Source organism: Chrysemys picta, chromosome 22 (assembly GCF_011386835.1).
Source record: "Chrysemys picta bellii isolate R12L10 chromosome 22, ASM1138683v2, whole genome shotgun sequence".
Classification (NCBI taxonomy): domain Eukaryota; kingdom Metazoa; phylum Chordata; order Testudines; family Emydidae; genus Chrysemys; species Chrysemys picta.
In genome coordinates, this window is record NC_088812.1 from 21,898,887 (window position 1) to 21,969,649 (window position 70,763).

The window sequence follows — 70,763 nt, forward strand, 5'->3', positions numbered from 1 at the left end:
CTTAAAAAAAAAGAAGAAAGCCAAGATTCTCCTGTAATCCCATGACTCCCAGAGCTGGGGCTTTAACGTCAAAGAGCATGAGACTCGTGACAAAATCGTATCACTGGGAGTTGTTTGGATCTGGAATTGTGGCTTGGGCCCAACTCCAGCAGAAACGAGTCCTGAGTGTGTTCCCTGGCTATTTCCTAGAGACTTCTCTGCTGCTGGAAACCCTCCTGGATCCCCACCCTAATGTCACCTCCCTGACCCTCCGCACCATACCCTTCTGAACAGTCAGCCTTCAGGACCTGGGCCAATCCAGTCCCATTCACATTAGTATTATTTCTTAGGGCTTGTCTACACTACTGTGCAGGGTCGATCTAAGATACGCAACTTCAGCTACGTGAATAGCGAAGCTGACGTCGATGTACTTAGATCTACTTACTGCGGTGTCTTCACTGCAGTAAGTCGACAGCTGATGCTCTTCCATCTGCTTCGCTTGCACTCCTCATTTTGGTGGAGTACCGGTGTCAACAGGAGAGCGCTCAGCGCTCAGCTAGATGCGATAAATCGAGCCCCGCTGGATCGATCGCGGGTAGTGTAGACAAGCCCTTAGGTGTATTACTGTTAGGGTTCCCCCCACTCTGAACTCTGGGGTACAGATATGGGAACCCGCATGAAAGACCCCCTAGCTTATATTCTACCAGCTTAGGTTAAAACTTCCCCAAGGCACAAATTCCTTTCCTTGTCCTTGGACGGTATTGCTGCCACCACCAAGTGATTTAAAAATTCAGGGAAGGGTCACTTGGAATCCCTATCCCCCCAAAATATCCCCCCAACCTCCTTCACCCCCTTTCCTGGGAAGGCTTGAGAATAATATACCAACCAATTGCCTTAGCAATGTGGGCACAGACCAGACCCTTTCTCTTTAGGACACTGAAATCGATCAGGTTCTTAAAAGAAGAACTTTATTTATAAAGAAAAAAGTAAAAGAATCACACCTGCAAAATCAGGATGGAAGGAAACTTTACAGGGTAATAAAAAGACTTAAAATACAGAGGATTCCCCTCTGGGCTCAGCTACACAGTTACAATAACAAGAATAAAATGACCTCTGTAGCATAGGAAAATGTAAAGTCCTCTACATCTCCGTGGATCCAGTAGTTCAGGGCTTGTCTACTCTTATGGCACAGCTGAGCCACTGCAGTGCTTAGTGAAGAGTTTCTCCTCCGGCTTTTCCACACTTCTGAGCAACGTAGTTACACTGACATTAGCGTAAACCAGGGCTTAGAGTCAACCCCCTCGCGTCCAATGGGGAGTGTTCGCCCTGGAAGGCTGCCTGGTTTCTATTACCTTTCATTGGATGCTCAGAGAAAAAAACCCTCAGAAAGAAGCAATGTTTTCAAGCGTGTCAATGACATGCAAAAGGGCCCAGCTCTTTCATAAATGAAGTTCTAGTGAGGCTCCCACTGTGTGTCGTTCCACTCACCTCTGGCACGCCCTGTGAGATGGACACAGTGTTTCAGTGTTATTAACACTGGGGAACTCCGCGGACCAAGATCTGAAAGAGAAGAAGGAAACATTTCCAGTGGATAGCGCAGCACCTGGGAAATCCAATCCAGTGAGAAACCTCTCCTCGGGGATTCAGCTGATCCAAGAGCGTCATTTACAACAATAACAAAAAGAAGTCTACAATATGCATAACGTACCCACCTGTCTGTCTCTGGACACTCCCATCTATCCCCATACAGTCCTACCTATCTCTTCCCATATACTCCCATCAGTCTCCATACACACCCATCTATCTAACCATCCCCATGCATACCTATCCCTATAATCTTCCATCTACCTATACACTCCCATCTATCTATCCATCCACAGGTGCTTGAACTAAGGGTGAAGGGGGTGCAGCACCCCCTGGCTTGAAGAAGTCGTTCCCATCACATACAGGGTTTACAGTTTGGTTCAATGGCTCTCAGCGCCCCACTACACAAATTGTTCTAGCATCTCTGTATCCATCCCCATTGACTCCTCCCTATTTATCCCTACACACTCCCATAGACTCATAGAATGTAGGGCTGGAAGGAACTTCGAGAGTCATCTAGTTCAGTCCCCCATGTTGAGACTGGACCATGTAGACATAGATCATCTATGACAGGTGTTTGTCCAACATGTTCTTAAACCTCCCATGATGGGGATTCCACAGCTCCGTTGATACCTGTTCCAGTGCTGAACTAGCCTTAACATTAGAATCTTTTTCCTAATATCGAACCTAAACCTCCCTTGCTGCAGATGAAGCCCATTACTTCTTGTCCTTCCTCCCCAATCGAACACTGTCCTCCATGGGTGGCACGTGAACTACCGGCTGGGGGAGACTAGCCCCCAGCCCTGCCCCTTCTGACCGAGACCATGCCCCTTCCATTCCCACCAGAGCCCAGCATCCCCGCTCCACAGCCACCGGCCCAGTCACATCACAGACTAGCCCCCCAGTCCTGGAGTGCCAGGAAGGCGGGTGGTGCATGGCCCCAGCCTCCCCAGCCCCAGCTGGAGCACTCGGGGGCTGGAGCAGGACTGGAGCCGCCACACACGGGAGAGGGGGAGGACATGCCTGGCTGTTTGAGGACTCACAGGCTCCCCCAGCCTATGTGACCAGCCGCCCATGCAGTCGTCTTTATAACAGTCATTAATGTAGGCTCCTCTTCAGAGTTCTTTTCTCAAGACTAAACTTGCCCAGTTTTTTTAAGTTTTCCTCACAGGTCAGGTTTTCTAAACCTTTTATCAGTTTTGTTGCTCTCCTTTGGACTCTCTCCAATTTGTCCCCATGTTTCCTAAAGGACGGCACGCAGAATTGGACACTGTACTCCAGCTGAGGCCTCACCAGTTCCTCACAATGGAGCGAGGCAGTCTGGCTCCCCACTGCCCCGGAGGGGGACAAGTCCCGGCCGAACTGCGCTACAGAGCTATGCATTTGATTTTTTTCTTCTTAAGTGTAGCACTTTGCCCTTGTCTTTACTGAAGTTCACCCTCTTGATTTCAGACCAATTCTCCAATTTGTCATGGTTGTTTTGAATTCTAATTCTCTCCTCCAAAATTCTTGCAACCCCTCCCAGCTTGGTTTCATCCACAAACTTTATAAGCACACTCTCCACTCCATTACCCAAGTCTTTAATGAAAATATTAGATAGTACCAGACGAGGACAGACCCGCTAGATACATCCTCCCAGTCTGAAAGTGAACCTTGATAACTACTCTTTGAGTACAGTCTTTCAACCACTTGTGCACCCACCTTGTCATAATTTAGTCTAGACCATATTTCTCTAGTTTGCTTATGAGAATGTCATGCGGGACTGTGCCAAAAGATCTACCACGTCTACTGCTTCCCTCCCTACCCACTTGGCCAGTAACACTGTCAAAGAAAGAAATTGGGTAGGTTTGGTATGATTTATTCTTGACAAAAGTGCCTATTTCTTATAACCCTATTATCCTCTAGGTGCTTACAAACTGATTGTTTAATAATTAAGGCTAAGATTTAGTCATGGGTATTTTTAGTAAAAGTCATGGACAGGTCACGTGCAGTAAACAAAAATTCACAGCCCATAACCTGTCCAGGACTTGTACTATATACCCCTGACAAATCTTGGATGCTCTGGGGGGCTCCGGGACCATTGCTGCTGCATGGGGATGGGGGTGGCCTGGGGCCACCCAAGCTGTTCGGGTGGCCCCAGGAGCAGTCGCATCAGCTGCTGCAGAAGTCACAGAGGTTCTGGAAAGTCACGGAATCCGTGACTTCTGTGACCTTTGTTACAGACTCGCAACCTTATTAATAATTTATTCCAGTATCTTTCCAGGTATTGAAGTTAAACTGACTGGTCTATAACTCCCCAGGTCCTTTTTGTTCTCTCTTTTAAAGATAGGTACTATGTTTGCCCTTCTCCAGTCCTCTAGGACATCACCCGTCCTCCTTGAGTTCTTGAAGATAATCGCTTACGGTTCTGAAATTGTTCCAGCTAGTTCCTTAAGTACCCTACGATGAATTTCATCAGGCCCTGCCGACTTGAATACATCTAACCTATCTAAATATTCTTTAACCCGTTCTTTCCCTATTTTGGCTTGTGGTCCATCCCCCAGGTTGTTAATATTAATTGTGTTGAGTACCTAGTCACCATCAACCTTCTTAGTAAAGACTGAAGCAAAGGCATTAATCACCTCAATCTTCTTGATGTCACCAGTTATTCACTCTCCTGCTGCACAAAGTAGAGAACGTCCACTTTCTATCACCTTTCTCTTGCTCCTAATGTGTTTCTAGAACCCCTTCTTATTGCCTCGTATGTCCCTTGCTAGGTGTAACTCCTTTTATGCCTTTGCAGGAGGGCAGGGGGTTGGTGGGGATTGCTGGAGGGGCAGGAGGGTGGGGACCTTCCTGCTCCAACTTATTGTTGAGGACAACCAGGTCTGCATGGTGACCAATATATGAGCTCCTGGCCTTCTTCCAGGTGACCTTTAGGGGGAAGAAAAAGTAGCACCTCTTCTGCAACTTCTCCCAGTTGTGTGGGCAGCTTGGCGAGCTCTGTGGGCAACACGGGAACCTGCAACACAGGGAGAGGGCTCACCCCAGGGCACAGAGACCTGTGCTGGTAACACCTCGCTAACTCTGCACCCCAGCCTTGGCTGGGATCAGTGACTATAATGAACAGTGGCTTGAGCCCAGCCCTGAGGTTCTGCAGCTCCCAGCTCGTGCAGACCAATCACCAGCTGGGGCTTACCTCACTCCTGGCCTGGACACAGCCGATTGAGGTACCTCCACGCCAAGACAGGCCAAGAAACAAGGGCTTCATTTAATGGAAGGTTTTAACATTTGTTTTTATTCCAATTCAAAATGAAGCCAAGACTGGTGCAGAATAACTAATGGCCCAGTGGAGAGGGCACCAACCAGGGATAGGGGACAGCCAGGGCCAAGCCTCTGGCCTGACTCAGGTAAAGCAGGACTTGAACCTGGGTCCGACTCCCACAGCACCCCGGCACACGCCCTCAGCACCCAGCTATAGAGTCGCTCACTGGCTCAGATTTTCACTGGCTCTTGCTGGAGCTGTTCTGCTGTGTATTGATGATCAACTATTCATCAGCCCAGCGTGCACCCATGCACCCAGGAGTGACTGACCCTAGAACCCCCTGGCTTGGGCACTCACCAGGGTGGTAAAAGACCCAGGTCTGCTATGCCTGGTTTGGTCTCCCACATCCCAGCTGTGTGCCCCAGGCCATGCCCAGAATGGGGTGGGACTTCCTATCGCTGCTTCTGACCAGACCTTCCACCATGGCCCTGACAGACCTTCCCATGGAACATTTAGTCAAAACTGACCCGTTTCTGTGAAAAGTTTTGGTTTTGACCAATCGCCGTTTTCCTGGGACAAATGTTTTTTCTAAAAGTTCCTGACCAGCTGGGCTCCCCTCCTGGTGAGAGCCGAGCTCTGAGTCTTCTCCACCAGCCCCCAAACCCCAACCTCCCACAGCAACTCCCCCCCCCCAGCCCCTAAGGAGCCTGTCGTCCTGCTTGGGGGAGGAGCGTGTGTGCTGTGGGCTGTGATTGCAGAGTCCTGGTCTGAGACACACAGCCCCCACCCCCACCCTCGATCACTACCTGGACACGTTTGTTCCTGTTTTGCATTTTTGGCTCTTCAGAAATTGGGATCCCAAATAAAGAGAGAAACAAGAAATTGGCACCGTGAGAAACCGGCTCAGTAAGAGCAAAACCACTGCTGTGTAGGACAGGAAGCCACAATGGGACAGGAAACCACAACAGAGCTTCAGCCATCCTGACTAATACCCAGGCTATGGCAGCAACGGTCATGAGCAGAGCTGAACATCGCAGTGTGACTCCCACAGCAGAGTTTGAACCTGGGGCAATTAGCACCCAGCTCCAGCCAGGTGAGCTGAAGGAGCAGCTCTATTAGCTGGTGGCAGTAGTAGACTGTTATCCTCTAGACAGAGCAGGTACTGGAGAGGTGATACAGGCAAAGCCAAAGGGGTTTGGCCAGAATCTAAATAGCCCATGAATCTGAATGTGCCTGGACTACATGAGAGTCCTGATCCAGATCCGGGTTCAGCTTTGGGCCTGTCTCAGGGCAGCGAGTCCTCCATGGACACAGCACTGGCATGCAGGAGGCTCTGCTCTGCACACCCCCACCCCTCCTTGGTGCAGGACTGGATGCCTGGGGCCTCCACCCAGACACACCAGGCAGCAGGCCCCAGGATGGCATTTATATTTCAGGAATATCGGCACAAGGGCAGCTTTCAGCACTAATAGAGATACCCCCTCCCCCCCATGGTCACTTCTCCCACAACCTCTCTGCTCCACTCTTCCACCTTCAGGGTGGAGACAGCTGCAAAGAACAGCGACATCAGCGGCTAGAGCAGGAGTCAACAGAAACACGGCTGGTGCAATCTCTACTCGCACTGGCCGGCCCAGGGCAGGAGGGCGACCTACTTGTGCAACACATGGTGGGAGAGGGGACTAGTGGGTTAGTACATGGGGGGAGGGGCTGGGAGCCAGGACTCTTGGGTTCGATACCCAGCTCTGGAAGGGGGTAGAGTAGGCAGATGTAGCTGTGTTGGTTACGCTCACAGCAGCTCCTCCCTCTCAGAGCAATCGGCGCAGATTCAGAGCTCCCTGATGGCATGTCCCAGCCCTCCATGGACTCTCCAACTGGGCTCACCCATGCAGGTCTCCTGCAGAGTGCAGCACAGAGAATACAGCCTAGGGATCTCTCTGCAGGGGGCTGTTCTTCCCTGCTGGGGCTGTGACAGGAGAGCATAGGGAGCCTGCGTTAGCCCCACTGCGCCGCTGACTGGGAGGCCCCCGAGGTAAGCCTGCACCCCAACCCCGAGCCCCAAACCCTTGTCCCAGCCCTGAGCCCCCCCGCAAACCTGGAGCCCCCTCCTGTACCCCAAACCCCTCATCCCCGGCCCCACCCCAGAGCCTGCAACCCCAGCCAGAGCCCTCAACCCCTTCTGCACCCCAACTCCCTGCCCCATCCCAGAGCCCCCTCCTGCACCCTGAACCCCTCATTTCTGGCCCCACCCCAGAGCCCACACTCCCAGTTAGAGCCCTCACCCGCTCCTGCACCCCCTCCCCACCCCAAGCCCGTGCTCCAGCCCAGTGAAAGAGAGTGATGGGGGGGGAGAGCAAGTCACCGAGGGAGGGGAAATGTAGTGAGCAGGGGGCAGGGCCTCGGGGAAGCGGCGGGGCAGGGCGGGGACTCGGGGGAGGGGCGGGGCTAGGGTGTTCCATTTTGTGGGATTAGAAAGTTGGCAACCCTAAGCAGGGCCGGCTCCAGGTACCAGCATTCCAAGCAGGTGCTTGGGGCAGCAATCTGCAAGGGGCGGCAGTCCATGTGTTTTTACCCCCAAGCAATGCGCCGAATTGCCGCCGCGGACGGCGGGGGCTGTCCGTGTGCCATGTTCAGCTGTCCGCGGGGGCAATTCGGTGGCAGCCGAATTGCCGCCACCGCAGAAACACGCGTGCTGCCCTAACGGCACACTGACTGCCCCCACCGTCCACAGCGGCAATTCGGCGCGCTGCTTGGGGCGGCAAAAACAGTAGAACCGGCCCTGACCGAGGCCATTGCAACGGCAGGGAGTGGCTGGTGAGACATGCCCAGATGATGCCCGCAGGCCAGCCACACGCCACGCTGCAGAGGAAGGTGAAAATCCACCATGGTGCCTGCCAATCTGTCTGGTGGAGGGAGATCCCTTCCCGACCCCAGACTTGCTCAGGGCCATCCCTATGGGGGTGCGGGGCCCGGGACATTAGAAACTAGGCGCCTATCTGCCGGGGGGTGCTGCCCCAGCTCCGCCCATGCCCCACCCCCACCCCACCCCTTCCCCCAAAGCCCCACTGCGTCCAACCTCTTCCTGCCCCACCTCTTCCCTGCACAGTTCCACCCCCTCCCCTGAGTGCGCTGCGCCCTCGCTCCTCCCCCCTCCCCACCAGCACCTCCTGATGCCGCCAAACATCTGATCCATGGCAGGCAGTAGGCGCTGGGAGGGAAGGGGAGGCGCTGATCGACGGGGCCTGCTGGCGGGCAGGAGACGCTGGGGGGAGGTTCTGTTAGGGGGGGCTTCTCCTCGCCCTCCCTCTGCCTGCCTGCTGCTTGCCTCCCTTTTCGCCTCCTCACCCTGCTCGCCCGCCTGCCTCCCACCTCACCTCTCCACCCATGGGGCCTCCCAAAGCACTGGGCCCAGGACAGTCATCCCGATTTGCTGTACCCAAGGGATGGCTCTGCCTGTTCTGACCAAGACCCATCAGCCAGGCATCTACACAGAGGGGTTTCTGTCCTTCCTTGGAGGGATGAGAGGACATTCAGTCTGCATGTCCCCCTCCCTGTATTTACCTGGCCTCCCGCGCGGCATCTGGGCGCTCTTGGCCTGTGGCAGTAACTGACCACTATCTGCATTGTGCTGTGAAGCCGCTTCCCCCCATGGCAGCGTCTCCACCATGGGCTCAGTGCAGCGCCTGGCACTTGGAAAACTCTGCCAGCTCTTCCTCTGTTTCACAAACCACGAGTGCTGAAGGTACCCGCCCATAACCCCTTCCCTGCCTTGGGCACAGCTCCGATCCTTTAAAATCTCTGCTGATGGGTGGAGGGAGCCATTGAATAACACTGGGGTCCTGAAGAGGAGACATGCCATTCTGGTAGGAGGCAGGGTAAGTTGCTCTGAGCCAGGTGAGAGGTTGAGGCTCAGAGATCACCTATACTCAGAAGGGGCTGGTCCTGGGCAATACACCTTCCCTGTGGGCACCCCTCCCACCACTCGTGCCTCTGGCAAGAGCAGTTACAATGACGTGCAAGGGGAGGGAACTGGAGGAGAGAACTCTGGACAACAATTGTAGGCTGCATGTGTTCCATGAGCTTAGGGATGAAAGGGAGAAGGAAGATCTGTGACAGGGGAGGAGGAGAAAGAACTGTAGGATTGTAATAGCGCCTGATGGCCTTGAAGTCTAGGAGTGGCCCCATGGACATCAGTAGCAGGATTTCACCCCATGGGTCTGTGAATCAGACACTGGACATCAGGGGTGGAACTCCCATGAGGACAGGATACTGGAGATCCAGAGATGGAGTTTTATCATTGATATTTAGGGTGGGATACAAACCTTCATCCATGGGAGTCTGTTAATTGAAATCACTGGGTTTTGGATCAGCCCCCAAGTCTGCCTGCGCATGACCCCACCAATTCAGTGCAAGGTGAACTCCTTCTGAGAAACACACATACAAACTATGGGGAGCTAGAGACCCAGACACAGGACCCATTGTGCCAGGCACGGCACAAACACAGGGTAAAGGACAGTCCATGTCCCCACAGAGCTTAGATCACAGAATATCAAGGATGAAAGGGACCTCAGGAGGTCATCTAGTCCAACCCCTTGCTCAAAGCAGGACCAATCCCCAGACCGATTTTTGCCCCAAATCACTAAATGGACCCCTTAAGGATTGAACTCACAACCCTGGGTTTAGCAGACCAAGGCTCAAACCACTGAGCTACCCCTTCCCTTCAAGTCTTTACCCAGCAACACTTAGATCCTAATAGGCAACAGGTGGAAACTGAGACACAGAGAGAGGAAGTGACTTACCCAAGGTCACCAGGTAGGTGAGCAGCAGAGCCAGGACTGGAACCTATGGCGCCTGACTCGGTGGCCTAGCTGCTTGGCCATGCTGCCAAGCTGACTTTAGGGTGCGCTGGTTCACACCAGGCAGGATCCAACTCACACTGATGACACAAACTGACCAGCTTCAAACGCAACTTCCTGTACTTGGGCTGGAAGCTCTTTGGGGCTGGGACCATGTTTTTGTTCTGTTTGTGCAGCACCTGGGGCAATGGGGCCTGGGCCTGTGACTGGGGCTCTGTGGCGCTACCACAACAAACCACAACAGCGTGTTTGTAGGTAGTGTTAGCTTTAGCCGCTCTCCCTGGCAACCCGTACATACCCCGCACTTCTCAAGAAATAGCAGCTCTAAGGAATTTTCAAGATAATGGTTAAAGATAGTGTTGCCCCTTTTTGATCCATGTGGCTCATCAAAGTTTGGGGCCCTGTGGGTTTTCCGGGGGTGGTGGTGTTAGCACTTGGGGGTCGTCAGGTATTTCTTCGGTGCCGTTTTATTTATTTACAAAGAATGTACAAAGTCCTGTGTTTCTGATCACAGAAGGAACCAAACAGCAGGACAGAGCTTCTTTTGCTCACAGCACCCAGAACAATATTTCCTGCTTGCACCTCGGCCCACAGGTTTCCTCCAGCATCAGGCATTCTACTTCCAGCTGTTCCTTTTTCTGTCTGTCTCTCCTTGTTGTCAGTTTCTGTGTGTTCTCTCCCAACCCATGCCCACCTGTCACCATACCCTGTTGAGCCCTCCTCCGTAGTTCTAGTTTCTGGGCAGACAAGATTAGGTTTTGCTTTAGATGTGATCGCTTAACTGTCTCTTAAAACTGTCTTAAATGGAGGATTGATTCACACATCAGTTGCAATGAGGTTTTAACACAACCCATAACAAGGTTACACCCAGGTGATGATCAGATTTCCCATTTAGCAGTCTCCCACACAAGAAAATGTTTAGATACTAAGATCAAGATAACAAATATTAAGACAAATAAACAATCCAGAGTTAAGGCTCTCGTGTTAAAATGAAATTTGTGTTTCTCTGTCCTGGATCTAAACATTGTGTTTGTGTGAGAAATGCTAGATACGTTGTGCCCTTATCTATTCAGTTCCTTATAGTTAGGTGCTTGGTTTTTGCAACTGTGGTGATAAGTCAGGTCGCTATTATCAGTTGCATGCGCGGGGTTGTTTTGGAATAGATGAGTGCATGCAGCATGATGTTGAGATAAACCGAGGTGGATGTATGCCAGGGGTTCTCAGACTTTCGTACTAGTGACCCCTTTCACACAGCAAACCTCTGAGTGTGACCCCCCTTATGCATTAAAAACACCTTTTTATATATTTAACACCATTATAAATGCTGGAGGCAAAGCGGGATTTGGGGTGGAGGGTGACAGCTCACGACCCCCCTGTAATAACCTCACGACCCCCTGAGGGGTCCTGACCCCCAGTTTGAGAACCCCTGATGTATGCCAATGGCTGAATGGGTTGATAAATGAATGTGTATGCATGCCAGTACATGGACCGATGGATGGATATATAGGCGCATCTCCTGAGGGAGAGATCACACCTACCTTACAACCATTACATTTCCCCCCACCCCTCGATGAGAAATGTCCAGAGTGGACATTACAAAAGCAATCAGAAGAAGGGAACTTTAAAGTCGTAGCAAAAACGATTGAATCATAGAATATCAGGGTTGGAAGGGACCTCAAGAGGTCATCTAGTCCAACCCCCTGCTCAAAGCAGGACCAATTCCCAACTAAATCATCCCAGCCAGGGCTTTGTCAAGCCTGACCTTAAAAACCTCCAAGGAAGGAGATTCCACCACCTCCCTAGGTAACGCATTCCAGTGTTTCACCACCCTCCTAGTGAAATAGTGTTTCCTAATATCCAACCTAGACCTCCCCCACTGCAACTTGAGACCATTACTCCTTGTTCTGTCATCTGCCACCATTGAGAACAGCCGAGCTCCATCCTCTTTGGAACCCCCCTTCAGGTAGTTGAAAGCAGCTATCAAATCCCCCCTCACTCTTCTCTTCTGGAGACTAAACAATCCCAGTTCCCTCAGCATCTCCTCATAAGTCATGTGCTCCAGACCCCTAATCATTTTTGTTGCCCTCCGCTGGACTCTTTCCAATTTTTCCACATGAAAACCTGTTTAAGTGTTTGCTTTTTTTTTTTTTAAGACCTGGAGACAGCTGGGGCAGTAAAGAGCAGAAAGCCTTACCCACCCCTTTCCAAGAGGATAAACAAAGACACATTTGTGGCTGGAGAGTTTCCATCAGCAGGGAAGGCTCCAGGAATGGCACTGGAGCAAGCTTTCCAAGGCCAGAGAGGCTCATTTTGATTTCTAGTCTGACCTCCTGGGTAACCCAGGCCAGAGAACTTCCCTACAATAATTCCCGGAGCAGCGCTTTCAGGAAAACATCCCATCCCGGTTAAAAAATGGTCAGTGATAAAGAATCTACCAGGATTTGTTTCCACTGGAGTTGAGCCCTCATAGTGGTGGAGAAAAGGTGGAAGAGAGTGACCCCTCAGAGTTCAGAAGGCAAAGAAACAGAACCCAATGGGTATCATTATTCTTATTATTATTTTTATCTCATGATTTTGGGGAGCTGGAGTCATCCTTTTTGAAGGTTTGGGGCTGATGATGCTGTTAAAGGGACCACATTTTTGCTGGGAAACCCACGGCTCATTTAATGCCAATGGGTCTGGCCTGGCCCCCTGGAAACTGACTGTAAGGGGTGGGGTGGGCTCCAAAGGGTGGCATTGTACTGAGGATCGGAAGGGTTACCAGCAGCAGAGAGACTCCAGGAAATGTCCATCGAGCATCCTGAAGAATTGTTCCCACTAGAGATGGATCCAAGGCATGAATCTCAGAGCCAAGATGCATGTGGCACAGATTTGTCGGGGGATGAGTTTTGAGCCAGTGTCCTTTCCATTACTGCATGGTCCAGGCAGGATTTAGGGGTACCTAGGCGCTCCCGCAGGCTGGGAGTCTGGGGAGCCAGAGAGAACCCAAGGTTCTGTATCCAGCAGCCTCAATAACGAATCCCCATTATGCTCACATCGCTCGAGCTGTCTGGGAACTTCCCACCAAAATGATTTGCAACCAAAAATGCAGTTTCCACAGAATCAGAATGTTGCTGCAGGAAATCGTCGATGTTGATGAAGCTTCTCCATTTTCCATCAGGAAGTATGAAATATTTCGTTTTGGGTCAGTTCGACATTAAACTGCCTCTGCCCAAGCTGCCTCATGACAGTTGTAGTCCTGGTGCTTGGTGCCCTCATGCTCTTCTAGGGGCATGGCTCCTTGGCCAGACTATATCTCCCATGATGCACCAGGGTATCCCCTCCAAGTGCATGGTACATCCTGAGAGTCAGGTGACCACGGTGCAATGGTTGGAACTTTTCATTCAGAGAAGAATTTGGATATTTTTGTCGTGATTTGGGGACACATACAAATGTTGTGATACTGGAATTATTCTCCGTGGAATGGAAACCTCAGCTTTAACCACAACCTGCCTCTTCTGGCCTGAAACTCTCTGATGCTGTGTCATCACAAGAGAGCGCTACTAATCCTGGCCTGGTCAAAATCAACAGTGAGGATATGTCTACACTATGGGATTAATCCAAATTTATATAATTCGAATGTTGGAAACAGATTGTATGAAGTCGAATGTATGCGGCCACACTAAGCACATTAATTCGGCGGTGTGCGTCCATGTACCGGGGCTAGCGTCGATTTCCGGAGCATTGCACTGTGGGTAGTTATCCCATAGCTATCCCATAGTTCCCGCAGTCTCCCCCGCCCATTGGAATTCTGGGTTGAGATCCCAGTGTCTGATGGGGTAAAAAACATTGTCGCAGGTGGTTCTGGGTACAGCTTCACCCCTCCCTCCATGAAAGCAATGGCAGACAACCATTTCGCCCCTTTTTTCCTGGGTGAACACTGCAGACTCCATACCACGGCAAGCATGGAGCCCGCTCAGCTCAAGACAGCAGTCATAAACATTGTAAACACCTCACGCGTTCTCGTGCAGTTTATGCTGAGCCAGGACCAGAAAAACAAGGAGAGGAGAAGGCGGCGACGGCAGCGCAGCAACAACAGTGATGAGGACATGGACATGGACATGGACACAGAATTCTCTCAAACCGCGGGCCCCGGTGCTTTGGAGATCATGTTCTTAACGGGGCAGTTTCTATCCGTGGAACGCCGATTCTGAGCCCGGGAAACAAGCACAGACTGGTGGGACCGCATAGTGTTGCAGGTGTGGGACGATTCCCAGTGGCTGCGAAACTTTCGCATGCATAAGGGCACTTTCATGGAACTTTGTGACTTGCTTTCCCCTGCCCTGAAACGCCAGAATACCAAGATGAGAGCAGCCCTCACAGTTGAGAAGCGAGTGGCGATAGCCCTGTGGAAGCTTGCAAAGCCAGACAGCTACCGGTCAGTCGGGAATCAATTTGGAGTGGGCAAATCTACTGTGGGGGCTGCTGTGATGCAAGTAGCCAAAGCAATCACTGAGGTGCTGCTACGAAAGGTAGTGACTCTGGGAAATGTGCAGGTCATAGTGGATGGCTTTGCTGCAATGGGATTCCCTAACTGTGGTGGGGCGATAGATGGAACCCATATCCCTACCTTGGCACCGGAGCACCCAGGGTACCCAGTACATAAACCGCAAGGGGTACTTTTCAATGGTGCTGCAAGCACTTGTGGATCACAAGGGATGTTTCACCAACATCAACATGGGCTAGCCGGGAAGGCTTCATGATGCTCGCATCTTCAGGAACACTAATCTGTTTAAAGGGCTGCAGCAAGGGACTTACTTCCCAGACCAGAAAATAACTGTTGGGGATGTTGAAATGCCAATAGTTATTCTTGGGGACCCAGTCTACCCCTTAATGCCATGGCTCATGAAGCCATACACAGGCAGCCTGGACAGGAGTCAGGAGCTGTTCAACTACAGGCTGAGCAAGTGCAGAATGGCGGTAGAATGTGCATTTGGCCATTTAAAAGGTCGCTGGCGATCGTTACTGACTCACTCAGACCACAGCCAAACCAATATCCCCATTGTTATTGCTGCTTGCTGTGTGCTCCACAATCTCTGTGAAAGTAAGGGGGAAACCTTTATGGCGGGGTGGGAGGCTGAGGCAAATTGCCTGGCTGCTGATTACGCGCAGCCAGACACCAGGGTGATTAGAAGAGCACACCAGGAAGCGCTGTGCATCAGAGAAGCTTTGAAAACCAGTTTCATGACTGGCCAGGCTACGGTGTGAAATTTCTGTCTGTTTCTCCTTCATGAAAACCTGCCCCCTTTATTGAATCATTCTCTGTAAGGAACCCACCCTCCCCCTTCCCCCAGCTTGCTTTCAAAGGAAATAAAGTCACTATCATTTAAAAATCATTTATTCTTTATTAATTGATTATAAAAAAGAGGGAGAGAACCCGGGTGGGGTTTGGGAGGAGGATCGGCGGGAAGGAAAAGGCCACTAAAAAAAGGTTAAAAAAATGACAGCCTTTTGCTTGGGCTGTCCACTGGGGTGGAATGGGAGGGTGTACGGAGCCTCTCCCCCCCACACACATTCTTACACGTCTAGGTGAGGAGGCTATGGACCATGGTGAGGGGGGAAGGGGTTATACAGGGGCTGTAGCGGCACTCTATTATCCTGCTGCCATTCCTGAAGTTCCACCAGACGCCGGAGCATGTCTGTTTGCTCATGCAGCAAACCCAGCATTGCATCCTGCCTCCTCTGATCTTCCTGCCTCCACCTCTCATCTCGAGCATCTTTCCTCTCCTCACATTGGTCTCTCATGTCCTCACATTGGTCCCTCGTGTCCTCACGTTCACTGGCTTCTTTCCTATACTTTGAAACCGTGTCCTTCCACTTATTCAGATGAGCTCTTTCACTGCGGGTGGATTCCATGATTTCCATGAACATCTCGTCTCGTGTCTTCTTTTTCTGACACCTTATCTGAGATCGCCTTCAGTACAGAGGAGGGAGGCTTGAAAAATTTGCAGCTGCTGGAGGGAGAGAAAAAAGGAGAGAATTTTTTTAAAAGATACATTTTGCAGAACAATGCTTATACTCTTTCACGGTGACCAACACTATTCACATTACATAGCACATGTGATTTCTGTGCAAGGTTGCATTTTGCCTTTTAATATTGAGTGCCTGTGGCTTTGCTGCTAGAGATCACAGACGCAGGTCCGGGCAACAGAATTCGGCTTGCATGCGGCCATGTCTTTCGGCTTCTGCGCCCTCCTTTCCCACATACTAAGCAAAGCCCGTCGAGTGCTGCGGTTTTCCTGTTAACCTTCAGCAGCTGAAAACAAACTAACCCCCCCCATCCAATTCTCTGGATGATCACTTTATCCCTCTCCCCATCGCGTGGCTGGTATCAGGGAAGATCCCTGCAGGAACCAAACTAACACCCCCCACCCCGCCATGAATTCTCTGGGATGATCACTTTACCCCTCCCCCCACCGCATGTCTGGTATCAGGGAAGATCCCTGCTAGCCAAAAGCAAAAAGCTCAGGGCCAATCCCCTGCCCCCCGCACTTGACTAACTGCAGGGAAGGATTTCTTTTCAGCCACAGGCAAACAGCCCAGTAGGAACTGCCACTTCTGTCCCCTTAATTAAATTCCCGTATTTCAACCAGGTTACCATGAGCGATATCACTCTCCTGAGGATTACACAGCGAGATAAAGAACGGATGTTGCTTGAATGCCAGCAAACACCGGGACCATACGCTGCAAGGCTTTGTCATGCAATGATACCAGATTACTTGCTGCAAGCATGGCGTGGTCAAGTGTCCTACCATGGAGGACGGAATAAGGCTGCACTGCCCAGAAACCTTGTGGCAAGGCTTTTGGAGTACCTCCAGGAGAGCTTCATGGAGATGTCCCTGGAGGATTTCCGCTCCATCCCCAGACACGTTAATAGACTTTTCCAGTAGCTGTACTGGCTGCGAATGCATCCCAAGTCCTCAGGGCAAAGTAATCATTAAAACCCCTTGCTTTTAAAACAAGTTTTATATTTTAAAAGGTAAACTCACCTGAGGTCCCTTCCATGGGGTCGTGGTCTTGGATACTGGCTTGGGAGGGTTGGGAGGGTACTTCAGTCAGGCTGAGAAAAAGATCCTGGCTGTTGGGGAGAACAGAGTGCTGTGTGCTCTCTGCAAGCTCGTCCTACTCCTCCTCTTCCCCGTCCGCAGAATCTTCAGGTGTAGCTGATGAGATTACCCGCGACCCCCCCTAGAATTGCATGCAGCTCGGCGTAGAAGCAGCATGTCCACAGCTCTGACCTGGAGCGACCGTTTGCCTCCTTTGTTTTTTGATAGGCTTGTCTGAGCTCCTTGACTTTCACGCGGCAATGATCTGAGTCCGTATTGTGGCCTCTCTCCATCATGCCCTTGGAGATTTTTTCAAAAGTTTTGGCATTTCATCTTTTCGAACGAAGTTCTGCTAGCCCTGAATCCTCTCCCCATATAGCGATCAGATCCAGTACCTCCCGTACGGTCCATGCTGGTGCTCTTTTTCGATTATCGGCCTGCATGGTTACCTGTGCTGATGAGCTATCTGTGGTCACCTGTGCTCTCCACGCTGGGCAAACAGGAAATAAAATTCAAATGTTCACGGGGCTTTTCCGGTCTACCTGGCCAGTGCATCCGAGTTCAGATTGCTGTCCAGAGCGGTCACAATGGTGCACTGTGGGATAGCTCCCGGAGGCCAATACCATCGAATTGCAGCCACACGAACCCTAATTTGAAATGACAATATCGATTTTGGCGCTACTCTGCTCGTCGGGGTGGAGTACAGAAATTGATTTTAAGAGCCCTTTATTTCGAAATAAATGGCTTTGTTGTGTGGACGGGTGCAGGGTTAATTCGATTTAACGCTGCTAAATCCGAATTAAAGTCATAGTGTAGACCAGGCCTGAGTTTTGCCATTGGCTTCAACAGAGTCTGGATTTCACAGCAGTAGCGCCCCCTGCTGCCGCCCTACTGGTTGGAGTGTGTGTGGTTCCATAGGCTGGGGATTGTTTAATGCTGACAGAATCTCTCCCACTGATTCCGGCTGATTGCTTTTTCTTGGTAAATTTCCTGCCATGAGGGGGGAATCCAACCCAAAACATGCGATCCTGAACGGGGATCAATGAACCAAACCAGAGGAAGATTCAGGGCAGAGCAGATGTGTACCAGAGTGTGCCCCGAAGCATGGCCTCAGTGGTTAAGGGACTGGGACTCCTGGCTTCTAGTATCAGTTCTGGAAGGGACTATGGTCTAGTGGTTAGAGGAGGAGAGAATGGGAGTTGTCAAGGATTCTGAATTCCCAGCTGTGGGAGGGAAGTGAAGTTTAGTGGTTTAGAGGAGGGAGTCGGGACTCCTGGGTGCTGTTCCTAGCTCTGGGATGGGAATAGGGTCTAACAGGTTAGAGCAGCAGGTGCTGGGATACAGGATTCCAGGGTCCTGTCCCTCTTTAGGGCAGTGGGGTCTAGAACAGGGACCTGCGAACCAGGATTCCCGGCTCTGAAAGGGGAGTGAAGTCTAATAGGTTAGAGCCATGGTTCTCAAACGTCTTTGATCGCACCCTGCTTCTTTGTGCCTATAGCACTTTACGTCCCCCCTCCCGTCCTGCCACACAAGTACATATACCAATAAAAAAACAACAGCAACTCTCACTAAATATTAAAAACAGTAAAGTATTGATTCAAACAGAGCCATTTAAGTATATAGTAAAGTGTAAGTGAGATGCTGCTTACTGGCATCACACCTCACTGGTTTTACTAGTGTGATGGGCGCGCTTGTTTTTTGGAGCAGAGCAATTCTACGAATTGCAGGAATGAGCCAGCGTTCCATTGTAATAAGAGCAAAAGCAAAACTGCGGCAGTGGTCGCTGCTTACAATGAAATGCCCACAGCGCGTCGTAGCAAACAGGTTAACACAAAGATGGCAACGACTTAGGAGAACGCTCTGCTAGCTTCACAGAAATCCGTGAAAATGCACAGCGCCATGTAGAGTCAAATGCACAGTGCCAGCTAAGCACCTAATATGCCTGGAGGAATCATCTTAGCTGGTTATTCATTGCTGTGGGTAAAATGTGTGCAGGAAGGTTCTTTTTCTTACAGCTTCTCATGCTCCCCGCAATACATTCCTCACCCCCCAAGGGGGAGTGCACCCCCCCCTCCCCCAGTTTGAGAACTTCTGGGTTAGAGCGGGTGTGCCCTAAGACAGATCACTTAGTGACTCTGTCTTCCCTTCCCTATTGGGATAATAATTGGAGGAAACTATAAGATTTGCAACTGTGAAATGCTCCAAATCTAGCAGTTTTCCATCCCTTTGGGGCTGGGACTGTCCTTACATTGCTACTGGGCAAGGCTGCAAAGAAATAATAAATTGCAATAATTGTGACTCTGCATAGAAAGAAAGATTGTAATAGCAGGATTTTATGTTTGTATTTTGCATGATTTAGAATGAAGGATAAAGGATAATGAGATAATAATGTAGCAGGTATTAAATGTATTGGTGTATGATTTGATCATATCCTGCCAGCCACCCTTTTTGAATAGCAGAAAGGAATGGCCTAATGGGCCATTTAGTAAAGATGCATTAGTCAGAATCTTGCGACCGGCTCCTCCCTACCTGTGATCAACCTAGCTGGCCACTAGATTGATCCAGACTCTGGACTGGTAACTGTAACATCGACTGGCGGGACAGTGTGTGTGTGTGTGTGTGTGTGTGTGTGTGTGTGTGTGTGTGTGTGTGTGTGATTGAATGCATATGCTAATTGTTGTATCTTCAATAAACGTGGCGTATTGCCTTTTCCCCTGAAAAAGATCCCGTGTGCTTCTTATAAGCATAACAAGATGACCCTGCTTGCACTGTTATAGCCACTGATGTACCAACACTGTTGCACAACTGTGATAAATCTTATACAAAGTAAGGTGTCATTGGATCAAGTTGTGATCTGCTGAACAATGTTATCCTGTTAATATGTGCGTATTATCACTGTCTATTGAAGTTATGAATCTTTGTTATGTGTTTGTATCTCAAACATGTTGTGTTCCTGCTCAAACGTGTTGTGTTCCTGGGTAACACCCACATGACACATTTCCTCAGGAACAACAGAGAATCAACTCTTCCAATGGGCCCCTCCTATGGACGCCTCAGCAGCTCATGGACAGTGGAGGCCCCATGTCTCAGCAGGGCATGTAGAACTCCCTGTTTGAGACAGTAGCTTGCCAGGCACATGGCAGTGGGTATAGTTTGAAGAGCGTGACATCATCCCCTTGCCTCTTTCTCTGGACTATGATTTCTAACAAAAAAGAACAATGGACTGAGGACCCCAATATTTGGGATGAACCAGAGAGACTTATTACAAACTGGCAGATTTAACATCATTGCTGTTATCCTGATCTACTAACTCTGAACTCAACTGTAATGTACCTGATTCATTGTAAACTTTTAATAACTCTCTTCCTTTCTTAATATGAATAAACCTTTAGTTTTTAGTTACTAAAGGATTGGCTACCAGCATGCTGTTTGGGGGAAGAGCTGAAGTACATTTTGCCCCGGGTGTTTGTCTGGTTCTTTGGAACTGGCAGAACCTAATACATGTGATTTCTGGTTTTAATAATCTTTTATCACAGAAGGCTGGTATGTCTGGGTGGAGCAGGAGGGGCTAGAGGGGCCTGTCTGTGGGTCCATAATAACTAGTAGAGTAGTTCAGAAGCACACGTCTGTTACCGGTTTGGTGAAATCTTATGAGCGAATATACCACCAGTTTGGGGAACATATCCTGTTTCCTGGCAGTCTGGCCTGAGGTTGGCGCTCTTAGCTGTGGCCCATACCAGGCAGTGTGACAATAATTGCATTGTGAATTTTAAATAGGCCTTATTTGTGCCTGGAGGTGGGAGCACCTGCAGGGAGGTCAGAACCGTTGTCTGATCGCTTGGTAAGCAAGGCTCATCGGAACGATTTGCGTTCCAATAAAGCCAGATACAAGGTCAGGCATCTAGGAACAAAGAACATAGGTCACAATTATAGGATGGAGGATCGTACCCTGGAAAGCCCTAAAAGGGAAATGGAGCCATGGTGGGAACCCGCTGAACGGGAGCTGTGGCTAAAACAGCTAATGCCGCCCTGCTTTGTATAAGTGGGGGAAATCTCACTAGCCGCAGGGAGGGGTTTTACCTCTGTATACAGCACTGGTGAGCCCATCATTGGATACTGGCTTCCAGTTCCGGGGGCTGCACTGCAAAAGGGAGGGTGATGAATTGACATAGGCTCTGAAAAGAGATTCTAGTGCTGGGAAACATGCCATAGAGCGAGAGCCTAGGAGCTCAGTCTGTCCCATTTCTCCAAGAGAAGGTTCAGAGGTGCCTGGGTCACTGGCTGTACCCACCTCCATGGGGAGGAGAGTTCTGAGAACAGAGGGCAGACAAAGACAGAACAAGATGACTGGTATAGAGAAAGTAAATAAGGAAGTGTTATTTACTCCTTCTCGTAACACAAGAACTAGGGGTCACCAAATGAAATTAATAGGCAGCAGGTTTAAAACAAACTAAAAAAAGTATTTTTTTCACACAATGCACAGTCAACCTGTGGAACTCCTTGCCAGAGGATGTTGTGAAGGCCAAGACCATAACAGGGTTCAAAAAAGAACTAGATACATTTATGGAAGATAGGTCCCTCAATGGCTATTAGGCAGGATGGGCAGGAATGGTGTCCCTAGTCTCTGTTTTCCAGAAGCTGGGAATGGGTGACAGGGGATGGATCACTTGATGATTACCTGTTCTGTTCATTCCCTCTGGCACTGGCCACTTCCGGAAGACAGGAGACTGGGCTAGATGGACCTTTGCTCTGACCCAGCAGGGCCATTATTATATTCTTATGTTCTTAAGATGCCAGGGCCACGGGCTGAAGCTAGATAAATTCAGGCTAGAAATAAAGGTGCAGGGTTTTAACAGTGAGGGGAATTAGCCATTGGAACAACTGCCCCAGGGATCGTAATGATCTCCCTGCTCGCATGTAGCACTTTTCACTGGTAGAGCTCAAAGTGCATCACAATCTTTACTGGCTTTATCCTCACACGCCCTCCTGAGGCAGGACAAGGTTATAACCCTATTTTTTACATCTGGGGAACTGAGACACAGGCAGGCTAAGGGCCAGGTTTCTAAAAGTTTGTCATGTCTAGTGGGGTTTTCAGAAGTCCCTCGGCACCTAACACCCATTGTTTAATTCCCTAGCCCCTGTGCAATCCTCCAACAGAACCCGGATGCATGGGTCTTCACCACAGAGGCTGTGAGCCACACCTGAGCCATTCTTTTCTGGTGACAGATCTGAGGAGCTGTCCCAGACTGAGGTGTCCGTAGAGCAGGTTTTGGAAAAAAATGATAAATTTAGCAGTAATAAGTCCCCAGGCCCAGCTGCCATTCACCCAAGAACTCTGAAGGAACTCAAAAGGAAAATTGTAGAATTACTAACTGTGGTGTGTACCCTAGCGCTTAAAGCAGGCTCTGTACCAGATGACTGGAGGATAGCTAATATGACGCCAATTTTTAAAAAGGCTCCAGATGTCAGCCCGGCAATTACAGGCCAGTAAGCCTGACTTCAGTACCAGGCAAATTGGTTGAAACTATAATAAAGAACAGAATTATCAGACACATAGATGAACATGATGTGCTGGAAAAGAGCCATTAGGAAAGAGATCGATAAATAAGACAGAAAATATCATAATGCCCCTGTATAAATCCATAGTATGCCGACACCTTGAATACAGTGTGCAGATCTGCTTGGCCCATCTCAAAAAAAAGATATTTTAGAAATGGAAAAGCTACAGAGAAGGGCGATAAAAATGATCAGGGGGCTGGAACAGCTTCCATATGAGGGAAGTTTAAAAAGACTGGGACTGTTTGGCTTAGAAAAGAGATGATGAATGTGACCGAGGTTTTTAAAATCATGACTGGTGTGGAGAAAGTGACCAAGGAAGTGTTATTGTTCCCGTCACATAACACAAGAAACAGGGGGCACCCGATTAAATTAATAGTCAGCCGGTTTAAAACAAACCTAAGGCAGTATTTCTTCACACAATGCACAGTCAGTCTGTGGAACTCATTGCCAGGGGCTATTGTGAAGGACAAAAGAATAACTGGGTTCAAAAAAGAAATAGATACATTCCTGGAGGATAAGTCCATGAATGACTATTAGCCAAGATTGTCAGGGAGGAAACCCTGTGCTCTGGGTGTCCCTAAGCCTCGTCTGCTAGAAGCTGGGACTGGACGACAGGGGATGTATCACTCGATGGTTGCCCCATTCTGTTCATTCCCTCTGAAGTATCCAGCCACTGTTGGCAGACAGGACACTGGGCTAGATGGACCATTGGGCTGATCCAGTCTGGCTGTTCTTATGTTCTGAGTTGGAGTCTTTAAATAAGGCATGGGTGTCTCTTTCTAAAAGATATGGTCCCACTAACCAGAAGTTCTGGGCTGGATGCCGGGACCCCTGGCTGCCATCTCTGGCCTGCCCTATGCAGGACGTCAGGCAGGATGGCCTAATGGTCCCTCCTAGTTTTACCATCTACAGCTCTCTGAATAATGAATTGCTTTCTCTGTGGCAACGCGCAATCTGTTGCCATTCTACACAGGGTTCTCCACCCCAGCAAACAGTCCAGTGCGTGGGACTGCGGGTCGCAAACTGCTGCATGATGATTTTCACAGCCTGTCACCTGGTCTCCACCCCTCTCAGCTGGGTGATGAATGTGAAGTGCCCAGAGTTCCTCATACAACCTTCATAGGCTCCCCTCCCCCCGGCCTCCATCCAGAGGACCGTTTCATTGAGATTTCAATGGTTTTTTATTGGTTTTGATTTTTTTAAAATACAGTCCAAGGAACTGGGTGACCAAAAAGTCATTTCCAACTGCAATGACCAATATTTCAACTTTTGCCAATTCCACGCCCCCAAACCCAACAATTCAGCGAAACGACTCAAATTCGCCCAGTCGCCGGATCTTCGGTTTTCCCAGAAAAAAAGATTTTGCTAGAGAATTTCCCCTTGCTCTAGCTGAGGGCGAAGAAGAGCAGCTGGTATTTGGTGTGAGGAAGGGGGACACAGTGGAGGGATGCAAAGATGGGGCAAAGCAACGGGCTGGGAGAATGGTCATTCTGAAGATGCTGGGGGCCAGGGAGCCCCTGGATATTCAGACCCATGTCAGGTGTAGCCATGTGGAGTGGAGCTGGAACTATATTTGGGGGCAGGAGGGATAGCTCAGTGGTTTGAGCATTGGCCTGCTAAATCCAGCATTGTGAGTTCAATCCTTGAGGGGGCTTCTTGGGGATCTGGGGCAAAATCAGTACTTGGTCCTGCTAGTGAAGGCAGGGGTCTGGACTTGATGACCTTTCAAGGTTCCTTCCAGTTCTAGGAGATGGGATATCTCCATTATTTTTTTTTTAATATATAGTTGCCTCTGCCCCTCTGCTTGGTCCCAGTCCTAGAGTAACAGCGCCACCGTGTGGCCATTCCCTCTACCAGTGCCACTGTTCGATTCTTCCCCCAGGTATTGGCTCTCTCACACATTGTCCTTCTCTGATGCCCGGGTGGGGTGGCCTCCACGTGCAGGCAAATGGCCAGAGACAGACAGGTTGTGGCAGGGCCATGCTCAGCATGATGTAGAGTGCTCGAGTGGAGTCAGGCCTCCTGGGTTCTCTCCCCAATGCTGGGAGGGGAGTGGGGTCTAAGGCCTTGTCTACACTACAGAGTTTTGTCGGCAAAAGCTGCCCTTTCAAAGCACCGGGAAGTATCTGACAGCTAGGGTGACCACATGTCCTGATTTTATAGGGACAGTCCCGATATTTGGGGCTTTTTCTTATATAGGCTCCTATTACCCCCACCCGTGTCCCAATTTTTCACAGTTGCTGTCTGGTCGCCCTACTGACAGCTGAGCGTGCTGCCTCATTTGGGGAACAAAGAGCAAATCATTCATGTGGCATGCTCCTGTTCTGCCCTGCACTAGGAACACGGGCAGACTGCTGCTGCCGGGAGTGGGGAACTGCTGCGCTGCTTTGACACTCCTCAGCACGGAGAGCTCACAGAGCTGCTCAGGAGGGAATCACAGAACCATAGGCAGGCAGACAGGCAGAGCGGGCTGCGTCAGGAGTGACTGCTGTGTTGAGCAGAGCCGGGGGCTGATGTGTGGGGAGGTGTCCCTCTCCCCCTGCTGCAGGATAGGCCTGCTGTCTCCTCGACCCCTGACACACCACTCCTCCTCCCCTGCCCCCCACACTTCAGTTGAAAAAGCAGCTGACAATCTACCAGGATGATCCCAGAAGGATGGGATTGGGAAACCTGCATCATGTGATGCTGTACTTGCCCCATGACGCACTGCAAATCCTTCCCAAAGCACCCTGCGGCCAGTTGCACAGTGGGATAGCTACCCATGGTGCTCTGCTCTCTTTGTCAATGCAAGAGCTGATAGAGTGGACGCACTCTGCTGACACAAGGAGCTAGTGTGGACATGAAACAGCAATTTTAATTAAAGCAGCATAACTTTTGCTGACAAAACTTTGTAGTGTAGACAAGGCCTAGTACTTAGAGTGGGTGGGGGATGAGGAGAGGGTGTCTGGATTCCTGGGTTCTCTCCCCAATCCTTCCACTGACTTGCTGTGTGACTTCAGGTGCGTGACTCACTGATGGATAAAAGCCTCATCCTGTCTAGTGCCGCTGGCTCTGGGCAGCCCCTGGCAGGAGGTACTCAGGGCCTGGCAGGGGCGAGCAGGGGGTGTCCAGGATCAGGCCCTTAGAGCACTGTTCACTGCAGTAGAAGAGGGATTTCTGCAGAGTTGGGAGCGCCCAGTGAGCTGAACCCAGATGCACATAGATGTTCTCTCCACTGGCTAGGGAGATGCACCTGATACTCCTGCAGGAAACTGGAACAGCTGGGGGATCCCTGCCCTCAGTGCACAGAACTCCCTGTAACCTCACAAGCAGAGTCCTTTGGGCTTCAGAATTAAATGCCAGCACAGCCAATTAGTGCGGTACCCTGGGAACTAAACCTAGTGGGAACGAGGGACTCTGGAGAGCGATGGAAGAAACAGAGGGATTGTGGGTCTCATCTTGCCAGGGGCTGACCACTTCTGACTTTAGTGGCAGTCAATGGTACTCAGCACCTGGCCTGGATCTTACATGACCTGTGCCAGGTGGCACAGCAAGTGCAGAGCTCTGAGCAGGACCCGGGTCTGGCAGCCTCTCAGCTAGACATTGGGTTTTGCTCAGCTAGGAGGGAGGTTGACAGTTGCAAGTCCTCTAGATCTCACCGTATTCAGTAGCTCTGACTCAGCCCAGTCGCGTTCAGCGAGGAGAGCTAGCCCATGAAGGCAGCCAGGGATCTGTTGGCTTTTATTGGCTGCTTAAAGAAAATAAACCTCAAAACGGCAAAATGTTTTCAAAGGTGAAAATTACACACAAAAGGGCCCAGCTCTTTCACAAATGAAGTTATAGTGATTCCCACAATCTGCGTCGCTCCAGTTGCCTCTGTCATCCCCTGTGAGATGGACGCAGCGTTTCTGAGTTTTAACATTGGGGATCCCTGAAGACCGAGATCTGAAAGAGACGAGGGGAATATTTCCAGTGGCCAGAGCAGCTCCTGGGGAATCCGCGCTAGTCAGGAACATCTCCATCATGGATCCACATGATCCAACAGAGCAACTTCCCACAACTGCTGAAAGGGAAGACTGCAATACCTGTCTATCTACCCCCATATGACACATCTATCCATCCATCCCAGGCACTCCGCCTAGCGATCCCAGCACACACCTCCCGAATTATACATCCCCATGTACTCCCATCTGCCTATCTGTCCCCATTCACATCTACTTATCTGTGCCCATCCACTCCCCTACCTAGCCATCCCCATACCCTCCTACCAATCCCATACACCCATACTCTTCCATCTAGCAATCTACCTATCTATCCCCATACACACCCATCTATACCCACACTTTCTATCTATCCATGGGTGGCAGGTGAACCCCCACTTCGGGAAGGCTAGCCTCACGTCCCCGCCCCTTCCACCCAAGGCCCCGCCCAACGGAGCCCCGAGCCACCCCCATGTCCCCCACGGCTGGAGGAGCCCTGGCTGACCTGCCCCAGCCGCGCTGGCTGGCCTGACTCCCAGACCAGCCCAAGCCGCCCTGGCCACCCCAGCCCCTGGCTGTCAGCCGGAGCCCCGAGCTCCAGGCCACTGGCAGGTGCTGGGGGAAGGGATAGCTCAGTGGTTTGACAATTAGCCTGCTAAACTCAGGATCATGAGTTCAATCCTTGAGGGGCCATTTAGGGAACTGGGGTAAAAAGTTGTCTGGGGATTGGTCCTGCTTTGAGCAGGGGGTTGGACTAGATGACCTCCTGAGGTCCCTTCCAACCCTGTGATTCTGTGAGCCCCTGCTGGCTTCAGGGAGGGCCTCAGGACAGAACATAGCCTGGGTTAGGGGAAGTTTAGCCTCCCCTGGCCTTTGATACCTGCTGTCTATCTATCTCCATAAACTTATACCTGTCTCTCCTGGGACACTCCCATACAACCATTCCCATTAGAGCTGGGTGAAATTTTTTCCATTTGAGAATCTGACACAAATTTGTTGATTAGATCTGGCCAATTTTTTTTATGGGGGGGGGGGGCAGGGTGAAGGGGGTGGAGGCACTGGGATCAGTGGGGAAGATCAAGATGGAGTGATGAGCTCCCTTTTGACTCTGCAGTGCTTCCCCCTGAGCCTACTTGGTCTGGGGTCTTGGAGGGATGGTCTGTCCCAGAGTGCAGCTACCTCAGGGTCCCAGCTCAAAGCAGAGCTGCCCTGCACTGCACACGGATCAGTGTCTATGAATAAAGCTCACGTTCGTCCCCACTCCCCGTGCTAATCCTGTCCTCCCCACTGTAATCCTACCCAATGTTTATTGCAGGACCGCAGTGTGTTAGAGCCAGACTTCCTGGTGCTGAGCACCTGGCACTTCCACTGAGAACAACTGAGACCAGCTCGTGTTTGGGTGCCTCATGTCCTATTCTCCTCCATAAGGCTGGCTCCCTGGCTGGACTACATCTCCCACAGTGCACTATGGTATTCCCTCTGGAGGGGAGAGGTGGAGCATCCTGGGACTCCCTGGCCATGATGCGTCATGGGAGATGTAATCCTGCTGGGAGCTCATGGGGAGAATGATGACATACAGCAATTGAACTATGGTCTTCCCGCTGGAGAAAAGAGGCAGAGCATCATGGGAGCTGTAGTCAGGCTGGGGAGGCTGGCCCATAATGGAAAGGGAGAACATGCAGTAACTGAACTACAAGTCCCATGAGGCACCAGGGCATTATTTCTGAAGGAAAATATTTGCGCTTGCACCCAAAATATTTTGCTTTTGGGGCATGTTTTTCAACCAAAAATCGAGATGTTTTGCAAGACGATGCAAAAAATGTTGAGTCAAAATCCTGATTTCCCATAAAAAGAACTGTTCAGTGGAAAATTTTCAACCCGCTCCATTGACTCCCCTGCTAGCTCTGGGCCATGTAACAATGCTTGTTCCCAGCCATGCCAGCCTGAAGTCAGTTGGCTATTCCCTTCTCACCAGCCTGAGGGACCAGACTGCTTTGTGGGAGGAGGCCAGCTACCTCCCCTGCTCCAGGGGAGGGGGTAAGTGAGGTGCAGTGTATAGGGCCCTGCTGGGTTTGGAAGCAGGGCGAGGAGACAGATGAAAGCAGGCAGAGGATAATGAATGCTCAGGCATGTCTACACTACCAAGTTTACTCCTGGGGGAATTCTGCATCACTGCACACACACAGAATTCATGTCTGGCGCAGAATTTTTTTCTCCCACAGAAAATACGTTCTGCCCAAGAAGTGCTGCAGTTCCGCCTTTTGCCCACCAGAACAACTGTCTGGCCAGCAGTAACAGCTAGCAGCCGGTTGCGTTTGTTACAGCAGCCTGCCGGTGGAGCCAAGTTAGGAGGCACAGTGGGGCACACGGTGCTGCCAGGGGGTCATAGACTGGGGTTCAGAAGGACTAGTGAGGGGACAGACTGGGGTACGGGCTCAGGAGCTAGTGAAGTGACAACATTGACCCAGAGGCTGAATGAGAGGGGGGCTCCAGACCACATGGGGACTGGGGGTAGGAGGGCTCTAGGGCCACACGGGGACAGGGGGTGCAGTGACACATGGGGACAGGGCCAGATGTGCCTGACTGAATGGGAGAGACTCATCTGCATGGGGGAGGCGCCCCAACTCCCTAACAATTTCTCCACTCCCAAAAGAAACTGTTTCATACTTCTCCCACCCACACCCAACAACCCTCCAGGTTCACTCCTGGGCTCCTTCCCTCTCCCTCAGCTCCTCCATTACCCCTGACTTCCCCAAGCCTTTGCACTGCTTCTGAGAGGTGTGGAAATACAGTTCTGTATTGTAGTTTAAATGAATTACTCAAAGTTCTGTATTAATATGCTTAGTAAGGAATCTAGTTGTCAAAAAAACCCCTAACCATTTCCTGAATCTCTTTTTTTTTTTTTTTTGCATGTATTGTTACAGACATACTTGCTCACAGGTATTTTGAAATAAATTGCCAAAATAATTGTAACTGGTGTGATTATACTGTTATTTTGACAAATAAAATGTGCAGAATTTTGCAGAATTTTAATTTACTGTCTGTAGAATTGTAAATTTTTGGCACAGAATTTTAAAATTTTTGGCACAGAATTTTTAATTTTTTTGTGCAGAGCTCCCCCAGGAGTAAAAGGTAAGGCAGCTTATGTTGACCTAATTATGTAAGTGTCACACTACAGTGTTCCTCTCACCACTGTAACTCACCTGCTACGCCAACCTAGTAAATCCACCTCAACGAGAGGCATAAGGCTTAGGTCAACATAGTCCAGGCGACGCAGTGTCTGTATAGACACTGCTTTACTTGCATTGCCTGTTGGCTGTCAGCGTGGCTGACTGCTGGAGCCGTGAAATTGACAAGAAATGTCAATTTCACTGCTGGTAGGGTCCCTGTTTTGAAATTGAGTGGGGGCGGGGGTGCTCTGGCTGTGAGCCCCAGCAGTGCTGACAGCTGGAGCCTCACTGCCTGGTGCTGAGAGGCCAGGCTGAGAGCTCTCTGCAGAGGTCCCAGCTGGAGTCCCCACAGCTGGAGCCCGGGTGCCTCCCAGGCTCTCAGTCCCCCCAAACTGCCCGTCTTAAGTCGGTGCAAGTGCTCCTGGTGAGGCCACACACCACCGACAGGAGGGCAGTGTGGACATGATAAACACAGTAACTGCTGGTGGCAGTACATAGACTAACATAAGTCGACTTAACTTTGTAGTGTAGACATGGCCTTACTCACATGTATGATACCGGTGAGCCATCCACCCACGTCCAGTTTCCTTCTGCGCCTTTGTGGCTCAGGCCAATCCAGTGGTGAATGGATTTGATCCCCACTGTCAGGAATGCCTAAGGGGGGTGGGGGGAGAGAAGCACAAAGCAGCAGCAATTTGTTTCCTACCTGGAGTTCTGCAAACCACCAGGGGCCCGTGTCCCAAGGGGCCTGCCCAGCCCTCTGTCACCTGCCTTGCCCAGCTGTTGTGCTGAAACCCCCCACCCCACCTGCAGGCACACAGACCAGACAGCCAGCTGGGAGCAGGGGTGGAAGCGAGCAGCCATTGCAACTGGGAATGGGCTGTGAGGTGAAATGGGGTTATGGGGTTATGGATTTACACTGATGTAAACGAGATAGGATCTGGTCACGGGGCTCTGTCTGGATCCTGGCAGTGTCTCTGGGTAACAATGTGCACCTATGCCGAACGGTTCTGGCCACACACACCCTGCAGAGCTGATCACAAAGGCTGGGGACTGGAGGATAACCCCCACTGGGGGCCGCATGGGTGGGGGTGGTTGGGTGAGGGGCCTGCAAGTGGGGTCATGTCTCTTCTGGAATTGCAGGAGCTGAGGGGCTGAGAGGGGATTGCAGTGGCTGTGGGAGGGATGAGGGGCTTGCAGGAGGCAGGGGCTGGTGGGGCTTGCAGGGGTGGGAGGGCGCTGCTGGGGCTTTGTGGCAGAAATCCCTAGAGCGAGCCTCTGCTGATTTCTCTGGCGCTCGTCTGCAGCATCTGCTGTGCCCAGGAGACTTGGGGCAGGGCAGTAAGTCCCTGCAATGTCCTCACAGCACAGGGCCCAGGGTCAAGCAATGCAGCTGCCCTCCTCCCCCTGGGGAGGCTGGGCTGGATCCGGAGCCGGCAAAGCATGGGCCCAGCAGGTTGGGGGAGCTGTCTGCAAGCACTGGGATTACAGCAGCAGTTTTGGCCTGGGAGGAGAGATCCCAGGCACGTGGCCCAGCACTGCGCCCAGTTCTGCCTCTCCCCAGGGGCAGGAGGATGGGGACCTACCTGCTGCCACGGGCTGCTGATGACAGCTAGGTCTGCACTGCGGCTGCTGCACGAGTTCCTGGCCATTTCCCAGGGATTCTTTTCAAGGGAGAAAAAGTAGCATTTCTTCTGGAACTCCTCCCAGCCATGCGGGCAGCACGGGATCCCTGCAACACAGGCTGCAGCTCACCCAAGGGCACAGAATCCGTGCTGGTAACATCCCGCTAATCCTGCAGCCCAGCCCAGGCCAGCCCCGACGAGTATCCCGGCCGGCTGCTCGCTCACAGCCAAGGAGGCTGCAGAACAGGAACAGACCCTGTGGTTCTCCAGCTCCCAGCCCGCGCTACACACTCTCACCAGCTGGGGCCTCCCAAACTCCTGTCTGGACACAGCCGATTGTGCTGCCTCCGTGCCGGGGATGGCAGGAAATGGGCTGAACTGAACGGAAGGTTTTGACATTTGTTTTCATTCCAATGCAAAATGAAGCCAAGACTGACCCAGAAGAACCCATGGCCCAGCGGAGAGGGCACCAACCAGGGGCATGGGAAAGCCAGGGCCAAGCCTCTGACTCAGATAATGCAGGGACTTGAACCTCGGTCCCCCACCACCCTGGCATGTGCCCTGAACGCCCAGCTCTAGAGTCATTCTCGGGGGACGGGGGTGGAGGAGAGAGAGTGTGCACATGCACATGAGTGACTGACCCTAGAGCCCCCTGGCTTGGCCACTCACCAGGGTGGTAAAAGACCCAGGTCTGCGTCCCTGCTGTGCCTGGTTTGGTCTCCCACATCCCAACTGCATGCCCCAGGCCATGCCCAGAATGGGGTGGGACTTCCTATCGCTGCTTCTGACCAGAGCTTCCACCACGGCCCTGGCAGACCTTCCCATGGAGCATTTAGTCAAAACTGACCCGTTTCTTTGAAAAGCTTCAGTTTTGACGAATCGCCATTTTCCTGGTCTCCCCTCCAGGTGAGAGCCGAGCTCTGAGTCCTCTCCACCAGCCCCCACACTCCCACCTCCCACAGCGACCCCCCCTTCCCGGGCCCCTAAGGAGCCCCATCCTCCTGCCCCTGGGGAGCCTGTCCTCCTGCTCAGGGGAGGAGCGTGTGTGCCATGGGCTGTGATCCCAGAGTCCTGGACTGAGACACACAGCCCTCCTCCTCTCCCCCCCACCTCAGATTGTTGCCTGGACGTGTTTGTTCCTGTTTTGCATCCATCGGATCTTGAGAAATCAGGATCCCAAGTAAAGAAATAAACAAGAAATTGTCACTGTGAGAAACCAGCTCGGCCAGAGCAAAACCACCGCTACAGGAAGCCTTAGTCACCCTGACTCACACCCAGGATCTAGCACCTACAGCTCAGCTCAGTCACAAGAAGGATTTGAGGGAGAAAGGAACATCCCAGGTTTGTGGGACAGTCACTTCTACAGTTGAGATTGAACCTGGTACCATGAGCACCCAGCTCCAGCCATGTGAGGTCAAGGAGTGGCTCCCTCAGCTGGTGGCAGTAATAGGCTGTTATCCTCTATGCAGCGTAGGTGCTGAGACAAAGCAAATCAGCCCCTGTCTAAACCCTCTTCAGGTCTGAACGTGACCCGGACTATGTGAAAGTTCTGATCCGGATCTGGATCTAGATCCCACTTTGGGTCCATCTCAAGGCCACTGATCCTCCCCCTGCAGGGTGCGTGGATGCAGCACTGGCATGCGGGAGGTTCTTCTGTCACCTCCCTGCCCCTCCGTGGTGCAGAGATGGCTGCCTGGAGCCTCCATCCAGACACATCAGGCAGCAGGCCCGGGACCAGCACTTACATTTCAGGAGCATGAGCAAGAAGGCGGCTGTCGACACCAGCAGAGACACCCCCACCAGGGCGTAGAGGATGCCCAAGGACTTTCTCCCACAGCCTCTCTGCTCTGCTGCCTTCGGGGTGGAGACAGCTGCAAAGAACAGCGACATCAGCGGCTAGAGCACAAGTCAGCAGAAGAATAGCTGGTGTAATCTCTACCCATGCCACTAGCCACGGGCAGGAGAATGACCTACATGTGCAAGATAGTGGGAGAGGGGTCTAGTGGTTAGAACGTGGGGGGAGAGGCTGGGAGTTAGGACCCCTGGGTTCTATCCCCAGTGAGGGGAGGGGCAGATGGGGCTGGGAGCCAGGGCTCCTGGGTTCTATTCCCCCCTCTAGGAGGGTCTAGTGGGGTCTAGTGGGTGCCCCCCACAGCACCAGAGAGTGCACTCTGGGGTGTGAACTGTAAAGAGGAGAGAACAGAGCCTTCTTTGTCCCCATTGGACCCCGAGCCCATCACCATGGTGTTTGGGCTTGTTTGCCACGCTACGGTCCCAATCCTTGAAAGCACTGATGACTCTCCGCTCCTGCCGGGGTCCATGGGCGCTGCGGGGACTCAGCACCTTTGAGAATCCAGCTCTTCGAGGCCTTATCCACATAAGTGAGTGTGTTAAACTGGTGTGACTCACCCGGGCCTGGTCTATGCAAAAACTTTCCCTGGTTTAACTGAAGGTGCAATTTCACTCCCCTTTATTTAAACTGGGGCTGCTTTGTGTGTGAACACTCTTAAATCGGCTTAACACCAGCTATCAGCACTGATTTCAGTGTTCACTAAATCATTGATTTGCACTAAATCGGTTTGTAAATCTAGTAAAATGAAACTGGTGCAACTTAGGTGCAGACAAGCCCCTAGTGTAGACATGTTTGAGTCAATTCAAGAGGATCTTACAGAGCTGTATCTTAAGCAGATTACAAAGGGCTCAGCTGCATGAAAAAGGCACATCGGTTTCGGCAGAGATGTGAATTTAAACTGCTTTAATTAAACCAGTGTAGACACTTATTTCAGCTTAACAGCTGCTTTCTTCAGTTAGTTTCAATTGATTAGGAGCAGGGTTGAAAACCCCAAATAAACCAAAAATCAGAACATCCACCTTTGTCTTCGCTAGGAAAAAAAGGGAGTGTTCTTACCTTGTGACAGCTAGAACAGGGTAACGCCCAAGGCCTGATCTACCCTACAAAGCTTCACCGGCTTAGCTATGTTGGCTAGGAGTGTGCAAAAACCACACACGTGCTCATGCCGACAGCAATGCCAGCAAAACCCCCAGTGTAGACACAACCACGTGAAAAGAAGAATGCTCCTGTGGGCGTGGCTAATGTCGTTTGGGGAGGTGGTGTCTGCCAGCCCAGGAACACCTCCAGCTGGCCGACCTAGGGCACTCGGCTGACACAGCTATATCGCTGCAGGCTCTGAAGCATAGACAAGCCCCCAGCAGAGAGAAGGCAGCCTGGAGCTTTCCCATGGGTCAGTGGGTTGAAGTAGCAACCACGGGAGCCAGGGGTTCACCTCAACCTGCTAATTGATGGAAGCTCCAAGCTGCCCTGTCTCCACAGGGACGCCCCCCTCTCTTAGTTAGCGGGAGTTTTCCTAGTGGAAACGCTGCCTCGGGGGGCTGTGCCAGTTCTGAGTCAAGTCAGGACAGCTCTCCCACGCCGACGGTGCCAGGCCAATGGCAGGCGCCCGATGCCAACGTTGGCTCGTCCACCAAGCTGGGCGGGTTTCCTGGAACCAGGGGGCCTGGACGTGGTAGCTTCTGTACAGAGCACATGGCACCCACCAGGGATCCCTGTGTGCCAGCCTCCCATCCCCCAGCAACTGCCCACCCCTTCCCCCAAGCCAGGTGCTCTGGATGCCCACCATCCCCCTTCCCCCAACCAGGGTCCCCCATTTTTCCCCATGCCAGGGGCTCTGTGAATCCCCCACCACCACCCCATACCAGGGTCCCCCATTTCTCCACCTGCCAGGGCCTCTGTGTGCCTCCCATTCCCTCTCCCCCCATACCAAAGTCCCCCATTCCACTCCATGCCAGGGGCTCTCTGTGCTTCCCATTTCCCCCCTGCCATGCCAGGGCAGTGGTTCCCTTTCTCCTGCCTTTGGTCTCTGCACTCCCATGTCCCCGGCTCTCTGTCATTGCTGACAGCTGCCGTTTAAGGCTCCAGCATTGCTAGTTATTACCCTTGTAGCTGCAACTGAAAATGACACCACCTAGTGGATTCCTGACCGGGACAGACCCTGGGGTGTTCGCTCCACCGCAGGCGTCACCAGAAAAGCCACAACTAAAGCCAATGATGTTATTGTTCTCATTTGTAAAGCTCTTGGAGATCCACTGATGAAAAACACTAGAGTCGAGCTGAGAGTTAACCCGGCAAAGTGCTGAGAGCCTCCGGGGAGATCTCTCTCACTGCCTCTGCAATCCATACATTGAACCCACCGCCACAGCACTGAGTGCATTGGGTTGTTTGCCCAAGGAGGGGACTTGGGGGGGTGTCATCAGTTTAATTCCTGCAAATGCCCCATTTGCTCACCCAAGCATGAGACACTGAGCCAGGCAGAGCCCGAGAACGCATGCCAGCACCACGCAGGGCAGCAGTGCTGTAGGGGGCTGGGTTTCAGTTCTAATGGGATCGTTTCCCTGGAACAAGGATTATTTGTGTCCAGCCCAGTCAGGGGACCCGCTAAACTCGCCTTTGCAAGCCTGAGCATCTCCTCTAAGCTCTAGCTGGTGTGTCTAGGCCACAGCCCTTGGTATTCTGCACCCATGGAAGTGGCTGCAGGATTTGGCCCAGCTGCATCATGCTCCAGAAACCTCAACTTTCATTTAAAAATAAAACCATCGGGGAGATTTTCAAAGGCACAAGTGGGAACTGGGCACCTAATTCCCACTGGGGGGAGCAGTGGGAGTTGGGCATCCAACTGCTCGTACTGCCTTTGAACAAATCCCCTTTGGCAGCGGAGATAACACTGGACACAGGACCCAGGTGTGACTTATGCAGAGAGGCTGCCTGAGTCTGCAGAGAGCCTGAGCCGATTGCTCTTCATTTCCATCTGTAGCCTCACATTAATGCTTTTCCCTTTGCCAAACCCAGACATCAAGCCCGATTGTGCTGACCCATCAATTCTGTGACCCACACACCTCCCGTGCTCTGTGAGATGCAGCTCAAGTGAGTCACCCACCTGGCTCTGCCTTTGCTTGCCACTGGGGCTGCATCTGAGGCTGGGATGGTGGCTGATTGGGATCGACGTTCTCATAATCCCTCTCGCAGTCATCCTCAAAACTGCCCATCGAATCTAGAGGCAGAAAGAGGGTTTTCTAGAACAGCCGTGGACCTGTTTTATTGTCTATTCTGGATCACAAAGCATTTAAAACCCAGACTCCTCCCCAGGCCTGGATGCTGGGTTCAGTCACTTCCCAGCCCAGCTTTGGCTTTCGCTGTCATTGTTATTATTATTTATCTGTATTGCAGATGCGCCGGAGCCCCAGCCGTGGCCCGGGACCTCACTGCACCAGGCGCTGTATAGACCCAGGTCCCTGCCCCAAAGAGCTTCCAATCTAAGGCAATCAAAGCTGTTCACAGCCCACAGAGTCAACCACTGACCTGGGCTGCGAGAGTGTCTACAGCTCCAGGGATGTTTATGGGAATCCCTGGGCAAAATCCTTGTTCTCAGGGCTGAAAATTTGCCCTCTAAGGATTCACTTACCCTCCCTCTGCCCAAACCCTTCACCTGTGCTCTCTGGAGAGTGTAATTTTAGTTGGCTAAACCAGGTATTCATCTATCTATCCCCATACACCTTCCTATATCTATCCACCCCCATACACCGTATCTATCTAATCTATCTATCTATCCCCATACACCTCCCTATATCTATCCACCCCCATACACCGTATCTATCTATCTATCTATCTATCCATCTATCCCCATATACCTTCCTATATCTATCCACCCCCATACACCGTATCTATCTATCCATCTATCTATTCCCATACACCTCCCTATATCTATTCACCCTCATACACCGTATCTATCTATCTCTCTATCTATCTGTAAGCAGGGTCTGAACGAGCCCTCCACTGACATCTAGTGATGAGCTGGGGGAAAAGACTTCAGGAACAGCCTGTGTTTGCGTCTACTCTGTGCAGGTGCGCAGCATGATGGAGTGCTTGACCAAAATGATCACGTTTGGCTGGTGTTGGGTTACAATTCACTTTACTGTCGAGAGCAGGGGTAATGAAATATTTTTCTCCTTATTGTATGAAGAAAGGGCAGCAGAACTGTACTTAGTCTGGCCTGTGAGGCACCACCCTAATCTGAACCTCATTTGCTAAGCATGGGGTAGGGCTGCCAAAGCCCTGTGAAGGAGAGCAAAGGTGGGAGCGGCGTTTGGGGTGGGAGGTGTGGCTAAAGGAGGGTCCTAGATGCTCGCTGGTGGTTCACTCGGTAGGGTTTAGAGACTGAACTAATTAGCTTCAAGTGAGAGACCTTATTTCTCTGTTCAGGGGTAACAGGAACTGAATGTTAGTAGCTCTGGGGGCTGTGCCTTAGGCCATGTCTACACTAGCGAGCTTGCGGCTGTGCCGATGCGGCTGTACCGCTGTAAGATCGCTTGTGTAGCTGCTCTATGCTGGTGGGAGAGAGCTCCTCCGTCGACATCATAAAACCCCTTCCACAAACGGCACTAGCCAGGATGGTGGGAGAGCGTCTCCCGCTGACAGCGCTGTTCACCGGCAAATCTGTGGGTGTAACTTACATCACTCAGGGGGGGTGGGTTTTACACACAAGCCGTTCAATGTGGGGTAAGGACTGTGGTGACATGAAAGTCAAGGCAGAGGCTGTACAGCTGGAGAGACCAGTAAGAGCTGAAATCACTAACACCCTGGATTAAGCCATGTGACCTCAGCCCATGGAATGACAGAAGTGGCAGTGCCGACCAGCAGCAGCAGCAGCAGAGACAAGCAGCGGAAGCAGTAGTCGACATCTAGTTGCAGAGGCTCATAGCAACCACAGAGACATTGCTTGATTCTCCCCCACCACCACCCTTTCTGGGGTGGGAAGTGACCCCCTATGACCCACCTCTGAACTCTTGGTCTTTGCTAACCAAGGACAGCCACCTGTGAGTGGGGCGCAGTGGAGGGAATAATGTGGTAAAGGGACATTAATTCATTGGACTTTCCCATCCCAAGGTGGGAAACTGAGGCAAAGGACACAGCCCATCGCACTGTGGGGTCGTCTTTGCTTATCATTACATGCTTTTGAATGGGGTTGTAGTGTTTCCCCAAACTAATGCTTGGTTCCCTTTCTCTTATAAAAGTTCTGTTTCGTTATACACAGACTCAGTGCTTGTGAGTGGGGAAGTATTGCCTCTTAATGGTGCTCAGGGTTCGTGTTTGGTTTTCCCAGATTACTGAGTGGGGGCTGGTTCTGCTCTGTATTGTTAAGAGGAACCCCCTAGATATTGAACCTGGCCCTAGTTGCTGCTGACGCCACCTGGCAGAAGGGTTACATATCTATCTATCTATCTATCTATCTATCTATCTATCTATCTATCTATCCCCATATTCCCCCTCTACCCATATGTAAGACACTGGTGGTAATTGTCCTGCTATGATCAGCACTGATGAGGCCTCAGCTGGCGAATGGTGTCCAGTTCTGGTCACTGCGCTTTAAGAAAGATGTGGACAAATTGGAGAGAGTCAAGTGAAGAGCAAAACAAATGATCAAAGGGTTAGAAAACCTGCCCTGTGTGGAAAAGTAGAAAAACTGGGCAGGCTTAGTCTTGAAAAAAGAAGGCTGGGGGGGACCTGCTAAGGAGGACAACGATCCGTTGTTCTCCGCATCCACTTGAGGTAGGACAAGAAACAACCAGCTTAATCTGTGGCCAGGGAGATTTAGATTAGATATTTGAAAAATCTTTCTAGCGGTAAGGGCAGCTCAGCACTGGACTAGGTCACTGAGGGAGGCTGTGCAATCCCCGGCTGGAGGGTTCTAAGAACAGGTTGGACAAATGCCTGTCAGGAATGGTCTAGGGGTTTACTTGGTCCTGCCTCAGCACAGGGGGCTGATGTCTTGAGGTCCCGTCCAGCCTCACATTTCTCTGATTCGGGGAGTAGGGAGACATGCCCAGATGATCCCAGCTGGTGATCCACACCCCATGCTACAGAGGAAGGGGGGAAATTCCCAGAAATTCCAAGGTCCCTGCAATCTGACCTGGGGGAACATTCCTGGCAATCAGTGTGACTGTGAGCCAGACCCACCAGCCAGGCATCTAAGCAGAGGATTCTCTGTCCCGCCTTAGAGCAGCGGTTCTCAAACTTCACTGCACTGCGACCCTCTTCTGATAACAAAAATTCCTACGTGACCCTGGGCAGGGGCAGAGCCTGAGCCCCGCTGCTCCGAGATAATGCACTCAAGTTTCGGTTTCAGCCCCAGGTCCCAGCAAGGCTAATGCTGGTCCCGGTGACCCCATAAAAATGGGGTCCTGACCCACAGTTTGAGACCCGCTGCCTTAGAGGGATGAGCTAGAAGTTCAGTCCCCATGTCCCCACATGTTTACCTGGCCTCCCGTGTGGCATCTTGGCTCTTTCGATCTGTGACAGCTGCATGGAGTTGTTCTAGTACCTGCAGTAACTGGCCGCTGTTTGCATCACACTGTCAAGCAGCTTCCTCCCGGGCGGCAGCGTCTCCACCACAGACTGAGTGCAGCACCAGGGTTTGCAACACACGCCACAGCCTCTCCTTCCCTTTCACAAACCGCGAGTGCTGAATACACCCACCGTTAACCCCTTCCCTGCCATGGACACAGCTCTAGCCCTTTAAAATGTCAGCCGGTTGATGGAGGGGAGCCATTGACTAACACTGGGGTCTTGTAGAGGAGACACGCCCTTCTTGTAGGAGGCAGGGGGAATTGTTCTGAGCCAGGTGACCAGGCAAGGGAGGCTCCGAGATCACCAGTGCTTGGAGGGGGCTGGTCCAGGGCAATCCAACATTCCCCCAAAGGGACCCCACCATTGAGGGCAGGGCAGAGAAGGAAAACAATGCTTCTCAAACTACGGGGATACAATATCACAGACATTTTATGGGGGGAGTCTTATAGGCAGCTTTCCAAGTTTGCCTCCCCATGTTTTTCCCTACATTGTATTGTTACAATAGCATCTAGGGACCATACTGGGATCAGAATTGTGCCAGTGCTGCCCAGACCCCCACCAAGCTCAGAGCCCGCATTGTATCAGCCACGTCACACAGCGCCCCCAAGATCAGGGCCCCATTGTGCCAGAGCCGCAGACAGGGTAGATTATTATCCCTCCTTCAGGTGGGAGCTGGAGACCAGACAGATAAAGTGACTGGTCCCTAGTCACAATGCAGCAGAGCTGGGAATTGAACTCATATTGCTTACTCTTTCGGCCCCTGCCATACGCACCAGGGCAGCCTGCCTCTCTGTGAAGGGGCAGCCTGATCCCAGGAGCAGAGTGCACCCTGCAGAGCATGGCGTGTCCTCCACTGCAGTATTTCCCCAGGTATTTGGGCAGGTGGGGGCTGGTGAGGTGAGGTCGATACAGTTGTGCGTGGGGTGTGCAGATGGCAAGTGCCGGGCTGGACAGGGCACCTCTTTCGTTTCCATTGTTTGGGGTGAGTTGCTGTGACTTTCAGCCATTGGGGAAGTGCCTGGAGCTGAGGAGAGGGGCTGAGATAAAATGAAATGCAGGATTTCCTCTTCCTCGCCTTCAAACACTCCTTGCTAATGTTTATTATTAAGGCTACGATTTTGGCACAGAGGTGATGGTGGTTGTCACGCTGTCTGGAGCAGCTCACGGCCAGGAGCGCCCACTTCAGACTGTCACCAATAGGGCAGACCCCCCAAAGTGCTGGTGTGTTCTCTAATTAGCTTTCACCAAGTCAGTAACAACTGTGAACTCCTGGATCACTGTACCAGTCGTACCATGGAGTCAGGCAGTCCCCTCAGACTCTCAAGTCTATCCTGCCACCCAGACACACTGGACATAGGGATAAATGGTCACTTACACCAAAAATCACACCACATTCAGGTTGCTTCCAGTCCCAAGAGACCTGTCACCTACCCCAGATCACTTGGTACCCTAAATCTTATACCAAAGACGGCGCCTGTAGCCAATCCTGGAATAAACTAGCTAAAGGTTTATTAACTAGGGGAAAGCAATAAATGCATCATTTACAGGTCAAAGCAAGCGAACATGTACAGCCAATGAGTTACCATCTAACTCCTGAGAGTGACAGAATTGTCGAGATCTGTCAATTCAAAGTGTCTTTCAGGGCACCCCAGGAGGCAGCCCCTGGGGATCTCTGGCTTCAGTTTCAAATCTCTGGCCCTTCAGAGTTCAAACAGCCACAAAGGTGCCGTTTCTTCTTGTGAGGGATTTTTATTCCCCTCCCCCACAGTTCAACGTGATGGGACAAGTTCATGTACACTGGGCGGGGAGGGAGGGAGAAGCAATCAATAAAGTTTTTTGCCCTCTGATGTTCCACAACTGTTTGTCTGGTGTCTTTGAGCCTTCTTGTACAGGCCAGGAAATGACACCTTGTGTAGCAAACTAGTATTTCACACTTCTCTCCTCACTGTGGGGGTTTCCAGTTACAGCACAAACACTGAAATCTTACCTTATAACATGGGACATAGAAGTTACCAGTGAGATTAATGCACGACGCAACTTACAAGCATTTCATAGAGTCTAAACTCTGAACACATTCCTATTAGACTAATTCCTATTTTAAGCAAAACTAACATGCAGGTGACCTGGTCTGGTCTCCTGCTATGAATTTGTCAGTTCTTAGCTAATGCCTGCAGCCCGGGCAAGAGCTGGTATCCGGCCTGCCAGCATCACAGTGGTCACAGAAATTGTGAATTTTAATAAAGACTGTGAACTTTTGGAAATGGAGGGGGGGCAGGGTGTGTGTGTGTGTGTTGGAGAGTGAGCCCACCTCAGCTGCAGTTCCTGTCCCACTGCACAAGGTCACAGCACCACTGAGGTTTGCCCCAGCTGCCCCTCCATCTCCATCTAAGATTGGCAGGCACACCATACCTGAGTGACAGGTTGCAACCCTCAGAACCAGGCCCAGCTGCACGGGACAGGAACTGGGCTCGCTCTCCAACCCTCCGCAGCCCCTTTCAAGATTTCACAGACTTTATTTGGGTCACTGAAAACCAAGCACAGGAAATGCCTTTTCCTGTGCAATGCCTTGAAGAGAAAAGCCCATGGCTAACCTGTGGCCAGGAAGGAATGTCGGGGACCTTTCCTTGACTTTTCATTTTCCCCTCTCATCTCTGCTGTGAAATTTACTAAAAATGTCCATGCCAGAATCATAGCCTTGTTTATTTTGTGTACTGTGGTAGTGCCTGGGAGCTCCAGACATGGACCAAGACCCCATTGTGTTAGATGCTGTACAAACACAGAACAAAGACAGTTCCTGACCCAAAGAGCGTCCAATCTAATGTCTACACTATGGACTTTGGTCAACTCAAGTTAACTTGGTGTAGAGCCGCCAAAGTTATCACTCGGGTGGGTGCATGCTTGGCTGCTTGCATTGGTGCTTCGCATACTCACTAGCAGTGCTTGTGCTGATGCAAAGTGAGGTGCACCATGGCTAGGTATCCCAGTGGGCCACCGCCCTATGTAATGCCTTTTGAGAAATGTTTGCAATGTATTGTGAGGTAGAAATGTGTCACCCAGGGATCTCTGGGAGCCAGAGGTCAAGTTCCCAGCATGCAACTTTCTCTATCTTATAATGCCATCCGTATCCCCTAATTCTTGCAGTTTAAAAAAAAATCCCACAAACCCGTGCAGCACTTTTCAGTGTCTGCTATCTCTGACGGAAGCATGGAGCCCACCCAGCACTGCGCTGAGCTCATGAACGCTGCAGTTGTGGGCCACACGATCCTCCAGCATTTGCAGAGCCAAATGAAGAGCCATAGACACGGGGGAGGGGATGAGAATGGGTGCAAGGGAGATCAGGTTTTAGATGGGGTCACTGGGGCAGGTGGAGGGGTGAGAGGAGGAGAACAGTGAGAAACTTCTGTCTCTGTGACGGAAGAGAAGGAGGAGAGAGCTACAGGGGTAATGGGGAAAGGAGGGAGAAGGCCACATACTTTGTCCATTTTCTCTTGGAAGAAATCAGCAGCATCCTGTGCAGACAGAGAAGTGGAGACAGGAGGAGGGGAGGGTGTGAGGAGTGTATCAAAGGAAGCAGTACCTGGCCTAATGCAGATGTGCCAATGCTGCTTTGGGCTCATTTTGTGCCCTTTGAGCCAGGCCAGCTTTCTCCAGGACTATCAGGGCTCCTGGATCCTCCAGCAGACGGTTACTGCCACTGCTCAGCTCCACCAGCTCTTCTGAAATTCTCTTGCTGTTTGTTTATTTCCAACAGCACCAACTTGATTGAGAGTGACAGCTCCTTGGGGCAGGAACTGGCTACTCCTCTGTTTGTACCTAGCACAATGGGGCCCTGATCTTGGTTGGTCCCCAGGCACTCTGGTAATAAACACGATTATTAATAATGAGACAGCAACAGAAGCAATTCTTCCACTCTGTTCTGCACTGATAACGGCTTCAGCTGGAGTGTTGGGTCCAGTTCTGGGCACCACATTTCAGGAAAGATGTGGACAAATTGGAGAAAGTCCAGAGAAGAGCAACACAAATCTTTAATGGTCTAGACCACATGACCTAGGAGGGAAGATTGAAAACATTGGGTTTGTTTAGTCTGGAGAAGAGCAAACTGAGAGGGGACACGATAACAGTTTTCAAGTACATAAAAAGTTGTTACAAGGAGGAAGAAAAATTATTTCAGGGAAGTCCTACGGCCAGAGACTCTAAGGGCACAAGGGACCACTGTGATCAGCCAGTCTGAACAGCCTAGGGCATAAGACTTCCCTGAATTATTTCCTGTTTGAACTACAGCAAAACAGCCAACTTTGATTTTACAATGGCCAGGGATTTTGTTCCAGTGGTTAGTTCCCCTCACTGTCAAACATTCCTGCTGCCTTAATTCCAGTTTGAATGTGCATAGCCTCAACTGGTAGACCATCCTTGGCAGTTGTTTGTCTAACCACCTCCAGTGAGGGGGATTCCACAGCCTCCCTTGGAAACCTTTCCAGTGCTTAACTAGCCTCAGTGTTAAAAAAATTTTCTAATCTCCCTGTGCAGATGCAGCAGTTTACTTCTTGTCCTGCCTTCAATGGACACAGCTGGAATGTGGTGTATTAGCAGTATAACGATTTCAGCAAACAGAACATCCCCCTCAGTGACACAGCTGTGCCATCGTAAATCCTGGGTATAGAGCAGGTCACAGCCAATCTAGCTGAGACCTGCCAAACACACTGCAATGGTGGGACCTCCAGGCCTCAGAAGTGTCGAGCGGAGATCCTGAGGGAAGTGTTTGGGGGGAAAGTGTGTTTAAAGGCGAGCTGCAGAGGGCAAACTTGGGCTTGTTTTCTTCTTGGGACGTGTTGAAAGTTGCAGTAATTTTCACCTCTTCCCTGTGTGGAAAACAACCCCCGAAAATACTCCTGACCTCCTGTGTACATATGAAAGAAGAAAAAGAGGGGATGAGTCCAGTGTCTACATTCCCCACAACTTCTAGACTCACCCCATTAACTAAAAATAGAACCCAAGAGTTCTGGCTACAAGTCCCTGCTCTAACCACTGGTTCCTACTGCCCCATACTGTATTTTTCAGACAAACCTTCAAGTTTAGTTGCTTCTGTGTCTTGTCTCCAGCCCCATCATTCAGGTAGTGAGATAAACAAGCCCTTCATATCCCCTTCTCAGGAAGAACATTACTCAAAGTCTCACTCAAGGGCTAGGAGTGAGTGCCAGATTCTGGCCACGTTCCAGGCAGCATCTCACTGGCAAGAAGACATCTGAGGTCTGTGCTGAAGCCATCCCTCTGTGTGCAGCTGGCTGCTATCCCAGGGGCTGAGGTGGTTTTCCATTCTGTCATTCCAGCCTGGGTTGACTCACCCCATTTCCAGGGCAACCCTGCTCCAGTGCCGCAAGTTCCTCTCTGCACCTAGCAGGCTTCAAACCAGAGTGCAGCACTTGTCAGAAGGGGAAGCACATGTGTAGTGAGCACATTTCCTCTGCTTTCAGTTACAGGACAATGGTTGGAGCAGGGGATGGGGAGCTGTCAGGGTTCCCTCCCCACTCTGAACTCTGGAGTACAGAATGGGGACCCGCATGAAAGACCCCCTAAGCTTATATTCCACCAGCTTAGGTTAAAAACGTCCCCAAGGCACAAATTCCTTTCCTTGTCCCTGGATGGTATCGCTGCCACCACCAAGTGATTTAAACAAACATTCAGGGAGGGGTCACTTGGAGCCCTATCTCCCCCAAAATATCCCCCCAAATCCCTTCACCCCCTTTCCTGGGGGGCTTGAGAATAATATACTAACAAGTAGGTTAACAAAGTGAGCACAGACCAGATCCCTGGTTTTTAGGACACTGAAAATCAATCAGGTTCTTAAAAGAAGAATTTTATTAAGAAAAAGTAAAAGAATCACACCTGCAAAATCAGGATGGAAGATAACTTTACAGGGTAAATAAAAAGATTTAAAACACAGAGGATTCCCCTCTAGGCTCAACTTCAAAGTTATAAAAACAGGAATAAACCTCCCTCTTAGCATAGGAAAAATTCACAAGCTAAAACAAAAGATAATCTAACACATTTCTTTGCTATTACTTACAATTTCTGTAATTTTTAGATTTATCAGTTCAGGATCTTTTAGGAGCTGGGTTACCTGCTTGATCTCTCTCTTTGTCCTGAGAGGGAACCAACAAAAAGAGCACAAACAAAACCTTCCCACCCCCAGATTTGAAAGTACCTTCTTCCCCCATTGGTCCTTCTGGTCAGGTGCCAACTAGGTTAATTGAACAGATTAACCCCTTACAGGTAAGTGATTCTGAACCTCTGGCCATTAGGGATTTATGTTACTGCATACATAAAGGTTGTTACCCTTCCCTTTATATTTATGACAGGAGCTAGGAATGCTAGGTGCTTTTCCCAACTCTGGAAGAGGTGTGGCGCAAGTGGTTAGAGGAGGCAGGGTGGGAGTTAGGACTCCTGAATTTTAAGCTGGACTCTGCAACAGACTCTCTCAATGACCTTGATCAAGTCACTTCACTTCTCTGTACCTTAGTTTCTCCATCTGTGAAATGGGTTATGTCATTTCTCCAACTGGGAAATGAGTTATGTCAGTATCAGTGAAATGATACTGATATAACTCACAGGTGGCTCAATTTGTTAAGCGTTGCTCTGCTTGCATGGAAGATGCTGGGGAAGGGCAATTAGATTGTTTCTCTTTCTTGTTTAGCATCAGAAATGTCTGAGGATCTGAGGCAGCTGTGGTCTGGTCAAACTGCGTTGAGACAGAATAATAGCCCCTTTCAACCTCTTTTCACATTCAAAGATGTTGCTGTTTTCCTTAGAACTGCTTCCAAATGAGCTCCACACCCCTGCTGGGGTCAAACTCCTAGAGCCCGTGCTGAGATTTTACTCTCACCTGTAATTATATGTTTTCTTGCAGTGTATTATTCATCCACTAGTGGTCCCTGTGCTGCATACAGTTCAGGCCAGGTACTATCCCTGGTAAACAAGGAAGACCAAGCTTGAGCTCAAGCTGGGTGGAAGCCTGTTGGTTTGTGATTATCATAAACACCTCATGATTAAGGCCTCTGATCTCCCATAGCATGGCAACTCTTTACTCAGGGAAAGTCCTACCAAATTCAGAACCTGGCCCTTGAGTCTGTCACATTCCTACAGACTCATCTTGGATTTATCCGGCCTCTCGGGTCTGGCCAACCTGGATCTCCCATTACATGGATAACTATGTTCATGTGCAGAAGGCTGAGTGCTACAGAGGGGGATGAATCAATCCCAGCTCACGGAAGAGAGTGATTCCCCAACATGCAGCATTCTCCCTCTGGGTGCTTCTGGGAAGGAAACCAGCCCTGGGACAAACAGGTATCCCATGGGGCCACTTACCCTAAACCCAGCTCCTTGGGAGTAAGGGGGATGCAGAGGAAGAGCTAGGGAGGGTGCAGGGACCAATCCCCACCTTGTACATGTAACCCACACCCACTCCATTTTAGTTTAGTTAATAAGAATTTGCTGTGTGTATTTGGGTAAGATCTGGAATATTCATTAACCTGGGAGGTAATGTGTCCGATCCTTTGGGATTGGTAGAACCTTTTCTTGTATACGATGAAATAAGATTTACAGAATTTTTCATCATATTTGACATGGGTATGTGGATGGGGGCCTGAGGCTGGGAACTGTGTGGTTTGGACATTTGAGTAACCAGTAAGACAATAAAGAACCTGTTTTGTGCTAGTTTGGTGAATCTAAGTATTTGAATATCCACCAGCTTTTGGGGGATTGTCTGCCCATTCTTTGCAGTTCACCCTAATTGAGTGACCACAGCTGGCTCCCCACTAGGACCCCGGTCGCAGTGGCGTAGTCATGCTTGGGTACACATTACCACAGGTTAATTGGGTTTTTGGATCAGAACCACGTGCTTGTCAAAATTTAATTTTTATATTGGAGAGTTTAAGGATTAAAAATCAGTGACAGTGAGTGACCCATGATCAAGATCCTGACAGAAAATGCCTGGAAGAACTGTGCTCACAGAGGGGGTTGTCTTTTAAGAAAAAAGCCCCAGAACGGGAACTGAAAAATCCGTTAATTGACAGTGATAAGAAAGCAGACCCAGCAAAAATGCTGGGGGTGAGAAACCAGCAGCAGCTTGAACATGAACAAAACATAGCTGATCTGGAAGGAGAAGGTGCTGAAAGAGAACGCCTGTGTTTGAACATGAACAAAGAATGGCAGATATTCGACTGCAGGAACTAGAAGCTAAGGCAAAAGTGGACAGACTTAAGCTTCAACTCAAAAGAATAAAGGAACAACAGGAACTGTATCATCCTAGAAAGCCAGCTCCTCTCAACAACAAAGATGGGGATAGAATCTATCCAGTTTGTAACAATGTTGCTATGTTGTTTGACTCTAAGCAGTTGTCTGTGGGTAACCAAATTTACCTCAACACTGCCACCTTTTATGTAAACGCTTTTACTGTGAGCTCGGTTGAAGGCAACCCCATAACTTGTGCAGAGAATGTAAACGTCAATGGTAAAGGCTGTTTAAGGCAAATTTACCAGACAAGAGTGTGAATATTGTAATCCTCTATGAGTTTACCGTAAGTGGTGCCTTTAGCCAGAATCCATCTTGAATAGAATGGTGTTAAACATGAAGTTATAGCTGGTGTAAGAAAGTTATTGCCTAAAGATCTTTTGATTGAGGATGATATTAAAACTTTGTTAAATCAAGTTGATGACATAAATCAGTCACAGGAGAGAAATAGTCCTGAACCTGTGTCTACTAGGGGCAAGGATTTGCCTGTGGAGGGTTTCTCCAAATGTTTGTCTGAGGAAGATGGCTGTTTAGCTATGCAAAGAAGCAGTGCATATGTGGAGGAAATTTCTATGTGTCTGTCTGGTACCTCGAAAGTGAATCTGACATTAGATAGGGCTCAGGGAAATGTTCCTCTAAAGTTGGTGATCAGGTTAAAGCTATAACTGAGGAAGGAAGGGGGACAATCTTGGGGAGTGATACATTGTTGGCTAATAAAGCTTGGGGAAGTCAGCCTGGCCCAGGTAAAAGTGATGTGTTTAAAGTAGCGCAGTGTAATAAGACACTATTTGTGGGAAAACAGCAGTTTATCTGTTAAGGGAGGGGAAGGCAAAGAGAGTTTAGATGAGCAGAGGCAGCCTTCTGAGCTGATGGCTTTGTCTAATCAGCAGTTTGGGAGGCCAGGTTAGTGGAACATGAGTATCCCTACACCTTACCTGTTACCAGTGTGGAGAATTGTGACAGTGAAGGAAATGTGCCTGTGTCTGTTGGGGGTAATGACTTGCCTATGAAGGGAGCTACCCCAATCTCCAGCAGTTGTCTGTGAATAACCATGTGTGCTGGGACAAAAGAAAGGAGATCCCAAGCTGTTTTTCTGCTAAAGGGGAATGTTTCTCCAGCTCTTTTCTGTTTGTAAAGCAGACAGAAGAAGCCTGTCAGCTTATGATGGTTGAAAAGTTATCAGTTGACCCAAGGTTGGTTCTGGATACAACTAAAGCCCAGGAAGGAAGTGGTCAGAAATTTGTGTCTGCTAGGGATGATGACATTGCAACTATGTTGCATCCAGTTAATGTTATAAATAGCTCCCAGAGACGGATTCTGATGCTTCTATTTTGCCTGTTGCTAGTGTGTTGCTGGGTAAAGACTTGAAGGGAAGGGATAGCTCAGTGGTTTGAGCATTGGCCTGCTAAACCTAGGGTTGTGAGTTCAATCCTTGAGGGGGCCATTTAGGGATCTGCGGCAAAAATCTGTTTGGGGATTAGTCCCGCTTTGAGCAGGGGGTTGGACTAGATGACCTCCTGAGGTCCTTTCCAAGCCTGATATTCTATGATATGACAACTTTGTCTGATCAGGGTGCTATCCTAGCCAGGACACAAGGAAAGCATGAAGGTGATTTCACTGTTACCCACTGACAGTGTGGAAACTTGTAACAAGGAAGAGAATGCTTCTAATCTTCTGACTATGAAGTCTAGCAGTTTACCTGAAAGGGGGTTGTATGTAGGGTGACCAGACAGCAAATGTGAAAAATCAGGATGGGGGTGGGGGATAATAGGAGCCTATATAAGAAAAAGACCCCAAAATTGGGACTGTCCCTATAAAATTGGGACATCTGGTCACCCTAGTTGTAGGAAAATCCTCCTGATGGGCCAGAGGTGATTCTGGATGTATGTGACATGCAGAAGGAGTTTGGTGATTTGTCTGTTGTGCCAAAGTCAGTTCTGGACATAAATAAAGCTCAGAAAGAATCTGTTGCACTGCAGGATATTGCAGAAGGAAAGGAATTTCTTGGTGAAGTCTTTAAAGTCTGTGAAAAGGAATTATTTCCACTGACTCTTAATGGGCCAGTGTTGATAGTAAACAGCAACATCTCTCTTCTGATGAAAGTGTACTGGTGCCTAATGGACAAAGTCTTTCAAATGAAAATGAATCCACTGAATTTGCTTTAGAAAAAATCCAGTGTGGATAGCTTTGAGAAGATTTCAGGTGGAATAAAAATTGTTAGGGCGTTTAAACTTAACCAGCTTGTTGGGGAGACAATGCTGTTGTAACATGAATGTCTCCATGTTGATATTTTAAGTAAGCAGTCTGTGACTCAGGTACTGAGGAAAGATCAGGTTACTGGTTTTTCAGAGCAGAACAGCCTTATAACTGAACCCACAAGGATGCAGGGGACAGCAGGCAAACTCTCATCACTAGATATTTTGGATACGACTTGTAGACTCTTAGTGGACTTGACATCTGATTCCATGTTGAAGCAGAGGTTGGTAATGGAAGGACAAAAGAACCTTGAGTCTAACACGCTAGTGAAAATGGATGGAATCTCTTTAAGACAGAGTCCAGCCTTGGAATTGGTAAACTGGTAAACAGGCTAGTGTCTGTGTAAATGCAAATTACCTGATTGACTGGAGGGAGAAAGACTTGCCTGTAGCTGTTAGCAAAAAGGACACACCCAGCTGGCCAATGGATTTTGTTAAGCAAAAGAGCTCAGATTTTGACCCTCTGGAACAGGGAGAAAGGGGAAAAAATTATCATGCTAATGAAAGCCACAGGTTAATCCTAAAATCAAAAACCCCAATGGTATTGAGCCAAAGGCATGGTATAACAAAAATGATTGTGAGTGTACACCTGCAATGAATTTGATGTTAATGTTAATGCTAATGTTAATTTTTGTGATTGTGGTCCTGATACCAAGAACTGTGAAAATGTACAATGTGCATGTTTTTGGGGGAAACCCTTGAACATGTTGGGGGTGATACATAACAACTCATTATGTTGTAAAAGCCTTCATGGTTATATTGTTTCATTACGTGACAATACACACTATGTTAAAAGGCCTGGTGATACTGATATTCCAAAGTTAGTGCTTGTATCTAATCTTGAAACTGTACACAGCAGAAAAAAACACTACAAGCTTGAACTGCTGTGTGAAAGAGCAAAATGAAGTGCAAAACCTCACAGCCTGCCTGGCTGAATGCCAGAGTAAGTGCTCTCTGAAGAACATTAATGGCTATGTTAAGTCAACACATAGACCAAACCCTGGAATCACTAACGTGTTTCACAAAGTATGGACTAGGATTTTGGCTGGGGCCAAAGCAGGCATCAATAATTTGGCTTTACAAAGAATTTAATGTAAACCCAGCTCACATCAATGTTGGAAGGTCCTTAAGGTGTATCCAGGAGCTCTAATTTTGCCCTTCCACACCAGTCTCACTTTGGGGGTGTGACACGTGGCTAGAAAGGGTTAAACATCCTGCAAAATAAATAATCCTCAAAAGCCATGTGGGGAGATAATGTTTGTGTTTTTGTGTATTTACATACGTATGAGAAGGGTCAAGGATGTAATCATCAAGCTCTGTCTATGCTGTATTCTGATAGTTCAGAGATCAAAAGAACATCCTAGCATTTAAATGAATTGTAAACATGGGATATCTCGGTATTCATCTCTCTTTGAAATGTCCTGTCAATGGTGGAGGAACAAGCAAATGGCCTTATGTTAATTGGTATAGCTAAGTACCGGTGAGGGACCTCCTTCAAAGTCATCCTAATGACCGTTTGTTCCCTGAGGACTTGTCAAAAGACATGAAATTGTATAAAAGATCATTGGGTCCTGATTCTGTCATCTCAGATCTGCTTAGGCTTCATCAGGGGAAGTTTGAGTCGCGAGACTGAGGTCCCAGTTATGCTGGTACGTCATGAATATGAGAGTTGGACGTTGGACTATGACTTATGAACTATTTCTGAAAGAACTCTTTGCAACTACAAAGCTCACTATCTCTGCTGTGAATCTGCACCTGAATGGATTGAACTCATGTCTGTAGGTATATTGATCTTTTAGCCATACTCTCTCTCTTTTGTTTTTTAATACATTTTAGTTTAGTTGATAAGAATTGGCCGTAAGTGTGTATTTGGGTAAGATCTGGAATATTCAATAACCCGGGAGGTAATGTGTCCGATCCTTTGGGATTGGTCGAACCTTTTCTTTTATATGATGAAGTAAGATTTACAGAATTTTTCATCATATTTGACATGGGGACGTAGATGGGGGCCTGAGGCTGGATCACTTTAAGGGAGCTGTGTTGTTTGGACTTCTGAGTAACCAGTAAGGTAATAAAGAAGCTGGTTTGGTGAATCTAAATATTGGAATATCCACCACTTTATGGGGATTGTCTGCCCTATTCTTTGCAGTTCACCTTAATTGAGTGAGTGACCACAGCTGGCTCCCCACTAGGACCCTGGTCACAGCCCTAGAGAGGGAAAGGCAGAGCAAGGTCAGTTGCTGATGCTGCTAGCACCCTGCAGAGGCATTTCAGAGCTCTATGCCCCTTATACACCCTCCCTAGCAAGGCAGCGGCTGGAGGCAGTGTGAGAAAAGTCTCTGGTATCCAGGAGCAAGCAGGGTTCTGTCTCTTTCAGACTCTGAGCAGGAGACGGGTCAAGCTGCTGGTGTGCTCAGCAAAGTCATAGTGAGGAGTCTCCCTTCTTCCACAGGGGTCCCCCATCTCTTCCTCTACATGCCCGTCTAGCTATCAGTGAAAGGAACTTCCAAGGTATCCCTGTAATTGGAATGGTCAAGGCTTTGTTTTAATCTTCTTCTTCTTCCCTCTTTCTCTTCTGTGGTTTTTCTTTGCTCCTTTCCCCCTCCTCTTTGCCCCCTCCTGGGTCAGTCAGTGGGGGGAGAGGACCCCATTACTGGGACACGCATCCTAATCACATCCCTTATGTTTGGCTTTTGCTGAGAAAGACCCTATGGGCACCAGTGGACATAGGCGGCAAGTTCCATATCCACGTGGTGCTCGGGCACCAGCAATATTCAGAGCCAGGGGCCCAGCTTCAGCAATACTTGGGGCCGGGTGTCTCCCTCACCCCCGGCCCCACCTGCAGTCCCCCCATGCCTTCCCCAAGTGTTCCCTGGCCCCGACTTGCTGCCCCCGCCCCGCTCGCCTTTCACGCCCCAGAGCAGTGTCCCTGTCTCTTCCCTGTGCTGCATCCCAGCAGCAACTGCTGCCATAGGGTCCTAGTGCCCCCCATCTCCACTGCCAGGGCAGACTGACTCTGAGCCTGCCCTTCCCCCTCAGACCCTTTCCTTTTCCAATGGGCCAATGGGACCCCCCAGCAGCACAGGGGACCCCCCTGCCCACAGTCACCACTCCTGCCCCATGCTGGGCAAGGAGGCAGCCCCATCCCTCACTCCCAGTGAGGCTACAGTCAGGGGCAACAGCAGGGGAGGAGGCGCACGCAGCACCATCCGGCACCCACCATGGGGGAGGCAAAGGAGATTCCAGGACCTGAGAGGGACCCTAGGAGCACATGCAGTGACAGTGGTGGGTGTGTGTGCTGCTGGGGGGGGGGCAGGAAACGGGGGCTCCTCCCCCAGAGCTTGCTGCTGCTGCCGGCATGGAAAGAGCTGGGGGGAGGCCTCCTCTCTGGCCCCTGTCCTGGAGTAGCCTGCATCCCAAACTCATTCCCAGCTCTGCCTCACCCCAGAGCCCACACCCCCAGTCAGAGCTTTCACCCCTCCACCGCACCCTCAAACCTCTACCCTAGCCCTGAGCCCCTCCAGCACACCAAACACCTTATCCCCAGTCCCAGCCAGAGCCCTCTCCCCCCACACTCCTACTCTCACCCTGAGCCCCTCCCACACTCCAAGCCCCTCATCTGCAGCCACACCCCACAGCCCTCACCCCTGCACCCCATCCCTCTGCACCCCTCCCATCCCCAAACTCCCGCCCAGAGCCTGCACCCCAATCCCCTGCCCCAGCCTAGGGCCTGCACCCCAGACCTCCTCCCTCACCCAAACTCCCTCCCAAAGCCTTGGGCAGGTGGGGGGCGGAGTTTGGGCGGGGGCGGGTTCTGGGCACCACCAACATTTCTACAAACCTGCCACCCCTGCCAGTGGAGGGGATGGAATGGGAGGGGGCTGTTCTAAAAGTATCAGCTGGGCTAGTTCAACCATGGTGCTGTAGCAGGGTGGGGGTGGGGGAGTAACTGTGGGATGGAACTAACTAAGGGTGAGATACTTGGAATCACCATCCGCTTTCTAAGGTAGCAAAAGGATGAGAAGATTTTTGCTGTCAGCAGAACGTCCCAGAGCCCATGAATCACCCAGCACCAGTGCCAGCTGCTGGAAACTCCCCTCCACTGCCTCCAGCTGACTCTTATGGCTCCATGAGGAGTTGTTCCTTCCTGACACTGTCTGGAGATTAGGCTGCGAGTCTGTCAATGCGGTCATGGAAGTCACGGGTTCCGTGACTTTCCCTGACCTCTGTGACTTCTGCAGTGGCTGGTGCTGGCGCAGGGGCTGCCCGAGCCAAGCAGCCCCTGGGCCAGCAGCAGCAATTTGGATGTATGTGAAGAGGCTCAGGGCTAGGGACAGGAGGTTGGAGGGGGTGGGGAGGGGCTTACCTTGGGGTGGGTGGCTCCCCAGATCCCACTGGCATCTCCGAGGTGGCGGAGGGGCCAGGGGACTCCATGCCGCGTGCTGCCCATGCCCTCACGCCCCGCCCCCACCGCTCCCATTGGCTGTGGTTCCCGACCAATGAGAGCTGCTCAGCCGGTGCTTGTGGTGGAAGCAGCATGCGGAGCCCCCTGGCCCCTCTGCCGCCTAGGAGCTGCAGGGACACGCGGAGCTGGGTAGGGAGCCCCTGCCAGCCTCGACAATCCTCCCCACCCCAGCATCAGCGGGGATCCCGGGCCATGCGCTGCTGCCTGCGCACCCCCCCACAGCACCAGCGGGGTCCCGGACCACCTTCCCCAGCACCTGCAGCACCCCCGGCTGCCCTCCCAGAACACCCACGGCCCCCCACCCAAGTTTTAGTCAGGGGTATATAGTAAAAGTCATGGACAGGTTACGGGCCGTGAATTTTTGTTTACTTCATGTGACCCATCCATGACTTTTACTAAAAATACCCATGATTAAAACGTAGCCTGAATCATAGGGTATGTCTAACTGCCCATGTTACAGCGCAGCTCCCGGCGATAAAACACTGTCTATATTGGCGCTTTTAAGCACTAAAACTTTTGTCGCTCGGGGGGTGTTTTTTCACATCCCTGAACGACTGAAGTTTTAGCACTGAAAGTGGCAGTGTAGACACACCCATAGGTTTTCAGTTGTAATGGCCCAAATCACAGCGACTGCCCTGTATGCAGGGCCAGCTTTAAGCCAATTCGGCCGATTCCTCGGAATGGGGCCCCGCGCCTAAGAGGGCCCCGCAACGTCCAGAGCTGCCGGCGGAGCGGGGGGGAAAAAAAAAAGCCGCATCCTGCTTCTCCCCCCTCCCTCCAGCGCTTGCGCCGCCATACAGCTGATCAGTGCAAGCCTGGGAGGGAGGGGTGAGGAGGAGGAATGTGGCGTGCTTGGGGAAGATGCGGGGCCAGGGCGGGGATTTGGGGTGGGATCCAATGAGGCAGGGAGGGGGTGGAGTCGGGGCAGTGTTGTGGCGGAGGGGGTGGGCGAGACAATTCACATCCCGGCATGCAGCCCCGCACCTGCTAAAGCCAGTCCTGCCTGTACAACTAGAAGAACAGGCCCATTCAGATGGTGATGCTTTACATTTAGATAATAAAACCTTTCTCTCATAGTCCAAAGTGCTTTACAACCATTCAGTCACTCCCATTATAATGTAGGTGAGTAGCCTCCTTTTACAGATGGGGAAACTGAGGCATGGGGCAGGGAAATTATTTGCCTGAGTTCACACAATAGGAGTCAGCAACAAAACTAGGGATTGAACTCCAGAATCCTAGTTCCAAATTAGCTGTTTTGACAACTAGCTGCCCCACCTTCCAGAGCCGGGAAATAGAACCCAGGAGTCCAGATTTTTACCCCCACCCCCATTCTAGCCACTAGACCCTACTCCCCTCCCAGACGTGGGGATAGCACTGAGGAGTCCTGACTCCCAGCTCCCTAACCCACTAGATAAAAGTCCTCTGAGGTAGAGAAAGTTGATCCCTTTCTTTTCTGCACTCTGTCCTGTCTGTCTGATTTCCAAACACTAACACTCCAAAGCAGATGGTAAAAAACCCATGGGAACATTTACTAGACAGCAAAAGTTTCACAATGGCCCCCGTAATCCACAAGTTCTGCCTTTGCGCTTGGTGACAGTCACGGGTGTTGCAGAATCAGAGAAGCTACAGCTGAGAAAGGCTTCCGCATAATCATTTCCTTGCTCACAGTTCCTCACCATTCACATGAAAGTGCCTTCTCCAGTTTACTTCAAATGGGAGAACATTCCCCAGCCTCTAGACCTAACTACTGACCCCATCTCCTCCCAGAGAACCCAGGAGTCCTGTTTTCAAATTTGTGTGCTCTAACCTCTAGACACCACTCCCCTCCCAGAGCTGGGACTGATCCTCGAAGTCCTGCCCAACTCCATGTTAACAACTAGAGCCCTCTCCCCTCCAAGCTGGACACTGAATACCCCACTCCCACGTGTTAACCACTACCCTTGCTGCAACACCCCTGACTGGTGGAGGGGGAGATAAATCAATTTTCCAAGATTTTTGTTCTTATAACAATTTTGGTTTTTAACAAGACACAGCGTAGCTGACAAACCATGTAGCTGGCTCACAATGTGTAACTGACACATGATGTCAGTGGCACATGGTGTAACTGACACACAGTGTGTAACAGACACATGGTGTAGGTGAAACATGGTGTAACTGACACACAGTGTAGATGACATATAGTATAGATGATGGCATAGGTGACACATGGTGTAACAAACTGACATAATGTAGCTGACAGACAGTGTAGGTGACACAAGGTATAACTGACACACAGGGTGTAACTGACATAGTATAGCTGACACACAGTGTAGGTGACACATGGTATAACTGGGGTGACCACAGTAGCACGTGTGAAAAATTGGGACAGAGAGTGAGGGGGCTATAGGCGCCTATATAAGACAAAGCCCCAAATATCAGGACTGTCCCTATAAAATCGGGACATCTGGTCACCCTAGATATAACTGACACACGGTGTAACTGAAATAGTATAGTTGACACACAGTGTAGGTGATACATGGTATAACAACCACAAAGGGTGTATAATATATGGAGATATACCTATCTCATAGAACTGGAAGGGACCCTGAAAGGTAATTGAGTCAAGTCCAGCCCCCTGCCTTCACTAGCATGACCAAGTACTGATTTTGCCCCAAATCCCTAAGTGGCCCCCTCAAGGATTAAACTCACAATGCTGGGTTTAGCAGGCCAATGCTCAAACCACTGAGCTATCCCTCTCCCAAAATATGGAGATATACCTATCTCATAGAACTGGAAGTACTGACATAATGTAACTGACACACAGTGTAGGAGACACACGATATAACTGACACACAGGGTGTAACTGACATAGTGTAGCTGACACAGTGTAGGAGACACACGATATAACTGACACACAGGGTGTAACTGACATAGTGTAGCTGACACAGTGTAGGTGACACAAGGTATAACTGACACACAGGGTGTAACTGACATAGTGTAGCTGACACAGGTATAACTGATACACAGGGTGTAACTGACATAATGTAGCTGACACACAGTGTAGGAGACACACAATATAACTGACACACAGGGTGTAACTGACATAGTGTAGCTGACACACAGTGTAGGGGACACAGTATATAACTGACGCACAGGGTGTAACTGACATAGTGTAGCTGACACAGTGTAGGTGACACACAGGGTGTAACTGACATAGTGTAGCTCACACACAGGATATAACTGAGGCACAGGGTGTAACTGACATAGTGTAGCTGACACAGTGTAGGTGACACACAGGGTGTAACTGACATAGTGTAGCTGACACACAGGGTATAACTGACACACAGGGTGTAACTGACATAGTGTAGCTCACACACAGGGTATAACTGACACACAGGGTGTAACTGACATAATGTAGCTAACACACAGTGTAGGTGACACACAGGGTGTAACTGACATAGTGTAGCTGACACACAATGTAACTGACTTGGCAAAGCCCGATGAGGTGACGGCTTCCCTGCAAGGAGGGGCAGAGCTTCCCACCCTGCGCCCAGCGGGGCTGAGACTCCACGCCCCTTCGCAACAAGCCACACCCCCTTCCCTTAGGCCACACCTCCCGAGGGAAGTCTCGCCCGCTCCCTACAGCCTGGCGGCTGATAACGAGCCTCACCCACCCTCTAGACCACGCCCCCGGCACCACCCATCCCTTCCGCCGGCTGAGCCCGTTACCACATGTCCCCTGCCCCTCCCACACCGAATCCCGGTTGCTGTGGTGACCAAACCCCGCCTCCCCGCTGCCTCTTCCGGCTGCCCGCATTTGCGGTACGGCCCTTTTGCAGCAGCGGCGGCCGTAAAGCGCAGAGCGGGCTGGGAGCGGCGGCGGCTCATTGGCTTTAGGTCCCTCTTCCCCCTCCTGGAGAGAAGCGCCCCGCCCCCGCCGCGCGTGAGTGCCCGGCCGGGCCCCCCGCCCGCAGGGCTGGGAGAGGTGGGGGCGGGTTAGGGGTCACGGTGGGGGCGGGGCGGCATCCCTGGGCCCGGCAGGGGGCGGTCACGGGGGCGGTGGGGTAGGGGCCCGTTCGTGGCGCTGGCGTCAGTGGGATTGGAGGCAGACACCGGGGTGGGTAGGGACAGGGTGATGGGGCTGGGTCACAGGGACGTATGTGTCTAATCACCATGTGTAATGTGGGGTCCCCGGGGTCCCTCCAAGGACCCGGGCAGTTGTATAAATCCTGGGGAGTTACCCCAGCATCTCAGCCGAATCCCAAATCTGGTGTCAATTTTTAGCTCCCCAAATTCAAGTCCCTCCACCCCTCCCTGGGAGGTTTCAGTTGGATGGCTCCTTCTTCGCTTCTTGTGCTGCCCAACTGCTTCTGTGCCCCACCCTAAGCCTGGCTGCATCTCCACGCTGGGCCAGGGAGCCCCGTATAAGCAACCACCTCACCCAAAGGTGGCTGCCTCTCAGCATGGGGTAAAGGATCCCTGCAGAGGTATTGTTTGTAAAGTGCTTGGGAATGAAAGGAGCTATAGAGATTTGTTCATTAGATTTCTTTTATTTTTATTATACGTATCGCAGTAACACTTTGCAGTCTCAGCTGCGGTCAGGACCCCATAGTGCCAGGTGGTACAAAGTGACCTCATAAGAGATGGTCCTTGTCCCACAGAACTGAATATTTTCTTCTCCTTTAGGACAATGGATTCACGCTTCACTCGTGGGAAATCTGCCATCCTGGAGCGGTCTCTGACCCGGCCAAAGACGGAGGTCAGCCTGAGCGCGTTCTCTCTGCTCTTCTCCGAGATAGTCCAGTACTGTCAGAACCGGGTTTACTCCGTCTCAGAGCTGCAGAACAAGCTCTCTGAGCTGGGCCAGCAGGTGGGAGCTCGCATCCTGGATGTGCTGGTCATGCGGGAGAAAAACGGCAAGCGGGAGACCAAGGTCATCAACATTCTCCTCTTCATCAAGGTGACGGTGTGGAAGGCCTTGTTCGGAAAGGAGGCAGACAAGCTGGAGCAGGCCAACGACGATGACAAGACCTACTACATCATCGAGAAAGAGCCGCTTATCAACACGTACATCTCAGTGCCCAAGGAGAACAGCACGCTCAACTGTGCCTCCTTCACAGCTGGCATCGTGGAAGCCATCCTCACCTACAGCGGCTTCCCCGCCAAGGTGACAGCCCACTGGCACAAGGGCACCACCCTCATGATCAAATTCGATGAGTCCGTCATCGCGCGAGACAAAGCCCTGGACGGCCGCTGAGCGCACTGCGGGGGGAGCTGACGTGCTGCTCTTGTACATATGCACTGTGTAACTAAAAGGACTGTGCTAGGATGTCCTCAAAGAGGTGCCCTGGCTTGTCTGGGGCAGGATGTGTGTAGATCAGAATGGACCTGCATGAAGCAGAGGGGGCCTCAGCTCAGTTCCAGTGGAACACATCTCTCCATCATATCAATTGCTCCTCTTCCCCTCCCTGACCCCTCTGTTCAATTCTTGGCTTCTGCCAAGGATGCCAACTGGCAACCAAAGATGCATCTACACTGAAGCTGGCAGATGTCATTCCCAGCTCAGGTAGGGATATGCAGGCTGGTTCTGACTGAGCTAACATGCTAAAAATACCAGTGTAGCAGTGGTGGCACAGGCGTGGCTGGGGCTGACCACCCTGTACGTACCTAGGATCTCAGACAGGATTGTGCTCAGGCAGCTAGCTTGAGCCGCAGCCCCTGCCAGAACATGATCCAGTCTGAGATCCTAGGTACGTACTCTGGTGGCTAGCCCTTGCTGCTGCTGTTTTTATTGTGCCAGCTTGAACAGAGCTAGCGTGTGCATCGCCACCTGAGTGGGAATTACACCTCCCTGTTGTGTGTAAACGTATTCAGATTCTGAACTCATCTCTTGCCCAAGAGATGGTCTCTCCCGCATGCAGAGCTGAGATATGTTGGTGGGGCAGCATCAGGAGGTTTTTTTCCCATGTGCCTAACCCCCCACCTCCAGAGCTGAGCGGAGAGCAAGTTACCCCACAGGAGGTGGGTGTGTGACTTCAAGATTGGAGAAAACTGAAATTTCCCCCCGTTTAATAAAATAGAGTCAAGAAGTGCTGGTTCCTGGGCTGCAGCGTCTTTACACCTAGGCTGCTGCTTCTGCTCTGGCCTATTTCAGCAGTTCTGACTTCTGCTTTCTGACTGCTTGAGTGCGTGGGACTCAGCGTGGTTCTTAGTGGGACAGACAGCCACGCCCCGGAACCACTCGCTCAGCCAGCTCCAACTAGCTGCCCTGACTGGCAGTCCTAGCAAAGTCCAGCACTGAACACTCCTCTGCCTTCTAGAGCGGATCCCTCCAAGGCAGGTTTGAGACACATTGGTGGGGAGGGATAGGGACAGAGTTTGTGTCAGAAGCTTCCTCTTCTGCTGCCCATGAAGCAGGTTCTGAATGGGTCAGTTAGTCTGAGGGTTAAAATGAAGCTTTTTGTGGTGCCCAAATCCAGCTTTTCCTTTCAAAGCATAGCACGCTCGCGCTTTCAAACCACGGCATGTACGCTCAGTGCCTGGTGAGGATGGAAACACAAAACTAGATAGCACAAGGGCTCTTTACCATGCCAACAGCCAAGCTGTCCCCAGACAAGATTTAACATGCTTCTTGCCTGAAAGGTGACCTGCCACAGGGAACATGTTCTCTGTTGCTGTTGCTTTACAGTGTACGAAGGAGATCTGAATGTGGGAGCAGTGGGGGTTTTCTTCCAAAACTTGATGCTTCGTTTAACCTTTGAAACAGCTGAGATGTGATGTCTGGCAGCCTCTGCTCTTGCTAGAGGAGTTGCTGCCCCTAAACATTCAGTAGGCAATGAGTTGTGATTACCTTATTCCACCCCCACAGTGAAAGCTTAATGAAAGGGACACAACTGGCTTGAAAACAAATCTCACTGAAAACTCTGCATCTGTGCCAGTTGCTAGTAACTCCTAATATCACTTTGATGGGAAGCAGTTAGCAAAGAAAAGAGAGTGCTCTTTTCTGCTCCTTTCCTTTGTGCAGCAATTCCATGCCGTCAGTTTCACTATTCCTCTGTTGTCAGTTTCTTCCTGGCTGAAAAGAGCATTAAAAGCATCAACAGAGGCGCAAGCTTCCCCTCCCCCTCACACAGCTTTTTTTTTAAAGGAACTCGAGTTAAAATGGAAATATTTAGAATGTTGTTATATAAAGGGAGGTTCTGTCAAAAACTGGAATTTTCAAATCCTCATGTTGACAGTGAGCCCCTTTCAACCAGAGACTCGGATCCTTTGGATCTTTACCAAGCTGATAATTTTTTCCTAGCTAACAAACTAAAATTCAGTTTAGTGAAATGGCCTTTTTTCATTTCTCTCTGTCAGGTTGTTACCCTTCCCCATCCCCATTTCAAGTTCATCGCTCATTCCCTGGTTCACAAAAAAACGGATTGTTTTGCATTCTGTGTGGTGCTGGTTTTATTGGTCACTTTTCTATTGTACTTGCTCTTTGGGGAATGAGTGCTGTAGATAATCTTGGGAAAGCCTAGCAGGACCTGTCTAACTCTACAAATAAAATCAGTTTATACCCAGCCTGCATGTGCGTGTGTCCTCAACGCTTGAGTCTCAAAGCAAGGTTTTGTTCCAGGCACCATTAGAGAACAATAAGCAACAGGTTCTCATAGTTGCGGATTGTGTGGATCATCTCTTGAAAGTGAAAGTGTCACATAGACATTTCCCCTCTAGTCTAGTTCTTATGTGAGCACCCTTCTGTTCATGATTGCTTGCATTCTGACAGTTAAGGCACTGTCATCTTCCTTCTCTTTAAGCATATATGCCACCCCGTAAATTGTTTACATGGAAAATTAATGTTAGGGTATTTTAGCCGTCTTTAGTACAATGGGCGGTTCTGTTACACAGTGCCAGTTACTGATGCCCAGAGTCTGCGTGGAGCGGATGTACTGCTGGTGTGTAGGCAGCCCAAGGGACACCCCAGAGTTCGTTGCCTGTTGCCATTGGTATGACTGTAGCGCTGAGAGGCCCCAACCCAGATTGGGGCTGCATTGGGTTGGGTGATGCACAGACACACACGGCTTGTCTTCACTATCGTGCTAAATTGGTACCACTGTGATCAATGCAGCGATGGCGATTTAGCGGGTCTGGTGAAGATGTGCTAAGTCTACGGGAGAGCACTCTCCGGTTGATGTAATTAATCTGCCTCAACGAGAGGTGGAAGCTATGTTGATGGGAGAGCGTCTCCTTCTAGACATTGCATTAAGTTGATGTAAGTTACGTCGGTCAGGGGAGTGGTTTTTTTACACCCCTGAGCAACTTAACTTATGTCAACTTAAACGGTAGTGTAGACAAAGCCACAGGGAGGCACAGCCCCTGCACCAAAGAGATCACTGTGGAAACAGATAGGCAAAAGATGAGGGGAACTGACTTGTCCAAGGTCACACAGCAGGTTGGTGTCAGGGCCTGGGGGAGGATACTGGTCTCCTGACTCCTAGCCCCAATGTACCATCTGCACGCTCCAGTTATCACCTTCCCCAAGGTGTTCCTTTCAACCAAGGAGAGGGAAGGGGTGGTCGAAACCATCACATCCCCTTCCACACTCCCACAGGCCCATAAGGTACAGGTGCAAATCAAGGCAGCTTGATTACTATAGGTTCCACCTGCTCAGAGCGTGGCCAATTGGGCAGCTTTAAGCTAAAGAGGACAAAGGCCCAGATCCACAAAGGTGCTTAGGCACTTATGGCTCAGGTTTACATACCTAAGTTCTAGTTTTAGGCTTTGCTGTGATCCACAAATCTTCCGATCCCTTTAGGCACCTAAATTCATTTGGCACCTAATTTTTAAACGGAAAGGTTCCCTCAACATCTGTGTTTCTATCTCTGGGCATGTGCACGGCAGCGTCTAGCCTTCTGGCTGCCTCTCTTCCCCCCCAGTCCCCATTCACAAACCTGGGGAAGATGGGATTCCAGCTAAGTTGCAGGTGGGGCCTGATCTGGTAAGGTGCTCGGAGGCTGCCTGCTGGATCAAGTCCACTCAAAATCCAGCTGCTGGAGGAGGTAGTGCTGTCCACCTAACCATTTTTAGCCCAGGGGTTAGAGCACTCACCTGGGCTGTGGGAGACCCCATTTCAATTCCTTCCTGTTCCAGGGAGAGATTTGAACAAGGGTCTCCTACCTCTCAGGAGTGTGCTCTAACCACTGAGCGACGGGATAATATAATGTGGGGCTTCCTCGGTCTCCTGTAGAAGCTCTTTGGTTAGTTAGCCACAGTGGAACAGCTTCAACAGGAGAGACTGAGGGACACCCACATCAGAGCAGCTCAGTGGTTAGAGCATGTGATGATGATGGGCGATCACTCATTACTGGGTATGATCATCTTCCATGGGAGTTATGGGTCCTCAGGTGGCTAATGAGGCCAATCCTTGAATCACAAGTTCTATTACAATCAGGGCAGATATTTTCAGGCTCAGCAGGAGGCTGACAACCATGACTGGGAGCCAGTCTCTCCTTCCTCCTGTGCCTCTTGTCCTCTTCAGCTTGTCGGCGAACAAGATCAAAATGCAGGGGACCATCACGTAGGACTTCATTCCATTTTAGTGATCCTGGGCAAGTGTCAATGTCAATATTACACATTTTTAGATTGTCTTTCAGCAAGTCCTTATAACGCTTCCATTGTCCACTCACGTTACGGTGCCCTTCTTTCAGCTGAGAGAACAGGACCCGTTTTGGGAGGCGATGGTCTAGCATCCGGACAACGTGACCAGTCCAGCGGAATTGCTGACGGATGATCATTGCCTCCATACTGGTGGTCTTTGCTTCTTCCAGAACACTAATATTGGTGCGCCTGTCTTCCCATTTGATCTTCAGAATCTTACAAAGGCAGCGTTGATGGTACCTCTCACGGACTTTCAAGTGGTGTCTATAGGTTGTCCAAGTTTCGGACCCATACAACAGTGTTGGGAGAATAACGGCTTGGTAAACAAGAAGCTTGGTGTCTGTCGAATGTTGTGATCTTCAAAAACCCTGTGCTGTAAATGAGAAAAGGCTACACTGGCACAGCTCAGGCAATGTTGAATTTCTGCATCAATATCTGCCTTCGATGAAAAATGGCTTCCAAGGTAGAGGAAATTATTGACATTCTCCAGTGCCATTCCATTAATTTTGATAGATGGGGCATGTAATACCTCATTTGGAGAGGGCTGATAGCGCATTTTAGTCTTCTTGATATTAAGAGTGAAACCAAGACATGCATAAGCATCGACAAACACATTCAAGATCTTTCTCAGAGTGGGCGAAGATTGCGTTGTCATCAGCAGACTGAAGTTCCACAATAGATGTTGTGGAAATCTTACTCTTGGCTTTCAGCCTGCTACGCCTGAACAGCTTTCCGTCCATTCTGTAAATGATTTCAACGCCAGCTGTAAACTGCCCAGCAATTAATTAAAGAATGACGGCAATAAAAACCTCAGACATGGTTGGAGCGATGATACAGCCCTGTTTGACTCCTGTTTGTACTTTGAAAGGTTCACTCTGGGAGCCAGTGCTGCTCAGAACAGTCGCTTTCATGGTATCATGAAGCAATTTTGGGAAATTGATGTATTTATCAGGACATCCAATCTTAGAAAGTACAGTCCAGAGGGCACAGCGATTCACTGAATCAAAGGCTTTAGTTAGATCAATAAAAGCCATGTACAGTGGTCGGTTTTGCTCCCGACACTTTTCTTGCAGCTGCCCTGCGGTGAAGATCTTATCCGCAGTTCCACGACATGGTCGGAAACCACTGTGACTCTGGTAAGATTTCTTCTGACAGGTGCAGAAGGCAGGTTGCAAGGATCTGTACCAGAACTTTGCCTGCAATGGCTAAGAGGGAGATCCCATGATAATTTCCACAATCCACTTTATCCCCTTTCTTGAAGAGAGTGACAATCAGGGCATCCCTCATTTCACTGGGTATCTCCTTCTTTATCCAGATTTTAAGGATAAGCAGGTAAAGCTGCCAAATTAGCTCTGGTCCACCATCTTTAAAGACTTCAGCGGGGATCTCCTCTAGACGTGCTGCCTTGTTCTTCTTCATCTGCTTGGTGGCATTGTGTACTTCATACAAATTGAGAGGGTCTCTGAGCTCATCCCTAAATGGTTGTTGAGGGATTTTCTCTAGGACTTCATCTGCAACCATAGAATTACAGTTAAGGAGATCTTCAAAATGTTCTTTCCAGCTAGAATTGATGGCTTCATTGTCCCTCAGAAGGGTGAAGCATGTACCTGTGAGGAGCATGTACCTGTGGGGTGTCCACATCCTTTCTCCCCTGCACCAGGAAGGGGGAGTAAATTGAACTGGGGGTTCCTTCATCCCAGGGGAGTGCTCTAACCACTGGGATAAAAGTTGTATGGTGAGCAGCAGCACCATCTCCTCTGGCCGGTTTTGGGTGTAGCGAAGTAGGTGCCAAACTCGTTCCCACAAGAACTGACTTAGGTACCAGAGTCAGCTGATTGCAGACAGTGGGTTCCTGGTTGTGGCTCATGAAGCAGAGTCCTGCAGCCTGGACTTGAGTGCCTATCTCTGAGAGAGGTCGAGCGTAGGACCCATCCTGTCGTCAAGATCTCCCTCTCTTATTGGCTAGCGTAGGTGGCTCCCCACCTTCTGGCCTGGCTTTGTGGATTGCATGCTAAGGCAACACCCCCCACCCCCAAGCCCTGCCCCTCATTGCATAGGAGCCTAACTCAGGCCTTGTGGATCGCAGGGGATTTCCTGTGATTTGCTAAGCACCATGCTGCTCAGTGGCACAGGGCCTGAGTCCCTTTGTGGAGTTGGGCTGAAGTGCCAACTGAAGCTCTGCAAGGGCACCAACCACAAAGGAAGCTGAGGTTGGCACTTGGGTGAAAAAATTATTCACACAGATCTTTACACTCCACCTACCCTCCCCACAACCCATTTTCTTAATGCTGCCAACTTTCCTTGGCCACTGCGAGAGTTTCAAATATACACCTTTGTGCTGTAAAATCTCAGCACAGCCAACGCCTTGTCCTCCTTCAAATACCTTTGGTGTGAGGTCTTGTGTGCTGAGTCCCCACCACTGGCCATCATGTTCTCATTGCTGCTTCATGCAGCTGTTTTTACAGTTAGCCTGGATGCTCTTTGGAACAGGGACTGTATCTTTGGTCTGTGGCTGTACAGCACCTAGCACAATTGGGCCTGGTCCATAACTGGGTTTCCTGGGCACTACCGTAATACACGTAATTAATAATGTACAGCACCTAGCACAATGGGGGGCCTGGTCCATGACTGGGGCTCCTAGGATTTACTCCAATATAGCAAATTAGTGGTAGCTCCAGGATTAACATTCAGGCCCATCTAAGGCCTTGTCTACACTACACAGTTTTGTCAACAAAAGTCAGGTGTAGTCAACAAAACAGTGGTGCTGTATGTGACGGGTTCCCCTTGGGGTGCCACCTGGAACTGGGGTACCACTGAGCCCACCTGACCCAACAACCTGGGCTCCCTTTACATTATACTGCTGTGACAGGCTCTCAAGCCCCCTCCATCACACATACATGTAAGGACACACCCAGCTGCAGCTACACACGGATGCTGAGATCAGATCTGCATTGGAAGCAGGGCCGGCTCCAGGCACCAGCTTGTCAAGCAGGTGCTTGGGGCGGCCACTCCGGAGAGGGGCGGCACGTCCAGCTATTCAGCGGCAATTCGGCGGACGGTCCCTCACTCTGGCTCGGAGCGAAGGACCTTCTGCCGCAGATCGCGATCGCGGCTTTTTTTTTTTTTTTTTTTCGGCTGCTTGGGGCGGCCAATACCCTGGAGCAGGCCCTGATGGGAAGGCTCAGCTAAGGCACTTCCCAGTTCCTAAAGCTAGGGTTACCATATTTCAGCAAGCAAAAAAGAGGACGGGAGGAGCCCCGCCCTAGCCCCGCCCCTGCCCCTCCCACTTCCCGCCCCCCCAGAACCCCCAACCCTCCCCCCGTTCCTTGTCCCCTGACTGCCCCCTCCTGGGACCCCTGCCCCTAACTGCCCCCCAGGACTCCACTCCCTATCTAAGCCTCCCTGCCTCTTGTCCCCTGACTGCCCCAACCCTTATCCACACCCCCACCCCCAGACAGACCCCTGGGACTCCCACGCCCCATCCAACCATTCCCCACCCCCTGACAGCTCCCCCCCCAGAACTCCCAACCCATCTAAACCCCTCTGCTCCCTGTCCCCTGACTGCTCCGATCCCTCTCCCCACTCCTGCCCCCTGACAGCCCCCCCCAGAACTCCCAACCCATCTAAACCCCTCTGCTCCCTGTCCCCTGACTGCTCCGATCCCTCTCCGCACTCCTGCCCCCTGACAGCCCCCCCCAGAACTCCCAGCCCCCTACCCCCCCGCTCCTTGTCCCCTGACTGCCCCCTCCTGGGACCCCTGCTCCTAACTGCCCTCCAGAACCCCACCCCCTACCTAAGATTCCCTGTTCCTTGTCCCCTAACTGCCCCCTCCTAAGACCCCCCCAACTGTCCCCCAGGACCCTACCCCCTACCTGTACCCTGACTGCCCAAAACTTTCTCCACTCCCCCCAAAAAGCCCCCCCCCCGTTTCTTGACTGCCACCTCCAGAACCTTCCTGCCCCCTGGCCCCCTTACCCTGCTTCTCAGAACAGGGTGTTGGGCTCTGTGCGAGCCGGACACGTGGCTGAGCTCCCCAGCACAACAAAACCGGGTCCCTGGCCCTGCACAACAAAACCCGGTCCCTGGCCCGGACCGGACTGCAGGGGAGAGCTGCCCTTGTATCAGCACAAAGTGCTCTCGCTCCCGTTTTGCTACGCTGCATGGCAGAAACCGCTCCCAGTTGCAAAAGGGGAGGGCTGCACTTTGTGCTGAGACACTTGCTCAGAATGCAGGGCGGATCCGGCTCCTCTACAGCTGCTCAGGAGTCCAGCCCGGGACTTCCCTGCAGCCCTCCCAGCCGCTCTGTCTGCTCTGCCTGAGGGGGAAATCCCGGACATTGTGAGTGCTTTACAAATTCCCCCCGGACGCTATTTTTAGCACAAAAAGGAGGACATGTCCGGGTAAATCAGGACGAATGGTAACCCTACTAAAGCATGCACCTCCCTCTGGAGCATAAACCCCAAATTATACAGTCTTGTGCTGCAAAGAGACCTGTACAGCGTAAGCTCCTGAAATTCGCCCCCCTCCCTCAATGTGGAGAGGAATATACACAGCTTTCTGCCCCAAGTTATGACTCCTACACACATGACTCATGGAAGCATGCAAGGGCATGTGACTAGATCATGTGGTACTGAACTCCATCTTGTGCCTGTACTTTTCCACAAACTGATGAGAGCTTTGCTTGGAACATTGAGTTTCCCTCCACATGGCAGAAGCTATAAAAGGCCCTGGAAACATCTCCATTTTGCCTTTTTCCTGCTCTGATCTCTGGACTATGGAATTATACTAATAGGAGCATTCTAACCAAGGGACTGAGGTCCTTCCAATGATTTGGAAGCAATCAGAGATTTAACAAGCCAGCAGTTTATGCCATCCCTGCTTCAAGTCTGATTCAAGAACTTTGCAATTATTATATGTATTTGATTCCTTTAACTAACTTTAACCTCTTTCTTTTCTCTTATAAATAAACTTTTAAATGTTAGATACTAAAGGATTGGCAACTGCGTGATTACTGGCTAAGATCTGAGTTATGTATTGACCTGGGTATGTGGCTGCTCCTTTGGGATCAGAAGGATGAAATCGGTTTTAAATAATTACTCATCATTAAGTCTAGTGTCGGGGTGTTGAATCTAGGACTGGAATATCTAAGGGGGCTGCATTTCTGACTTCTTGTTAGCCAGTGTGGTGAGACAGTTTACTTCTGTTGCTGATTTGGTATATCTTATGGAAGAATAATCACCAATTTTGGGGTGTGTTTGCCCCGTTTCTCAGCACTTTGTTCTGAATCTGGTATTCTCAGTTGTACAGAGGCACAGTAACACCAACTCAAGAACAACAAGGAGTCTGGTGGAACCTTAAAAACTAACCACCAGACTCCTTGTTATTTTTGTAGATACAGACTAACACGGCTACCCCGATACTTGACACCAACTCGAGACCTTCCCCCTGTCCCCCCTAATAACTGAGGGTCACCATGCCAGAAGAAAGCCTTTTTAAAAGGAAGTTTAAAACTGACATTTTTATCCAGAGACTGAGGGATGGTCACTTGGCGGGAGCTGTCTGTCACACACTGGATCCCTTCTGGGACAGGGCATATACTGGGAAACAGTCCAAAGGCAACAGGGAACTTGTAACGGAAAAGGGGTTTATCGAACCTGAAAAGGGAAAGCTTGCGGTTGCACGGTTCTGTCTCTTTTCGGTGTGACTTGTATACGTTGCTTCCCCTGCTAGCTCATCTTTGAGTCTGTGATTTTTCCATCAAATACATTTTTTGTTTATTTTTACCCCAGGTCGGTCTCTGTTGGGCAAACTGTGTGGAGTGTGTGCGCCAAAGCGAGCCAGTGGGGGGGGGGCTGGTTTCCCGCCGCCGGGGGTGATGAGCCAGAGGGAACAGTCAGAGTGTCTGGTAGGTGAGACTCGGAGTGGACGGATTTGGGAAGACGTGCGGCTGGAGGGCTGCTGGGGTCAGCCTGCAAGAAGCAACCAGGCTGGTGGAAGCCAGAGCGAGACCTTTATGCTTGTGGGCTGGCTACGGGTGTCAGGGCTCTGAGCCACAGCAGCACAGGCCCCCAAGGTTACAGGGAAGGCGGTGACAGAACCAGGTACTGATGGTGCTCCCCGGAGTCCCAGCCCCACTCTCCCTAGGCAATGTGACCGAGTGAGCGGTGTTCCAAGAACTGTCGCTTTGCCCCGACATTTGTGGCTGATGTATCTCCTTATACAAGTGAGCAGCAGACAGTGCCCTGTGGGTATCACTTGCTGGAACTGAATCCTTTATTGTTTAATAATCCTGTCCAAAGGTGCCAGCACTGCCTCCAGAGCACTCCCAGGGCCTGGATGCACGCTCCCACTTCACACCCCACCTCTCCCAGCTGGGGTGCTTTGGAAAGGGCCCTGTGAAGAGGGGGGGCTCTGGGGCTGCTTGGCTGCTTTCCAAGGGTGTCTCCGCTCTGGCACAGTGGCCCCCTGCCCTTGCAGTGCCTGAGTTGCTGCAGCCTGATGTTCATAGAGCTGCACCAGCCTGCTCAGGTGCCAGTTGACAGTGGCCAGTTCCGAATGCACGAGCTGTACAGCCTGCACCAGGTCCCACTGCACACGCCCCTGCAGCTGCTGCATGGCTCTCAGCCTGTCCTCCATGCGAGACAGCTGCCTCCCAATGC

General features: G+C 50.6%; 2 protein-coding genes across 6 annotated transcripts; one reads left to right on the plus strand and one right to left on the minus strand.

Annotated features, from left to right (window-relative positions):
- Positions 1-23,461: 23,461 nt before the first annotated feature.
- On the minus strand, positions 23,462-39,558 carry LOC101945359 (C-type lectin domain family 4 member F-like). 2 transcript variants are annotated; one of them, XM_024113445.3, is made up of 6 exons: positions 39,387-39,558; positions 36,011-36,124; positions 32,804-32,929; positions 31,020-31,165; positions 29,981-30,087; positions 23,462-26,228 (listed from the first exon to the last, which is right to left on the minus strand). In XM_024113445.3, exons 1-6 carry the CDS (start codon positions 39,433-39,435, stop codon positions 26,084-26,086), a joined length of 687 nt encoding a protein of 228 aa, XP_023969213.2. In that variant the 5' UTR covers positions 39,436-39,558; the 3' UTR covers positions 23,462-26,083. The 2 variants fall into 2 exon arrangements, with proteins under 2 accessions (XP_023969213.2, XP_065432023.1); XM_065575951.1 differs by having other exon boundaries at positions 39,452-39,535.
- An 18,692-nt stretch (positions 39,559-58,250) lies between these two features.
- TRAPPC5 (trafficking protein particle complex subunit 5) lies at positions 58,251-62,027 on the plus strand. Of its 4 annotated transcripts, none has more exons than XM_042858953.2 (2): positions 58,251-58,405; positions 59,149-62,027. In XM_042858953.2, exon 2 carries the CDS (start codon positions 59,153-59,155, stop codon positions 59,717-59,719), a length of 567 nt encoding a protein of 188 aa, XP_042714887.1. In that variant the 5' UTR covers positions 58,251-58,405; positions 59,149-59,152; the 3' UTR covers positions 59,720-62,027. The 4 variants fall into 4 exon arrangements, with proteins under 4 accessions (XP_042714887.1, XP_023969210.1, XP_005313288.1 ...); XM_024113442.3 differs by having other exon boundaries at positions 58,285-58,447; XM_005313231.4 differs by lacking the exon at positions 58,251-58,405 and adding an exon at positions 58,461-58,579.
- The last annotated feature ends 8,736 nt before the right edge of the window (positions 62,028-70,763 follow it).

Coding starts and splice junctions, on each gene's coding strand:
- LOC101945359 (XM_024113445.3), bottom strand. CDS start 39,435: ATGCAGCTGTCACAGATCGAAAGAGCCAAGATGCCACACGGGAGGCCA. Junction 32,930..36,010: donor GCAAGCAAAGGCAGAGCCAG/GTGGGTGACTCA, acceptor TGTTCTTTGCAG/CTGTCTCCACCCCGAAGGCA. Junction 30,088..31,019: donor TCAGCAGCCCGTGGCAGCAG/GTAGGTCCCCAT, acceptor CACCCCCCTTAG/GCATTCCTGACAGTGGGGAT.
- TRAPPC5 (XM_042858953.2), top strand. CDS start 59,153: ATGGATTCACGCTTCACTCGTGGGAAATCTGCCATCCTGGAGCGGTCT.